This window comes from Rutidosis leptorrhynchoides, chromosome 11 (assembly GCF_046630445.1).
Source record: "Rutidosis leptorrhynchoides isolate AG116_Rl617_1_P2 chromosome 11, CSIRO_AGI_Rlap_v1, whole genome shotgun sequence".
NCBI lineage: Eukaryota > Viridiplantae > Streptophyta > Magnoliopsida > Asterales > Asteraceae > Rutidosis > Rutidosis leptorrhynchoides.
In genome coordinates, this window is record NC_092343.1 from 355,394,885 (window position 1) to 355,466,973 (window position 72,089).

Sequence of the window (72,089 nt, forward strand, 5' to 3'; positions counted from 1 at the left end):
GGTTTTAAATCATTAAGTTAGCATATCATATAGATATAGAACATGTGTTTAGTTGATTTTAAAAGTCAAGTTATAAGGATTAACTTTGTTTGCGAACAAGTTTAGAATTAACTAAACTATGTTCTAGTGATTACAAGTTTAAATCTTCGAATATATATATATATATGAATCGAATGATGTTATGAACATCATTACTACCTTAAGTATAGTAGGTAAACCTACTGGAAATGACAAGAAATGATCTAGAGCTTCAAAGGATCTTGGATGGATTGAAAGTTCTTGAAGTAGAATCATGACACGAAAACAAGTTCAAGTGAGTTTACTACTCGAATTAAGATTGTTATAGTTATAGAAATTGAATCAAAGTTTGAATATGAGTATTACCTTGAATTAGAAAGACAACCTACTGTAAATAACAAAGATTTCTTGAGATTGGATAATCACTCGAAATGGATTTGCAAGATTGGAAGTAAGCTAGTAACTTGAAAGTGTTCTTGATGTGTTCTTAAGTTGTTATTTTGTAAGTTGGTTTATTTATGGATTTATGAGCTAGATTGATGTAGATTCTGATAAAGATGATGAAGAACACTTAGAACATCAAGAGAGAATTTGAGAGAGATGTGTTTGATGTAGAAAAGTTGGAATGAAAATGTGTTTGTGGTGGGTGAAAGAAAACGTGAATATGGAGTCAAGATATAGGCTCCATTAGTTTGATTTTTAGTGTAATCATTCATGCTAGTTGCTAAATAATGGTTCCCACATGTTTGATGACTCATTAAGGCTGCTAAGGAGCTGATCATTGAGTATATATACCAATAGTATATACGTCTAGAGGCTAGGTATTGTACGAGTACGAATACGGATTGAATACGAGTAAATAGTGTTTACTGTAGTAAATAGTATTTTACTGTAGCAAATAGTGTTTTACTGTAGCAAATAGTGTTTTACTTGTACATCTTTGATTTAATTGTATTTTTTCTTATATATATATATATATATATATATATATATATATATATATATATATATATATATATAATAAAAACTTACATCATAAAAAAAATAAAATGATTATATAATCATCACAAGTTATGACGTTCGTGAATCATCAGGCAAACGGGATGGTCAATTGTCTACATAAACTCATTTCAATTAATCAAGTCATAACAAGTTTGATTGCTTAACATGTTGGAAACATTTAATCATGTAAATATGGTTTTCATTTAATATATAAACATGAAAAAGTTAGGGTCACTACACCAGCAGCCTTAACACCTGCTTCAGTATGAGCATTGCTGGTCTTCGGGCCAGTTCTTCCTTGATCAGCACCATCACCACCATCATCACCATCTCTCCTCTGCTGACTCTTCTTCTGCCATCAGCTTTTGAACTAGTAAAGCCTTTTGAGCTTTCTTTTTAGCAGTAATAACAAGAGCAGTATCATCTGACTTTGTAGATTTTGAAGTGGTGGGGGCAGACTTAAAGTTTTCTTTCAAATTCAGTTCAAGTTTGGCTTCTGCCTTCTCATGGTTCCAAAGTGTACCATATAGAGAAGACATATTAAAGTTCTTTAAGGTCTGAGTGGTTCTTAAAGGGTCAGTAACAGGTTTCTATTTAGCAGACAATGAATCAATGAATTTGTTGACTTGTTCAAAATCAGTATAGGTGATTTTCAAGGTAAGCAAGTCAGCAACTAAGGAATTAAACCTAATGAAGGTTTGCTTAAGGGTCTCACTCTTGTAGGCAAAGAATATTTCATATTCTCTTTTCAAAGCAATAATATTATTTTTCCTAATCTCATCCATACCCTTACATGTAACATCAAGACAGTCTAACATCTCATTAGCATTCAATTTTCCCTTAATCAGTTTGAACAAGTGGTCAGGTAATGTGAAAGCTAACAAGGTTCTGATCTTAGGGTCAAGTCTAACACGACGTTTGTCTTCATCCACCCATCTAGATGGGGGAAGAACAACTTCTCTGCTTGGGATAGCAGGAGTGTCTGCTGTAGCAGGAACGCTATCAAGTGTTTCAGTAGGGATAAAAGGTCAATTTGTAGCAATGCCAGGCATGAGTGGGTCAACAGACTCAAGATAGAGCAGGAACCTAGCTTTCCAGATTTCATACTCATCTTCATCAAATTTAGGTGGTCTATTGGATGACCCATTTTCAAGGTAAGCTGAGTTTGTGTATGCAGCCATGAGAGAATTCAGATCCAAGATATGACATTATCAAGACTGAAGCTCTAATACCAGTTGTTAGTCCCTTGATTAACAACAGGAGTATTGTAGAGGGGGGTGAATACAATTCTTTCTAATTAACTTAACAGTTATAACAATTCAGTATTCAAGCAAGTAATTTAAATAGAGTCAAAGGTAATTTTTAACGGTTTATTCTTTATTGATTTGAATCACAAAGAATTACAACTATCCTTGGTAGAATGATTGTTAGTTGATACAGATTATACCAAAGTTATAGCTATCAAGGATATATTAAGCTATTACAAGTTCGGACTCTAAATAAATAAACCCACACCACTAGTTATTACAATAGTGGATACTTCTATTTATAGTAGTCCCATTAGCCATGTAATTGTTCTATTTTCCACAGGTACATCGGATGTCTGTACTTGTGGGGAAAACTGCATCAGAGAGTGTGCTCTCTTGTTTCTTCTTTGGTAGCTATTTGCAGGAACACCCCAATTCGGTTTGGCACCACTATTTGATTAAACAAATAGAATGTTGTGTTCCCTAGGCATTGACAAAGTATTACACATGTCTGCACATGCGTTAAACTTCTTCATTCCCACGTGGTCTTGTAAGGTCACTTGTCAGCCGCCGACGCGTGTCCTTTTCTGTTCAACATTGTCTTTGACTTCTGTTGAATAGTACCATTGATGTAGACTACTCAGGAAACCACCATGCTTGTAATGGAGCAAAGCTGTATTTGTGTATTATGCTGCTTACCAGCTATGTTGGTTCTTCTATGCTGAGTCATTTGATCTTTATGATTTGCTGGGCACTCATCCTGTGCTATTTGAAGAATACTGTCTACCTTGTGCTGGTAGACCAGGCAGCATACTAGACACTCGACACGACAATATTTGCTGACTATACATAAACAAACTTGTGATGGCTACACATAACACCTTATTGTACATATTTGCTGTTTTGTCATAATTAAATGCTTAATTATTTTGGGACTCAACAACTTATATCGCCGGAACCTTAATAATCTTTTACACGACTACTGGTCTCCGAAAACTCGCCAGAGGTCAGGTTTTGTTTCTATACTTGTTATAATGCTTCCCTTTCTCAGATCTACCTTCGCCTCCTTTTCAGGTATGTTTCATTTCTCCGGTCTTCTTTATCCTTTCAACACCGTCAGCAGGCGGTGAGTGTCGTGAGTGTTCTCACGACACTCTGCTCGATAGTGGTTTGTATGTGGGTTTAGATTTATAGGGTTTTCGTTTCTTTTTGTTGATTTCTCGTCCGTGGCTTTTGGTTAACGACATCCTCTTCTGTCCACCTTCATACTGTTGTTCGCAGACGACGAGCTCTTTTTTGAGCTCTGTAGATGAGGTCCGGTGAAGGTCTGGGTTTTTGGTTGGATGTTTATTTTATGTTATACCCGAAGCGTGGATTTGGGCGCCTGAGTTTTTCTTTTTTTTCGGGTGGTTTTTTTGCCGGTTTTAAGCCGTTTTCTCTAACCTTTTTCAAAAATGGTGAAAGTTTCTTCTTTTTTCTGGATTTAGCACTTTCGGTCTTTCTTTTCCCCTTTCACTTTTCTCCTCGCCTCTCCCTATCTCCTTTATATGATGTTGTCACTTGATAGCCAATGGCTGCTTTTTTAGCCTGATTTCGCTGTCCGATTTTTGGCGGAGCTCCGACGGCTTTTTGCCAGATTTCGTCCAGTGTGGTTTTGTTAAAGGGGGCTGTGTGCTTAGTCCCCACTTTCCCTTTTGTTTTCTTGCTCGCGTTTCTACTCGTTCCATCATCCTCTTCGTCGAATTCGGTGTGGACAAGTTCGACGTTATTGCCGCCTTATCGGTTTATGTTAGGACCTGCTCTGATACCAAATGTTAGGACCAAATAAATATGAATATCGTGTATATTGAGAGAATTAGTCAAATAGAAAATAATGACTAATTCCACAACTCTTTTGAACTCGGTTAAGTGCTTGACTAAGTGTGAATGACTCACTTATAAGGATGCCTTGTGAGATATATATAGCCCTAGTCTATATCTTACCATTCTAAGGCCTGACACACAATCTATGCAATTTTTAGGGTTCTAACAATCTCCCCTTTTGCATCGATTGTGTGCAAAACATTAGCATCCTTACTATTTACATACAAAAAATCTAAAACTACTAGTCTAGTCTTCGATTTATGTATGTTGCTGCTGTTGATGATCTTGAATTTCTTGAATTCTTGGATCTTCTACGAACTTTGTGAGAATCTTCTTCAAATTGCTGAAGACCTCGTATTTACTTTCCCTTATATCTCCCTCTTAAAATGTGATTAAATCTTTTGAGCATAGTTTGATCAGAGAGGGAAAGGGTATCAGAGCCTATGCAAAAGTAATCATAATTGTATCTTTATGCATAGCTCCCCTTGACTAATGCGGAACTTAACCAAGGTATCAGCGTCAGGAATCGTGGTAAGTATGTGTTCACTCCCCCTAGAAAAAACAATCGTTGCTCCCCCTAGAAGTAAGAACGTTTTCTCCCCCTTGACAAGTTACGTAAATCAAGGTACATGTGATGTTTAACATCTATTTGAAGAGCGGGTCTCATACAGAAGTATATGGAACCCATAGTTAAGTCAAATCATCTTCATTTATAATACCACTTGTAGGTATTATCATTTACATCTATGGATTCTTCACTCCACTTTGTTGGAATACTTGGTTTAGCTTGTGAGAATAATTCCGGTGGTACTGAAGGGAATGAAGATTTAGCCATAATCACGGACCATGGCTTAAACTTGAGAAACTCTTGAAAAGTGTATTTGGTTGGTGTTGAAGAATAGGATGTGGTGTCAGTTTTGATTACGCCTTTATCACTTGTTACAGAAACTGAAGCTTTGAGGTTTTAGAAACTAGGTCAACTTTGGTACGGGGGTTTTTCTCGAACCTAAAAATGGCTTCATGATTTTGTGTGGAAACCAACCATATTGATCGTGATTACCCGTAATCTCTCCATTCTCCTCATATGTGGTTTTTAGAAATGGAAGATTCACATTGGTCTCGTAACTAGAATAAATCTTTTTTGCTTGAGGAAAATGATTTCTTGGGTTTAGGAACTGCAGGAGGAGTAGATTCCATCTTGATGATCTTCTTCTCAACCGTTTGAGGAGAATCCGAAATCGTAGTCTTTGGTTCATCCACTACTGATATCAGATCAGTATTAACTCCTATTCATACCATCTTGGGTTTCAAATGTAGTAATGTTTCTTCCCGTGAAGAACTCTTGGATTATTTGAACTCCATCTCGAAAATTTGATCTTTCAATTGAGAAATTTCTGAAACAAAATCTTCTTTTTGTGACGACCCGGAAAATTTCGACCAAATTTAAACTTAATCTTTATATGAATCAGACACGATAAGCAAAGTCTGTTATCTTGAGTCTCAAATTTTTTGAAACTGTTTACATGGATTCAATTGACCTTTGACTACTTCTGACGATTCACGAAAAATTGTGTGTAAATAAATAAGCAAATAAATATATATTTGTAAATATAAATATAAGTGTATATATTAAGTTGAATTAATATAATACCATTTAATCATTTGAATTAAATATGTAGAGTAATATACAAAATAATTAAGATGTTATTAAAATAAATATATATATATATATATGAATCCTATACACAATTAATATAACATGTATGTTGTAATAAATCTATACACATAAATATATAGGAATTCTATGTATAAGTATTATTATATGTAATAATTCAATTATATATTGTATAAATAATAAACAATACTTAAGTAATAAATTGTAAAATTAATATATTAAATGTAATTACAAGTTTAATTATAGTTGTTACATTATTTTTACATTCATTATTATTATTAATAATAATATCAGTACTATTGACATTATTAAAATTATAATATAAAATTTGATACATTTAATTTGTTATAGTATTATTATTATTAATATTATTTTTATCATGGTTAATACTATTATAACTAGTAGTAAAATTTTAATTTTTGATATTATGATTAATATTAGTATTAATATTAGATATTTTTATTACCATTACCATTAAGAATCATTATTATAAAAGTAATACAATTTATTTTAAATATCATTAGTAATATCATTTTTAATATTATTATAAGTAGTGTTATTACTAGTATTAGTTATAATATTAGTGACATCATTTTTATTATGATTATTATTATTAAACTTATTAACATTATCATTTTTAGTATCATTATTCTAATATGAAAACAGAATACATGTAACTTGATATATTTTTTTTATATATCACTTGTATTATTAGATATTATTATCATTATTATTAGGAACTATTAGTATTATTATAAATTAATATTATTAATAGGAACTAATACCTTTTATCATTATTAACATTTTTATTATCATTAATAATATTATTATTATTATTATCATTTTATGATTTTAGTGGCATTATTAATTATTATTATTAATATAATTAATATAATTATTATTATTAATATATTTATTATTATTAATATTATTTTAATTATATAAATTAGGAAAAGTCATGAACCAGTACGATTCTTGTTTAACATCACGATCGAATTTTTTTTTTACTTTTGTCTCATGCCTTTGATTTTATTTTAAGATCGAATTCAATCACAGTACGATAACAAATCTATTAGCAGTCAACATCTGCTTTTAATTCTTTTTTTTTAGATTCCTGTCTGCTTGAAATCTGCTGTTGTCGATTTTCCACTATAAAACAAGTGTTTAAGCTCGACATTAGGAAAGAAAACCATTCAATTATTCGTTTTCCTTATCAATTAAAACCTACTACAGATTTCATTCGAGTGAATTAAACCAGGAAAGTTCAAAACGAACTCATCACCTCTGTTCTTGATTTATTTTCCAAAATGCTTGAATTCGAAATATATTTCAAAATCTATAAACGTGGTCTTGTTAGGAATATTTTGTTTAAACTATCTGCAAATTTACAGCTTCCAATTTCCATTAACGAATCCAAATTTACGAGTCAAAGTTTGTATTTTAAAAGTCAAACATTTTGTTCATTGAAGAATTCAAAATTGTTTTGATGTTTTGAGTTAAATTGAGTATCCAGAAAGTTCCTAGGAAGTATTTACAATCTTTTTCATGTTGTAACTATAATCTAAAAAGGTCTAAATCAATGAAATAAAGTTTGGGTTCATTGGTGTTCTTCACGACGGCTGTTATGATTTTTTTTTATTTTTCTTGTTCTGTTGCTGTTTGAACGATCATAACAGATTAATTCAGGGTCAAATTCCAACTTTTAACTGATTTTCCTATTTGTTGTTATGATTTATGGGATTCGGGTCGATTGTTTTGGTTTGAAGGAAGAAAAGGAAACAGAAACTCTAGGGGTTAAATGAATTTTTGTTACCAATTAAATCAGATAATTAGAAACAGAAGTATGGTTAGGGTGCTGTGTCGGTTAACGAGAGGTCTCGGTTTCTAGCCCGGTCAGGGACAATTCTTTTTACACAAAGCTTTAAAGGGTATACACAATTATTTTTATTATTGTTATTATTATTATTTATTATGTTTATTATTGTTATTGTTATGATTATTATTATTAGTTATTAATGTTATAAATATGATTATAATTATTATTATTATTATTATTATTATTATTATTATTATTATTATTATTATTATTATTATTATTATTATTATTATTATTATTATTATTATTATTATTATTATTATTATTAGTATTATTATTATTATTAAGGTAATCATTATTATAATTATCAATATTGTTATTACTAGTATTATTATGAAAATAATAAAATTATTATTAATTTTCATTAATATGAGTATTAGTATCATTTCTATTAGTATTATTAACATGTTTAAAATTTGTAATATCATTATTATTATTAAAAGCATTATGATTATTAGTAATATCAATATCATTATTATTAAAAGTTTTATGAAGATAAAAAATAAAAGTTTAAAAAAATATTATTATTAAGATCATAAGTATATATATCAACTTTATTAGCAAATTATTTTAGAAATATTCATATATAACAAATTAGGTATTTTTAATATAACACTAAACAGATATACATATATATTAATATAACTATAAAAATATTAATCATTTTGAATGTATATACAAATTAAAAGTATATATTATTAATATAAAAATGGTGTAACTAATATATATATATATATATATATATATATATATATATATATATATATATATATATATATATATATATATATATATATATATATATATATATATATATTCATTCAATTACGTTTATATGTATTAATGAATATACAAATGATATATGTTAGTGAATCCGAGGCCAACCCTGCATTGTTCAGTATCATCGTATGAATATTTTTACTACAAAATATTGTATTGTGAGTTTCATTACTCCCTTTTTAAATGCTTTTGCAATATATATTTTTGGGACTGAGAATACATGCGCTTTTGTAAATGTTTGACGAAATAGACACAAGTAATCAAAAAATTACATTCTATGGCTGGATTATCGAAATCGAATATCACCCCTTTAGCTTGGTAACCTAAGAATTAGGGAACATACACCCTAATTGACGCGAATCCTAAAGGTAGATCTACGGGCACCAACTCCCCCCATACTGGAAAATGGTATGCTTTAGTACTTCGAGTTATTAATACAGAAGAATTTATGTTTTGGGGATATTCTATATGCATTTTGTTAATGTCGGTTACCAGGTGTTCACCATATGAATGATTTTTATGCACTTGCGAGTGTGATGTTAATTATGAAAAATGAGAATCTTGTGGTCTATTAAAATGATGGAAATGATTGATTATGATAAACTAATGAACTCACCAACCTTTTGGTTGACACTTTTAAGCATGTTTATTCTCAGGTATTAAAGAAATCTTCCGCTGTGCATTTGCTCATTTAGAGATATTACTTGGAGTCATTCATGACATATTTCAAAGACGTTGCATTCGAGTCATTGAGTTCTTCAAGATTATTATTAAGTCAATTATAGTTGGATATATTATGAAATGGTATGCATGCCGCCGACTTTCGATGAAATGAAATTTTGTCTTTTAAAAACGAATGCAATGTTTGTAAAATGTATCATATAGAGGTCAAGTAGCTCGCGATGTAACCAAATGTAATGTATTCGTCCAGATGGATTAGGACGGGTCGTTAAACTTTTTCCCTTTTGAGTCCTTTGATGATTAGTATGACACACGCATTTTGTTCTTTATACGTTCTTTGTTGCCGATCATAGTTTTGTTGCAGTTTACATACTTTAGCTTCTAGGTTTTCTTCTCTTACTTTGCTTTGAGAAAGAAGTAAACTCATTTCCGTAATTTGAGCTTTAAGCTTGAAAATCTCTGAATCAGTTGTCATCATGAACTGAAAAGTACACAAAATGTCGAACAATTATCAAGAATTATCACTTTTCTCGTGAATCAAATTTTGAAAATGACGTTTCATTGGTTTCCGTTAAGTGCACAGTTTATGATTTCCCTCATTTTCTCAGAAAAATTGATGTTGGAAACTTTTGAGATATGAACTTATATGTCGCTGGAAGGTTGAGAAATTTTTTGAAATTTTTTGAGGTTTTCAAAATTTACCGGAAAATTTCGTTCGAAATCGTTCGTTTTCAGGGCCGAAATATTTATCATTCAATACCAATGCATGTTCCCATACATTTGACACTACGGTTTTCTTAATGTAAAAAGGCTTCTTTCCATTTGCCCGCATTGATTTTGGGAGTTTAAGTAAAATCATGGCGGGAAATAAAGAGAACCATGAGCTATGATGAGGTGCGATTATGTAAAGATGGCAAAACACATTTACCAAAGGAACATGGCCAATGGTGTGGCACTACATCTCGAATAATATTATCTTTCCTACGACATATGAGTGAAGTTATCCTAAACCTACTTTGAAATGGCACCCTCCCCCCCAAAAAAAAGAAATCGATTGGGGGGGGGGGGGGACTCTAAAATTTCCATGGCTAAAGGTGTGTTCATATATGGCTAACTTGTCTTTAGGAGATTTGTGGGCTCGTTCGTGTGATAATGGGGTTATGGATCATACTCGGCTAATGGAGGATATTGTTCTATCATGTGCTTGATGTTCTCCTCCGTAATAACGGACAGTTGGTCATCTACATTAATATTCGACGATTTTAACACTTCTATATCTAAGAAGAAGGAATAAATGTGTGTAAATAGAAACTAAGTGCTATAGGCAGTGTAGACAAACCTTCGAGTTGATCGGAGATTAATTCCGCGAGCAGGACATTTAATGGTTTCCGTCTTTTTGATATCTTATATTTTTTAGGTGCGCTTGCAGCGTATAACATCGTACTAGAAACTTAATCATGCGCATATCCGCATCCGCGGATTTCACGCATATAATTATGCTATTACGCATTGATTACTCTAAGTCAATGAGCAATCAGTGCAGAAGCGTTGAACAAATCCATCTTCGTGCGTGGTTGCCATGCGGCATGCAGATGACTCGTGCATCACCCTAAGGTCGGTTATTCATTCCTTGTCAATCAAGGATAAGATCTTTTTCATAATTATATACGATATTTGGAAAAATTAGTTATGGAAAGGATTAACACAATTGTAGATGATTCTAGTTAGGGTTTGCCTATAAATACAAACCCTAAACTTTCATAACAACACACAACATTTACGTAGTCAATACACTGTCAACTTTATTGACAGTCGAGTTACGTAAATCATTATCATCATCGGTCAACACTCAAGGTTAACAGACCACTCATGGTAGACAGTTACGTACAATGTTTTTGGGCCATCGATCGACGAACGTCATTGATGATGGACTTAATCATTTAGTCACCTCATCGATATCATCATATCGATCTGGGTTATTTTGTATGTCATATTATTCGTAGATTATGGATAATATTTTTTTATGGCAAATTACCTTAAAAAGTAATATAAGTTACCCAATTTGACAATCGAAGTAACCCCCAATTTGTACAAACCCGAAAATGATTGTAATTTAATTTTTATTCGCAAAAAAGATTGCGTGTTCAAATTTTTTAAAATTGAGGTAATATTCAATGAACACAAAATCTGAAATCACGAATTACTTCAAATTGAGACTTGAAACAGGTTACTAATGCTTCGATTATCATTTTTTGTGAAGCAACTTGATCCAAAACATCATGAAAAACAACGAATTGAGATGAACACGTCGACTTGTTCAGAAGACTTGTAGAAGGTTGATTAAGTTATGTTAACTAACATGAATTTCGAAAATTTGATAAACAAGAGCTTAAGATCACCCAATTAATTATGTTTGCCCGCCCCCTATGAATGTCAGATGATAATTTATTTTATTTATTTATTTTTATTTAATTTTTTTTATAAAATTTAATATTTAGCTCCTAATATTTTAATATCATAACGGCCCTTTGATAAGCTTTCAAATACTTGACGATTGATTTAAAAATTGTCCGGGGATTTTCTTTATGAAACTCCAAACTCCACAGGATCAAGACTATTATCTAAATTCAATTCTAAAATAATTCGAGTCTAACGTTCATGAAATTGATTCAAATAATAAACAAATGAGAACTATATATTAGCGTATATTTGTGGTATATATGCAATCATGCCCGTTCCAATGTTTTATTTGGTGCCGTCTGCTTACTTTTTTTTTGATCATTTCTAGAGAATAGAGAATGGAGAATAAGAAAGTTTTAAATTGTTAGCTGACTTTTCTTACAAAGGTGCCCATCTTAATTATTTATAAATATAAAAGATATTATGAATATTGCAAGTCAATCATTAATCCTTAACGATATATTTTATTTTTGAACCGGGGTTGGGAGTTACTACACAGGCTCCGAATGTGATGTCGGAACTCATCTATTCGGTCATTTATTGGGATGAATATTACAGTCAAGGGCTAGTCTATTGTTTAGCTTGTGAGATTACAGGACACCACTATTTTGAAATTTTTATGTATAAAATATTCTTTAAATTGTATAGGATACCACTAAATTTAACTACAGAACCCTATATATTTTTCGAATTTATAGTTTTTCTTTAAATTGTATAAGAAACCACTAAATTTAACTACTCGGACCACATATATTTTTCGAATTTTTAGTTTTTTGAAGGTAAACAACCACTAAAATAGCATTAAAATATAATTAGTACTGAAAAAAATTTGGGACCCCATTAAGTTCTGATCCTGGAATCGCCACTAATTACAGTCCTACCGCCCCCAAGAGGAAACCCCCACGACGAATTCATACGGGCATCATGTGTGGTAAAACCCATCGGGTGAAGCTCAAACGCAAGGCGTCCGCAACCTCCGAGGCCTATAAATGAGCTAGTAACCTCAAGGGAAATTTTTTGCAGCTTATGTAGATCGAACCCCTGACCTCTTATATAAAAAGTCGAGTTATCACCAGTATACCAACACCTTGAAGTTAACGACACAATTTAAAGTTAAAGCTATAAATATGCTCTATATACTTTCACTTTTATTTTTTAAAAATATATAGCCTACATTAGTATTTAATTGGATATATAGTTCACTTTGAAACAAAAGTGAAAATATATAACGTATTTATAGCTGTAACACTCTAATTTTACTCTTTTGAACATTTTACTCAAACGGATCCCCACATAATAAATTCAAGCCCGAGCAAAACCTAGACGTGTAAAAAGAATGAGTTGTCCCTGTTACTTTGATGCCAAGCCCATGGCAATGGTCGGGCAAGTACATCATAATAAAACCGCCACACTTGAACTCTGTCCGTCTTAAAAAATTATCAACTAAAATGGTCGAACTTATACCATCCACGTTATCATCAAAACATATCCAAATTTAAGAAATTATAACAATGATCAATACAAATGCAATCAACTCATCCTACCAATATAAGTATCAATAAAATAAAACAGTTGTTTGACCATCCAAATCTAATTTTCAAGCCTGAAAACAAGACTCACTACCTCTATAACTAGTAAAAAGTCAGGTTTTTACTTCAATATATATCTTACTTTCATCTAATAAATTACAATTATATCGGATAATACATTGATTTACGAATTTTTTGTGTACTAAGTATATATTTCATATTTTGCTAGGTTTTCTAGTTTACGTATGCATATGACTAGTTTTGTACAAAAAAAAAGTATAACCGATTTTGGAAAAATATATACCATCAACACGTATGCTAGGTTTATACCATCTCACCTTAAACCGAACATGGACACCGATTTGTTTATGTTTTAGAATGCAGACAACATGTGACCATATACTGAATTTGGAAAAATCTGTTTTACTGATAGGAACTGAAACCGGCTTTGGAAAAGTAGGTTTTCAATCGAACCCTAAATATTGGAACCCTAGCTCATCTTTTTTCACATCTCTATACGTATATTGTATCGAGATTTCATTGTCTATGCACACCTACATATATCATCCATCTAACTTTTTCGATTACAAATGTCATGTCGTGATGTTAATTCACGGGCAAACGAAATTGGAAGTTGTCAAATTTCTCTTCCAAACGGTCCAATACATTGTCGACAGTACTGAATGTTTGAATTTCTTGGCATAATTTGTCTTATAAATGACAACTTTCCAGTTGTTCCTGACCGTGTTCCGGAGTTCTATAACCGTTCCAAATACATACATCATGGAAGCGTTGAAACGGTACATTTCAGGCTTGATGGCCAAGGTTATGTACGGGAGCCAAAGATCACCAAATGCATTCGGTCTCCCAACCAATGGTATCAATTTTACTCTAATACTTTTGCCATAAACGACGTTCTAGAAAGTGTCGTTAGTGATTCGCTTGTTGAGGGTTGTAAAAATGCTCCAATGATTCTAGTTTGTCAACTAAAGAGTCGTGCCAAGAAAATTTATAGAGTTTTCCAGAGCAACATAACATGTCGAGGACATGCGACAGAATATGATGATGTTTAAGTTATAGAGATAATAATAATTTTTTGGATCATAGATGGTACATCATTTGACGTTGAAAAAATCATTCTTAACCGGATGCAAGACACTATGGAATCGCCCTTGTATCCATTACCTTTTGGAATGTTGCTTTTGAAGCTATATAATTATCTCAACCTACCGGAACATGGTGAATCTCATACCATACTTAGGGTAAATGTGATGTGGTAACTGGTCTTATGTAATGTGTTTGCGTGTGTTCTTAAATTGTAAGGTCTAACTATTGTGTTTATGTTGTAAACTCTAGCTATTATGGTTATAGCTATTATGGTTATATTGCATATCATCTTTTGTTTATGTAGCTCTAGCTATTATGTTTATGTTGCATATCATCTTCCGTTTAAAACACATTTTACAACTAAATCTGCAATAATAACTTAAATGATTACATTGAAAACAACACAAATGTTACATAAATAAAAATTAATAATGACACAATCAAATAAACATTACAATTAAATACGTTAAAAACTCATAATGACACATTTCACCACCAAATTGGAGTCTATTAGGACACGTTTTCCTCTTATGACCACTTCCACAACAATACAAATTTCGGTCCTGCACTTGTTTTACCAATGTTAGGCTATGTATACGTCATCCACGTCTTATTCCTTTAAGCGTGATTAGTCTCGATGAATCGTCATGATTGTTTCAAGTTAGATCGCTCCAATATGCTTGGTCGCTAATTGGAACAAATGATTCATTATATTGATCTCTCCACCAAGTAGTTGTGTAATTGCTAGTAATCATCCTTGTCATCTAACCTGCATTAACATCCAAATGTCCACATACAGCAATGGCATGAGAGCATAAAAATATTCAGTGTTGCCAACTTCTACAAGAGCACTTCCGCTCACTATAAGTCAATGTGAATTCGGTCCCCTATCACCAAATTTCTCATAAGATGAGTGGACCTTCTACACACACTGATTCACATCATTGGGTGTTATTCGGTAGGTCGTTTCTTTTCATTCACGGCCTTTATTGTGACACCGCTATTTTTTTTTATAATAAATACGTGGCGGAAGCATAATATTAATTAAATACGATATCAACATTTGTACAAACCGATGTCACGTGTCATTAAAACAAATGACATATTAACAGGAAAAGACGTCAATACATTATGTTTTCAAAAGTACACGGTTCATATTCTAAAAGACCACATCAGAGTTAACCCTGTCAAACATAACATCATCATGCCCGTCTCCTCCCAAAGCACTATCTACAAGAGCTAACAACCTGCAGGGAGGAGATGGAGGGGAATTAGCACGAAGCTAAGTGAGTACGACTAACTACATGCCATAGCATACACAAGTGTTATACTAATCATGTCACATAGTCTAACACACAAACATCACCCAAGTGCCGTCTACAGAGACTCTGGCGGCTCGGCCAAACCATTAACCACCAGCTGATCGGACTGGGGCTTACCAGAAGTTCCTCCACCACCGTATGTATATACATAATCCACACACGACGGACGCGTCATTCACATATATATACACCACGATTGTCTAGGCCACCACATGAGGAACCCAACCCGCAAGTTGATCTCTCCTACCGAGGCCACCACACAATAGAGACGCACTGGGCTCCAGCAGACAAGCATCAACCAACATGCATTCATCACAATGTACTAACTATCCACAACAATAAGTATATCTAACAAGCATGGCAGTCATAATATAACATGCTACTATATACTATATTCTCCAGTTAGTCCCACTCACCGATTACCAGCAAACGAGAATGTGTTCAGCTATCTAATCACTGAACCTTCTCTTTCTCCTTTTCTCCTGAGAAATACATATACACGAGTTAGTTTATGTCCATAAACACCAAATAACACAATACAGAAAATTTTGTCAGAAAACTGTCCGCTAAATTTTTTTCTGCTTAACACTTATGCACTTTCAAAATTTACATCCTAACACCAAAATACAAACGGGCAGCATAACGGCTAAAAATTAACACTTAGGTAAAATATTCTGCTCTGGACACTCAGTCGGTCGACTGGCTCTTACAGTCGGTCAACTGTCTATACAATAGGTCGACTGACCTTAACAGTCGGTCGACTTATTTGGTATTTCCACAATCGGTCGAAAGTCAAACTCAATCGGTCGGTTCACTCGCCAGTCGGTCGGTTGTCTGTAAATCGGTCGGTCCACTACCTCAGTCGGTCGACTGTCGACCGACAGTCGGCCGAGTGTGTTCATCTTCATCAGAAACTGAACAAAGGTTACGGACTTCACGATGAAATCCTCAAATCTCGATCTAGAGCTGGTTTTAAACACCAAAATCGACCACAACTTGTTCACTACTTGTTATAGACTCAAAACCCACAACAATTTGACCATAACAACACTTAAACCACTTGTTTTGACACAAATGTACACATTTATGAAAACTAACATAAAACCTTAAATTTCTCAAAGATTAAAGCATGGAAGCTTGTGATTCTTACCTTAAAAGAATCAGTGAATCACAAAGAACACAAAGATATGAACAATTTGAGCTCTACAACAAGAATCAAGGATTAGGGTTTGAAGTAGGTGAAGGAGATGAAGAACGGGTGTGTTTGGGAATTTTCTAGAAATGGGAAGAAGAACACACAGACTAGCCACTTAATTTAGGTTAATTTCCCACACAGTGCAACACACGGGTATTTATCAGTTATCTGATATCTTTCGTACATCATTTGGCAACCCAAACGGAGTCCAAATTAAATAAACAAACCTGTTCTGTGACCCTTGTCACAAACTGGTCCTAACCACATCATCAAATAATAATAAATATTAATTAGAAATAAAAGCATATAATAACGCAATACAAACTTAAGGGCAAAATAGTAATCTTACAACTAGGCCCGATTGAGGATGTTACAAATCTACCCCCTTAAGAAGATTCCGTCCTCGGAATCTGGTCAAGGTCAAACAAATGGGGATAGCGCGACCTCATTAACTCCTCGGTTTCCCACATCAAGTTAGAACCTAAAATCTGCCGCCACTCCACTAATACCATTGAAATCTGTTTCTTCCTTAACTTGGTGACTTTCCTGTCCACTATTCTAACTCTTTCTTCTACTAGTTTCTTAGTAAAATCAACTTTCAAGTCTTTCAACGGAAGAATCTGACTTTTGTCGTCTACTTTACACTTTCTTAGATAGCACATGTTGAACGTGTTGTTAATTCCTGCTAACTCTGATGGAAGATCTAAAACAACAGTCTGATCATTCAGAATTTCTATGATTGGAAATGGCCCAATAAACCTCGGAGCTAGTTTACCACGTCTACCGAATCTGATCACCCCTTTCCATGGCGAAACTTTTAGGTATACATGATCACCTATATTAAATGTTACCGGACGTCTGCGCGGATCATCATACATCTTTTGTTGGTCTCTGGCTACTTTCAATTTCTCACGTGCAATTTCGACCTTTTCTGCGGTTATCTGAACAATTTCAGGACCTGCAAATTGTTTCTCACCTGCTTCTAACCAACACGTAGGACTTCTGCATTTTCGACCATATAACATTTCATACGGCGGCATCCCGATACTCGAATGATACGAATTTTTGTAAGCAAACTCTATCAGTGGAAGATGCGAATCCCAAGAACCACCATATTCTATGACACACGCTCTCAACATGTCTTCTAACGTTTGAATCGTTCGTTCACTCTGACCGTCTGTTTATAGATGATATGTTGTACTTAAATTCACACGCGTACCCAGATTCTGTTGTAAACTGTTCCAAAAGTTTGATACAAACCTCGAATCTCTATCGAAAACTATTGACAACGGTACACCATGAAGACTAACGATTTCTTTAAAGTACAACTCTGCCAAATCACTCAACGAAGCTGTTTCACGAGTAGCTAAAAAGTGAGCACTCTTTGTTAAACGATCCACAATCACCCAGATCATGTCGTGTCCTTTCTGGGTTCGGGGTAACTTGGTTACAAAATCCATCGTTATATGATCCCATTTCCACTGAGAAATTTCTAACTGTCTTAGAGATCCATACAGTTTCTGATGTTCTGCTTTAACTTGCGCACAAATATGACATTTTTCGATAAAATTCGCAACATCTGTCTTCATTGTCGGCCACCAATACAATGTTTTCAAATCTCTATACATCTTTGTACTACCTGGATGCACTGATAATCTCGATTTATGCGCTTCAGTAAGGATTAAATCCCTCAAATCTCCAAGTATAGGCACCCAAATTAGGTCATTATAGGTCTTTAATCCTCTAGAATTATTGCATAGGTCAAATTTTCTTTTAGTCATTCGTTCATTCTTTAGGTTTTCGCCATTCAAAGCTACTAACTGAATAGTTTTCAATCGATCAATCAAGTCTGAAACTATTTCAATTCTCATAAATCTAACATTTTCGATGGTTTTCTTGCGACTCAGAGCATCTGCGACCACATTTGCTTTACCCGGATGGTACTTAATCTCACAATCGTAGTCTTTAATTAATTCTAAACATCGATGTTGACGCATATTTAATTCTTTCTGCGAAAAGATATATTGAAGACTCTTATGATCTGTATAGATTTCACAATGTGTACCATACAAATAATGTCTCCAAAGCTTCAAAGCAAACACAACTGCAGTTAACTTTAAATCATGAGTAGGGTAGTTTCGTTCATGATTCTTCAACTGTCATAAAGCATACGCTATAACTTTATTTCTCTGCATCAAAACACAACCCAGACCTACAAATGACGCATCGCAGTAGACCACAAAATCTTCTGTTCCCTCTGGTAAAGCTAAAACCGGCGCTTGACATAACAACTGTTTGAGAGTCTGAAAAGCCTTTTCTTGTTCATTAGTACATCGAAAGGCTACATCTTTTCTAGTTAACTTATTCAACGGACCTGCTATTTTAGAGAAGTCTTTGATAAATCGGCGGTAATAACCTGCTAAACCCAGAAAACTCTTAATTTCTGTCAGCATTTTCGGTGAGTTCCAATTCATTACGGCCTCTATCTTAGACTGATCTACTTTAATACCCTGTTCACAAATCACATTACCCAGAAACTGTACTTCCCGCAACCAAAATTCACACTTGGAGAACTTAGCATACAACTGTTGCTGTTTCAGAAGTTCTAATACCAACCTCAGATGCGTAGCATGATCCTTTTCAGTTTTCGAATATATTAAAATATCATCTATAAAAACAATTACAAACTTGTCGAGATACTGATGACACACCTTGTTCATTAAATCCATAAACACTGCTGGCGCGTTTGTTAACCCGAATGGCATAACTAAAAATTCATAATGACCATATCTAGTTCTGAACGCTGTTTTCGGTATATCGTCCTCTGCAACACGTACCTGATGATACCCTGAACGTAAATCAATCTTTGAAAAGTAGGAAGCACCCTGTAACTGATCAAATAAGTCATCTATTCTTGGTAACGGATACTTATTCTTGATTGTTCTCTTATTCAAATCGCGGTAATCTATACACATTCTAAGCGACCCATCTTTCTTTTTCACAAACAAAACAGGAGTACCCCATGGTGAAGAACTTGGTTGAATAAACCCCTTATCTAACAATTCCTGAATCTGAGACATCATTTCTCGGATTTCTGATGGAGCTAATCTGTAAGGAGCTTTTGCAACTGGTTTAGCACCGGGAACCAAATCAATTTTATACTCTACTTCACGTACTGGAGGTAACCCTGGTAAATCATCTGGAAATACTTCGGGAAATTCTGACACAACGGGAATATCAGTCACCTGCTTCTTCTCTTTCTTAACATCAATCACGTAGGCTAAGAATGAATCACACCCTTTCGTTATTGCCTTCTGAGCTTTCATTAGGGAAACCATAGGGAAGTTAAATCCACTGCGCTCTCTCCTAGCTATCACTCGGGATCCGTCGGCCAAACGGAAAGAAATCATCTTCTTATCACACTTAATGTTAGCCCTATTAGCTCTTAACCAATTCATACCTATGACTACATCAAAGCTAGGTATAGGCATCAACAAACAGGTTAAAAGGAAAGAATGGCCGTCAATTTCGATGGTAAGTCCAGACATAGATGATGTGCATGGAACCATTTTACCATCAGCTACTTCTATTCCCAAAGGCTCATCTAACATCCTAACAGGTAACTTCAACTTATCACAAAAGCCTAAGGACATAAAAGATCGATTCGCTCTGGAATCAAATAACATACGAGCTGGCAAGGAATTAACCAAGAACATACCGGTAATGACGTCATCGGTAGTGGTTGCAGCGTCTACCGTCATCTGGAATGCCCTTGCCTCTGTTGTTGAAGGATTCTTTCTCTTCTGCCCGGCGGTAGAAGCAGAAGATCCCCCAGAAGTTGCTGACCTCGCCCCTGACCCTGCCCCAGAACCGGCTCTCGATGCAGATGGACAATTCGCTGATCTATGACCTACCTGATGACAAGTCCAACACACATCGGACTTAAAGGAACAAGTTGTTGTATCATGACCTAGTACTCCACATCTCAAGCATCTTCGGGTCATTGGAGAACATGGACCGGCATGAGTCGACTTACAAACATTACACCAACCAGACTGACTAGAACCTGATCCACTCATACCAGACTTACTTTTTTGTTTAAACCCACCTGACTTCTTACCACGAAATCTTGATTGCTTACTTGATTGCTGAACAGATTGACCACCCGATTGACTTTCTGATTTTCCTCCAAAAGATTCACTTTTTGAACTGTCTCTTTTCGCTGCCATTATATCACCTTCGGTAACTTTAGCCATCTCATGAGCCTGTGCCAATGTGGTTTCAAATCTCGCAATGGTTCTGTACTCCGGCTTAATCACCCGCATAAAATGCTGAATCTTATCTTTCTCAGTTGGTACCCACTGTTGAACGAACCTTAGCTTAGATGTGAAATCTCTGAAAACCTCATCAATCGTCATACTTTCTGTCATCTTCATACTCAGAAACTCGGTTTTTAATCTTTCCATCTCATACTCAGAACAATACTGCTCACGAACTTTAGCAGCAAATTGTTCCCAGGTAACTTGACTGATCTGTTATTTGGGTAAATATGCAGTGGTAGAGTCCCACCATTCCATTGCTTCACCCTTAAGAAGCCTACTGGCAAATAGTACCATAGATTCAGGCTCACAGAAACATGCTTCTAATGCTCGTTCCACTTCTCTTAACCAATTGAGCGTCGCTGTAGGGTTTGTGTGACCACTGTACTCAGGGGGTTTGCAGTCCATAAATTTTTTTATAGGTATACTTCCTTCGTGCCTCAGGGACTTGAAATGGATACATCATTTGATTAGGAAAAGTCTGGTTAAACGGAAATGGCATTTGATAGTTTTGATAGGTATTTTGTGGAAATTGTGACTGAGAACTGCCACTGGCTTGATTATAAAAGTTAGGAGGAAAGGTTGTATTTAACGCAGTGGTATTAGGGTTCTATTGCGCCCGTTCTTGTTCCAATTCCTTAATTTTCTCCTGAGCTTCTAGTAATCGACTTTGAAGTTCTATTACTTCTTGAGAAGTTTCTTCTTCTGAAGACACATGTCCATCTTCGTCAGGGGCTCTAAAAGTACCAGTTCCAGGGACAGTAGGGCCAGTAGCGGTTGCTTGATTATCTACCATTACTGCACTACCACAACACTCACACCAAAGCTTAGTATAAATTCTATTAGTACTAACAACTAACACATATCCTGTCCTAATACTCACTTAACCCATCCCCAGCATGATATGTTTGACATGACTCTTCTAAGTTTGGGAACACGACATGTAGATCACAATGCACATGCTGCCAAACTCAGCTCTGATACCAACTTGTGACACCGCTATTTTTTTTTATAATAAATACGTGGCGAAAGCATAATATTAATTAAATACGATATCAACATTTGTACAAACCGATGTCACGTGTCATTAAAACAAATGACATATTAACGGGAAAAGACGTCAATACATTCTGTTTTCAAAAGTACACGGTTCATATTCTAAAAGACCACATCAGAGTTAACCCTGTCAAACATAACATCATCATGCCCGTCTTCTCCCAAAGCACTATCTACAAGAGCTAACAACCTGCAGGGAGGAGATGGAGGGGAATTAGCACGAAGCTAAGTGAGTACAACTAACTACAGGCCATAGCATACAAAAGTGTTATACTAATCATGTCACATAGTCTAACACACAAACATCACCCAAGTGCCGTCTACAGAGACTCTGGCAGCTCGGCCAAACCATTAACCACCAGCTGATCGGACTGGGGCTTTCCAAAAGTTCCTCCACCACCGTATGTATATACATAATCCACACGCGACGGACGCGTCATTCACATATATATACACCACGATTGTCTAGGCCACCACATGAGGAACCCAACCCGCAGGTTGATCTCTCCTACCGAGGCCACCACACAATAGGGATGCACTGGGCTCCAGCTGACAAGCATCAACCAACATGCAGTCATCACAATGTACTAACTATCCACAATAATAAGTATATCTAACAAGCATGGCAGTCATAATATAACATGCTACTATATACTATATTCTCCAGTTAGTCTCACTCACCGATTATCAGCAAACGAGAAGGTGTTCAGCTATCTAATCACTGAACCTTCTCTTTCTCCTTTTCTCCTGAGAAATACATATACACGAGTTAGTTTATGTCCATAAACACCAAATAACACAATACAGAAAATTTTGTCAGAAAACTGTCCGCTAAAAAATTTTATGCTTAACACTTAGGTAAAATATTCTGCTCTGGACACTCAGTCGGTCGACTGGCACTTACAGTCGGTCGACTGTCTATACAATCGGTCGACTGACCTTAACAGTCGGTCGACTTATTTGGTATTTCCACAATCGGCCGAAAGTCAACCTCAATCGATCGGTTCACTCGCCAGTCGGTCGGTTGTCTGTCAATAGGTCGGTTGTCTGTCAATCGGGCGGTCCACTACCTCAGTCGGTCGACTGTCAACTGACAGTCGGCCGAGTGTGTTCATCTTCATCAGAAACTGAACAAAGGCTACGGACTTCACGATGAAATCCTCAAATCTCGATCTAGAGCTCGTTTTAAACACCAAAATCGACCACAACTTGTTCACTAGTTGTTATAGACTCAAAACCCACAACAATTTGACCATAACAACACTTAAACCACTTGTTTTGACACAAATTTACACATTTATGAAAACTAACACAAAACCTTAAATTTTTCAAAGATTAAAGCATGGAAGCTTGTGATTCTTACCTTAAAAGAATCAGTGAATCACAAGGAACACAAAGATATGAACAATTTGAGCTCTACAACAAGAATCAAGGATTAGGGTTTGAAGTAGGTGAAGGAGATGAAGAACGGGTGTGTTTGGGAATTTTCTAGAAATGGGAAGAAGAACAAACAGACTAGTCACCTAATTTAGGCTAATTTCCCACACAGTGCAACACTCGGGTATTTATCAGTTATCTGATATCTTTCGTACATCATTTGGCAACCCAAACGGAGTCCAAATTAAATAAACAAACCTGTTCTGTGACCCTTGTCACAAACTGGTCCTAACCACATCATCAAATAATAATAAATATTAATTAGAAATAAAAGCATATAATAACGCAATACAAACTTAAGGGCAAAATAGTAATCTTACAACTAGGCCCGATTGAGGATGTTACATTTATAGAGTTTCCACATTTTTCTGGACAGTGGTGAATTCCAACTTATAACATCCAACGATTGCTTAATAAATTGGTTTCTGGTGTAATCAAACGTATATTCAATACACACTTTGATCGACATCATACGAGCATGACGCAACACATCGTTTAGGTACTTGGCTATGTTTGTCGTAAGGTAAACCCAACGACGTTGACCTCTGTCCCTATAGAGATCCCACCTTACTGGTTTGGCAACCTTAAAATTTTTCCAAGCTGCTACATTAATGACTTTAATTTCTTAAACCCCACGAATGTTGGTGCTATGTTACGTTGTGGCACCAGTAATCCAAGACCACTCTTTAATCTCGTGGTTCTTAAACTTGCAGTTTAGGTTGCTAAAAATGTGACGTAAACAATACCGATGATGTCAATCATTGATTTCATTCATCATATTTAGTATATCTGCATGTCGATCTGAAATAACACATAGTTCTCTTTCCTTATTGCAAGTGGCATGGCCTTGGAACCACTGCAAAAATCAAGCGCAAATTTGTTTGTTTCTTGGTCTACAATTGCAAAAGCAACATGCAGAATTTGCCCATTAGCATTTTATGGAACTGCAGTAAGCAATTTTCCCATATAATTACCTTTTAGATGAGTTCCATCCACACAAATAAAAGGAACACACTTTTAAAAGGCTCGAACAGGCAATCCATAATCTCAGAACATATACTTGAATGTAACTGATGTAGATCCGGTTTGTGGACCGTTCAATAATTGAACCATTGTATCGGGATTGGGTAATGCAACAAAGTTACTTTTCTAAGTTCGCCAAATTCGTTGAATTTCAATACGCCTTGCATTCTATGCCTTAGCATAACTAACATCCACATTACAAGTCTATATTTACGTGTGTTTAGATGTGTTTAAGTTGGTACGTGATAGCGCCAAAATTATGCATATCTTTATACCTTTTTTATAGTGTTATCTTACTCATTTTAATGAATAAACGACCTAATCCTTTGCTTATTGGGAGAAAATGAGCAAATGTTGCTAAAAATGTTAAAAAGTTTATTAGTGATCTATACAGGTACATTTATAGAAAAAACAAGGCGAAAATAAGAAGAGAACAAAGAGCCAAAAAATCCTGAGAATATGCTCAAGTCGTGCACTTAATATCCTAAGCAAGTGGCCTTACTGAAGCCAAAGATAATTCAAAATTAAAGTCAACACCGAAGAAAAGTTATTGCCCAAAGACTCAGTACAACGGCTGAAAGGCTCAAGAGATGGCGACTTCTATAAATTAGGAAGATATTCACACATTTAAATAATAAAGGAAAAAATATCCCAGATATTTCTGAAGCCAGTGGCCTAAAAGTCAATGCCGACAGAGAGCATCACATCTGTCACACAGAAGATACCTTTCCTTATGTCAAGATAGCGGACCGAAGTTTGGAGATTGCAGCCTCAGTTACACCGATCTATGAGGCCAGCTGTCAAAAGTGCCAGGTCGGAGACCGAAGTTTTTCTATATTTAGAGGGCTCCGGTTTGCGAATTCATATAGTAAATTTTTACAATTTAGTTTAGGTTAAAGTTGTGTTCGTTTCCGTTTAATAGTTTTACATTCAAAGTACTCTTTCAATTTACTTTAAGTATCGGTATCTCATTATTGTTCTTGTTTAATATTATGTTTATCTCATCTAATTATTGTTCTGTTATTAATATGAGTAGCTAAACACCTTTAACGTGTTAGTTTGGATAAAAGGGATGAGCTGTAATTTAGATTTAACATTTAGTCAAGTAGAGCCGGCGGCCTTAGTTGTGTGGCCGGCGGCCCGAGACCTTCAAAACCATAAAATGATTTCGAACACTGTATGTGATAATTAGATCTACTTTTCTATTGTTAACGTTTTCAAGCCAGCGACTGCCTATGGCTAGCCGATGGCGAAACTAAAGAGCGTTAGGTCTTTGTGAAAATCTGGGAAAAGCTTGGTTAAGTCGGCTACTGTTTATGGTCATCTGCGGGCCTTGCTTATCCAACATACAAGCCGAAGGTTGGATAATTATAGTTGGCGGTCTGGTTAGAAGCGAAGATTATGGCTTAATATATGAATGCTTTCTGTTAGGAATACTTACGAACTTAGTTAAATAGACCCAATGTTCTAAGTTTGGTTCAATTGTATATGTAGTTGATTATATGGTAAAAAAAAATATTATTAGCTCGTTAGGTTTTAGGCCTTACATGAAAACTTGCTCTGCAAAAGAACTTAGAATTATGATATTGGTAATTTAAGGGTTGGCCAAAAATCTCTTGGTGTATTTAATATGGTGGGTTGACCATATCACCGGACTGAGCCCCTTATTATAATCATACATTGAACCTTAGTAGCACTTGAGTGACAATTAAGTAAACTATGAAAGTAGTAGGTGCGGTAACCCGCTACCCGTGTCCAACACTAAAAGCCACTCGAGAATATATCCTTAACGTATAATCTGATTACATTTAAAATCCCCAACTGAACCAACATTCTTTCTTTTATCTTATTATTATCTCTAATCGATCTAATGCTATTGCTCCTGCAATACCAAAACTCCCAATCATTATCATTTAGGAATAAATGAATTCACCAATCTTCGACTAACTCTCTTGGGACACTCAAGTAGTTCCAACACTTCACTACACCGATCGGGACACCGCTGTTAGTGTTAAAGTCGTATTAGTATAGGTTTATAAATTTAAATAGTTGATTCTGCACAAGCACACGACTGCACGCATGTCAGTATGCAATGTCTTTATTGATATGACCAGCAATATCAATGATAATCAAGTTTGAAGGTAAACAACGATTGTTGTTACACTGAACGTTTCCAAAATAGTTGTGTTCTCCTCCACAAGTTGAAATTCGCCAGATCAACTAATTGTTTCTATTTGAACCACTTACATTCCACTTACATGGCCTAAGTTCTTGTAGACCATTGTAATTTTTACCCCTTCTAAAGCAATTTTTCAAATATCTTGGTATTGTATCATCAATAATAATATCTCTATTACGCTTAATATACCAAAGTCTAATGACATATAGAAGTTCAACGTTGTTTTTAAAAGCCATTCCTCTATGAACCTGATCATCATCTTTATTCTACCAATCACATGCTTGTTCTTCATATTCATCGAATCGAATGAAAGTCTATCATCATCATCGTCTTCATCACTAATACATCTGAAACGTGAAACAAAGGTGTTGATTTGTGCAGTTTGTGCCACCATGACCTTCATCGTCAGTTTGTTCAGCTTCATCTTCATCGTCATTTTCACCATAACCTTCATCTTCTGCGTCACAATCATCTTCATGTAAACTCCTTGAGTAGCTGTGAGATATGGATGGACCAACATCCCAAGTTGTAAAAACTTGTGAAGATTGCATAATATTATGCTACTGATCCACAAAACTAAATTGTTGTGTTGAAATGACTGGCTCAGATTGAACTTCAAATCGAGCTTGGTAATTTGAATCATTCGAAGCAAAATAATAAATTGTTTCCAAATTATTATTATTTGTGATTTCATTACTATATGGATTGCCACAAAATTCATACCACAGAACGAGTTTCAATGTACATGATTATGGTTGAACGCCAACGTATTCATAAAGCATGTTAGTTAACATAACTAAATCAACCTTGTACATGAGTGAAAAACAATTTTGTTAGTGACAGATTATCACCAATAAGCCTACCGTTGATGAATGTAATTCCATCACCCCAAATAAGAAGAACATCGTTGGACGAAATGAAGCCATCAAATGTAATGAGATTTATAGTTTTTGGGTTTAATTGTTTTGAAAATCGTTTCTACTATTGTAATTGTCGAATATACATCTTGTTGTGGCGTTTGAGATATGGTTATAGCATAAACGAGTTTCAAGCGTTCAAAACAAGACAAAAACGGGTACAATTATTAGTGTCTAAATTATTTGCTTAAACCACACTTGTCAAAAACGGTTTAAGCTACTCGTCAGAAAAAGTACCTGAAACCAGCTTTCAGAAAACCGGTTTATCTCAACACATGTCAGCTCACATAAACCGGCTTTGTGAAGTTCGGTTTGTTTGTGATGTGTTTAAACCGGCTTTGTGAAGTTTAATTACACGTGATATATGTAAAACTCCCATGCGAAATACGTATATTATATAACAGTGACAAAATAATACTTATTAGCCAAAAAATTCTTGATTTACATCATTTTTTTTATTTGAGTCAACTATACTACTATATACGGAGTATATGCTTAGGGTAAGAAGCACGTCCCTTATCCAAATCCATGTTTGGTTGACTTTATCTTAGATCTATTAAATTAATGGCATTCTGATATTAGTAAGTCTTATTTCAGTTTATGTCTACTCTATAAATAGTGCTTAGTATCTGAAATCAAATTAGCCAAATAGCATTTTCATAAACATGTTGATTACTAGCAAGCTTCTAAGATTTTGTAGAAGACAAATTCACACAATTGTATCAAGAGATATTATCAAACCTTCTTCTCCAACTCCATCTCATTCCAAAACTTATAATCTTGCCTTCACTGATCAATTAGCCGTAAATGCATTTATTCCTGTTATAGTTTTATACCCAAGCTCAAGTGTGTATCAAAGTTCTCATGATAAAACACTTGAGTTGAAAAACTCCTTATCACAAACATTAACTAGTTTTTATCCGTTTGCCGGTAGGATGAAGTATACTAACCCCACTTTCGTTGATTGCAACGATGAAGGGGTTGTATTCATCGAAGCATCTAACACGAGCTCGTTATCAAATTTCCTGCAACAAAGGGAATACAAAGACTTGGATCAACTATTTCCGGACGATTTGATATGTTTCAAATCAAACCATAAATACGACGAAAAGAGTAGCATATGCCCATTAGCCGTTCAAGTAAGCCATTTTGCGTGTGGGGGTGTCGCAGTCGCAATTTCTTTATCCCACAAAATTTGTGACGCGAGTAGTACGCTAAATTTCCTCAAACACTGGGCTGCGGTTAATCATAAGGACACGACATCATCATCCATCGTTAATCCTAATTTTATCTCTCACGAACATAAAACATGTAAGGCGCTACCCTCCAATCGATACCCACTAGTTGGTGATCATGTAACACAAACTTTTGTATTTTCAAATGCAAAATTAAATGATCTCAAAGCTAAGGTGACAACCATGACCATTGACTCTAAACAACCTATCACAAACCCGACTCGACTTGAAGTTCTGACATGGCTTATATTTAAGTGTAAATTAGCAGCAAGTAAGAAAACAAAATCACTTGCTTTCAAAAATAATATATTCCTATCGTCATTGAATCTGAGAGACAAGTTAAAAGAGAAATTGCCTGAAACAACCATAGGGAATTTAGTTGGTTATGTTGTGTTACCGATAAGCAATAATCATGATGGTGATGTCGTGCCTGATGAATTTATAAATGAACTTAGAAGAACAAAACTCAAGGTGAAAAATTTAAGAAACTTGGAAGCTTTCTTTGACAGGATGAAATCTGAAGTTGATTACAGTGAAGGTGTTAAAAGCTATTATTTATTTAGTAGCATTTGTGGGTTTCCTTTGTATACTATTGATTTTGGATGGGGAAAGCCCATAAAAGCTACCATATATTGTGGTACATCTAGGAATTTCACTCTTCTATTGGACACTCCTGATGGAAATGGCATTGAAGCACAAGTGTCTATGGATAAAAAAGACATGCAGATACTTGAGAACGATGCTGAGTTGTTGGCCTTTTGCAATTAATCTCTTTTTTTTTTTTTTTTTTTTTAAAGGCAAGGCCTTGAAGTTGTTGCCTAAGACGATTGAACTTGGGTCTCTCAAGTCTCAACGACCAAGTTATCCTATGGAATCTATTGTACTCTTCTTTTTTTGTGTGTGTAATGCTATTAATCAATAACTTATTCTATCTTATTGTCTTTCTAAAGGATAGACCCTATAATTGTAGTTTGACCCTATAATTGTAGTTTGAACTTGAGTCTCCACAAGAGATTCTCATATCTCAACCAAACTGCTCATTGAGTTGATATAAATAGTAAATTTAAATGTATAACTAGTGTTGATTCACTTGATTAATGTTTGATCCATTTGTTAGATATTAAGAGCAAGAGAGAGAGAGAGAGAGTTTGGGAGTTCATCTTATTGCCATATGGTTAATTGGTTTAAAATGAGGAATTAGGGTTCAAAAGTTGCTAGTTACAAAAAATGAAAGGGAGTTTATAGTTCCATACCCCTTCTTACAAGCTAAAATACTTATGCCTTATTTTAAGCTATAACATTCTCCTCACTAGTGTGAATTTGTGTTTGGTTTTGTAAGGATTATTGGACTCAAACAACAATATCAATTCGTAGATTGTGATTCCACAAACAACAAATGGGAAAGTAACAATCGTACGCAAACTAAACGACACAAGAGTTTACGTGATTATCCAATTTGGGTGATTGGTTTAGTCCACGACCAATTAAAGAGTTTTTTCTTATTAATTATGTGATTGGGGTTATAATACATTAGGGTTACAGAACAATCTAAATAAGCCAACAAAATCGTCTGACTTGCTGACCAAGTCAGCCCTCACATTTCGCAAGATGGTTCTCACGTTCTGCGAACCTTATACCTAGACGCGAACCACAGCTCCAAAACATGAACATCAGAGAACCCCGATCCCTGACTACTTTCTCGCGTTCTAAGACCAGATCTCGAGTTCCAGATTTCAGGAGCTCATGGTAACGATCCACGATCATTTGTCTCCTACTAAAGTTATTCCTTGATCGAATTCTTCACACTCCAACAATCTCTCAGTTGAAGACTTTAAGCAACCCAAATTATCATACCTTAAAAAAATCTATTCTAACCATACATCGAACCACCCAAATAGAGCCAATCGTAATTGGGACATGCACATTCAACATCGGTGAAAGAGCAGACTTTCGATACACGATCTTCAACACTAATACTCGGAACCTGAAACCATAACCTTTTTTTCTCTCTAGTCGACGTTTTCTCTCATTAAGTCATGAGAAGACTAATTGAAGCAATGTAAAGCTTCTACATTTTAGTCGTCACCACATTAGTACACAAATTAGCAAGATTCTCCGAACCAGAAGTTTTTTACCAAAGTTAATGTATCATTATTTACGAGTTCGCAAATAAAATGATACCATACATTATTGTGTTTTGTACGACCATGAACCACATGATTCTTCTGTAATAGATTGAAACCTAGGCTAGATGTAATATGACTATTTTGTCCTTAGGTTTATATTTGTTAATACATGTGTTATATTTAATAGTGTTTAGTGTTATCTGATTAATTGGTTAAGAGTAGTTTGTGACAAGGGTTACAGAACATGTTTGTTTATTTAATTTGGACTCCGTTAAGACCGTCTAACAAAGTACGAAAGATATCAGATAATTGGCAAATACTCGTGTATTGTGGGGTATGGGTTATTAACCCTTTTTTGTTAGGTGAGCGGATTAATTTGTTCATTATCCATAAACTTCACACACAAACCGTGTCAAACATCTTCACCCTTTGAAACCCTAAGTGCCAAATCTTGATCATTGATTCTTGTTCTTGGATTTTTTGAGTTAGTGTAATAGTTTTCTTGTGATTTCAGTGTCTTAAACAAGGTAATTTCTAATCAAAATCATCGCTTGAATCTCTAATTTTTAAGGGTTTTTGTGAAGTTTTGTCAAAAAGTGATTTGGTGTCAAAAGATTTGAAGTTGTTTGTATGTAATACTTGTGGGTTTATGTCCCAAAGTGTTTTGTAAACAACATGTGTTCGGTTTTGAGGTCAAAAACGAGTCCATGATCGAGATTTGGTGGATTTGGCTCAAAACCTGTAAGTTTGCTACTACATCAGCTGATGAAAACAGTCAACCGACTCTCTTTGAGAGTCGACCGACGGACTGTGACCAATGACCTATAGAATGTGACCATCGACTATTGGTGTTTGATAGAAATAGTCGATCGATTGACTAGACTATGGACCGATGGATTTCGACCATCGACCGACGGTGACTGTTGACCGACATTGTTGTTTTGATGAATTTATTCTAAGTGTTGTTTTCTAGCCGTTATTCTGCTCGTGTGTCTAATTTTTATTAGAGCACTATACTGACTTTGTTTATTTTGTTCTTAGGTGATAAGAACAAAGAAGAAGCCCAGAAGTTAGATAAGTGAGGTATAGATGGTAATCTGTGAGTGGATCTACCTACAGATAGAGTTTAAGTAGTATTTCATGCTAGTATATCGTACCGTATTGCCATGCTTTAGTATATTTTTCCATGTTTAGATAATTGTTGCTTTGCTAGTTAGATATGTATGCTTATTGTTGTTATATGATCTTGTGTGTGCACCATGCTTGACACCAGTCGGGCATGCGGAGGCTGGGGCCTCTTAATCGGGCATGCGGAGGTTAGAGTCCATGTGAGGTCAATCAGGCCTGTAGAGGTTGGGTCCATGTCTCGTTGTCTATGTAATGATTCAGCAGGAAGGACTATCGGTAGACACTAGCTGATAACTCCTAAATTATACAGAATTTTGATAATATTTTAAGGAGTTATCTTGCTATTTTAGAGCCATTTTAATCCTAGAACACACTAAAACGGGTAAATTAGGGAAAAAGGTAATTCTAATAATTTTATTGAAGTTATGTATCAAACAGGATCAAAAATAGATAAAAACAGCAGAATTGAGGTTAAAGTCGTCGGCTTGGCACCTGAAGCCGCCGGCTTGGGTAGAATATTCCAGAATGTTCCAGTTTTGAGCACAGAGTTTGATGAACTTGGCGATCAAGCAAAATATAGTTAAAGCAGCTGGCTTCCTAATGAAGCCGCCGGCCTAAATTACATGGTTTTATCTACTTTCCGACCAAGTTCAAGCTAAAAATAGAAACAAAATTAAAAAGATTACCAGATCTTTGAAGCCGTCAGCTTGCCACTGAAGCCACCAGCCTAACTAGGATGGTTACACGTTTATCTGCTTGCGGCCTACGTTAAACTTGCAAAAGGAGTCACCGACCCACTGAAGCCGCCAGCTCATTGAAGCTGCCGGCTTGGCCACCGAGTTTGAAAAGTATAAATAGAGGCCTTCTGTATCAGTTTTCAATGTACCAGTTTCATTTTTCTTTTAGGGTTTTCTCAAAATCACGAAAACTCTTAGATTAGGGTTTATTTTCAAGTGTAACCAAGAATATCAAAGTTATTAATAAAGTTTCTTTTCATCTACCTTCTTTTTGAGGTATGAATATATCTTTATATTCTTGTTTATCGCATTTTATTTACTTTTCCTGTTTCTGTTCGTCTACCATTATGAACTAATCGTTCATAGTGGTTACGTGGACGAAAACCAGACTTTATCTGGGAATCAGATGAAGCCGCCGGCTTACCAGTCCAAGCCGCCGGCTTAACTGGACAAAGCCGCTGATTTCGTGCTTATATTCGTATAGTTTTAGGTTTTTTTCCAGATCTATATAAACTCAAGTTTCTGTGATGATGTTTAAACTGTTTTGAATCTGTTATGCTTTAATACTCTTGTTTTCCATGCTTAATTATTAGATAACATTATTTTAGGATTGATTAGTACTTAATCCAATGATCTATTATTCGATTCATGCTACTTGTTTAGATCTAGTCAATCAATCTTGTTAAATTGAATTGTATGCAACTAAGTTAAACAACATAATAGTGATAAATCTGTTGAAATTGAGTTACACTTATATGATAAAGTTTGATATTGTTAGGCTTAGTCGAAGATCCTCTGTTTGGATGTGTTTAATTAATGATTGCATGAAAACTTAGTAGTAATTGACTTTCAGCTAGTAACTTGAGTTGATCTACTTGATGTTTAATAGCTTATATAATTTGTCAGCTTATTTGCATGTTGATCCGCATCATAAGGTTAATATGTATCATGTAATTGAATTGAATACTATGAATTGAGATGTTAGTCATGCACATCACATGTCTAGCATATGCTTTAAGTCCTACCTATTGAATGATATGCAACACTTGTCTTAACCTACTTAGGGATAATGATTGATCTATGATTGTTTACTTGATTTGTGTTAGTATAAGTTATGAAACTTGCCTAATATGATTCCCGTATGAGTTATTCGTTCATGCAACTGCTTTTATTTATAATTGTTTATTTTAAATCTTTATTTCTTGTTTTATTATTTCATTGTTTTATTTATATTCAATCATCTCTTTCCTAAGAGATAAGAATCTAAAATCTTAAAAAGACATAAAAATCTTTATTTAGCTCTTTAATAAGAACTAAGTTATATAATAAAACAACTTATAACGCATCTACGCTCTCTTGGAATGATAACCTAAAATACTACATCTGATCGAGTTTTGTTGCTCGTTAGGGTGTTAAAAGTAAAATAAAGGTTTTATAAATTTAAAAGTTGAAAGGAAAATTAAGCACTAATGCACACACTTTTGACACATCAACTTTTTGGCGCCGCTATCGCGGAGCGCGGTAAATACGGAAATTTAATATATTTTGGTTAATGATATTTCTTGAAAACAAGCGATGACGGTCTTCCTTTAGGGGAGGGTTGCTGGGGTTCCGATTTAAAGGCTCCTGCTTGAACCTAGACGCTGATGGTCACTTAAGTATTGAAAGATTCAATAGGCCATTTATGTTTGATTATTCGTTGTTATGTGATAAAAGTTGTTACTTAATATTTACATTTATAATTATGTCATTAATAATTATTATTATATTTATCAATATAAATTATCTTAATAAATTAATATATATCCGAAATATCCTCATGAACATAAAATCTATAATAAGAAAAAGGGTTATATTAAAATTAATATTAAATTGTCTACATACCATTAGGTCTAAACAATTTTCTCCTAAAATATTTATTTTTATGATTTTAGATCACATGAATACCCGATCCAAGAATCCCGACTTAGAAGATATGTTACCCAATCCCGATATACTATTTAAACATTCTAAATAGCCGAACATTGATAGGAAATTAAACTTCGATGAAGGAACTACTTCTCAAACTAATGATAATCCACTGTCTAGTACACCGTCTAGTTCTGATTCTAATTTGCGAACTCTTTTTGATTCAGACATTGAAATGACTACTAAAAATTCAATGGAAGCACTAATGAAAGCGGGTCGAGAGGGATTAGATCACACCGTTACTCAGCCAGTTATAAAAGGAAATTTTGATATTAAGGGTCCTATCTTTCACTTACTTAAGGATAACCAATTTAGGAGTACTGAAAAAGAAGATGATAATGCTCGCTTTCGAAACTTCAATGATATTTGCAATCTGTTTAATATCACTAATGTTGAAAGTAATACAATTTATCTTCGTTTGTTTCCATGGTCGTTAAAAGATGAAGCTAAGGAATGGTTAAATTCGTTGCCCAAAGGAGATATCACTAGTTGGGATACTATGGTTGAAATGTTTTTAACTCTTTTCTTTCCCGCATTCAAAACTGTCACCCTTCAAACTGAAATTGCTAATTTTTGTCAGAAATCTAATGAGACACTTTATTCTACTTAGGTTAGATTTGGTCAATTGCTTAGGAGGTTGTCCACAACATAGTTTAGATACGTTTAAAAAGATAACTACTTTCTACAAAGGTTGTGATATAGCTACGAGGAGAGAAATTGATACATCTGCTGGAGGAAATATCATGAGTAAAACTGCCGAAGAAGTTGAATCGTTAATTAATAAGTTAGCTGCTCATTCCCATAAATGGCACCAAGACTTAGACATTTATAGTTCGGTTAAATCTGTTAGTTATGATTCTGAAGATATGGTTAAAGCTATAAACGCACCGTTGGGTAATCTAGGAAGGCAAATTGAAAAAATTACCAAAGAAATGCATATGATTAAGGTAGGTTGTGAAAAATACCAAAGTCCTCATGCTACGAAAGATTGTGTTGCTAGTCACACTGTGGAGCAAGTTGAAAACATCTCTTACGTGAATCAATATCAATGAGGAAATTCAAACTACCGTAATAACTATAATACACCTTATCCTACTAATAATAAAAACCCACCTGGTTTCTTTCCTATTAGAGTGCCCTTCATTCCAAATTCGTCTCCTAATGCTCAATCCGAAAAGAAGTATAATCTTGAAGAAAGCATCCTAACTTTCATCAAGAATCAAAATGAAGCTAATAATAACATTAAAGCTTAACTTTCCCAAGTGCAAAATAATCATCAAGCGTCCATTCAAAACTTAGAACGCAATGTTACTAAGTTATTCAAACTTGTCGAAGGAAAAGTTCCAGCTGAATCTGAAAACTCTAAGGAGGTTCAATTTGAAAAAGTTAATATGGTTAGAGAAGTAAAAATGGTTGAAACTTATGAACCTGGTTTAAGATTCTTATGGGAATATGAAATGGAAGAAGAGGAATATGATCAAGAAATTAAAAAGTTAACTGCTGATGAAGAAGATAAGTTAAAAGATGCTAAAGTTCAAGGTCTTGATCGTGATAATGTTATTTTCGTGCATGAGTTGTTTGATGAAGGAGAAGAGGTTGATGAAAAAATTAGTGAAAAAGATGTTACTAGTGAAAAATCTGAGTGTGATAATAAAGAAAATTGGTTAGCTAAAACTATGAAGCAACTAGAAGAAAGAAGGAAAGACGGTTTTGGCCCTCTTTATTCATTCACCGTTGAGCCATTAGAACCATCTGAAACACCCGAGTTTCCTATTGTGCATGCTGATCCGGGAGAATTCCAATTTCCTTGCTTAATTCGTGGTCCCATTCCTATCATTGGATTAGCCGATACTGGTTTTAGCATTAATGTGATGTCGTTTTCTATCTACAATTGCTTATTATTGCCATCTTTGGAACCTATTGATATCGCTCTAATTATACATGTTTTATCTCGCGACATCTTCCACACTTTGCTTGGTTTTTGATGATTATGGAGCCTATTTGGTATGCTTATGCGCTAAATGGCAATTTGGAGGCTAAAAGCCGGATTTGGTGTTAAATTGACCAAGTCTTGATTAAAAGTGGCAAAGAAAATGAAAAGTGCAGGAATCAGCTCTAAAAGCGCCACTCCTAAGACAAGAGTGCCGCTCCTGATGGACAAAAGCGCTGCACCTCATTTAAAAGCGACGTTATTGTACACTTTTTGCACCATTTTCCACCAGTGGCCAGAAACGCCGTTCCTCATTGTCAAAAGCGCCGCTCCTAATCAGGAAAATCGTCGTTCCTAACCACAAAGTGTCGCCCCTGAATTAAGCCAAAAGCGCCGCTCCTGAAGGATGTCAAAAGCTCCGCTCCCCCTACAAAAACGATGCTCCTGTCGCTGATTCAGCCCAGAATTTTCAGCATTATAAAAGGAAAGAGATGAGGCCATTTTTGGAGAGAGCTGCAATTCTAAGTCCGATTTTCACCTACAAAACCCTAATTTCATTATCCATTGGTGTTTAAAAGGTGGATTGAAGGAAGATAGCTCAAGATTCATCATAGTTTTAGCTCTAGATCTTCATCTCTTTCTATTTGGTTGTAATCCCCACTTTTCTTTATTTACTTTGAATCTATTGCTTGTAATAACTCTACGATGATGATTATTTGTGTTTCTATGCTTATTGTCAGTGTAATCTTAGCCATGATTGGCTAAATCTCTTGTGTTTGCTTATTTATGAATCTCTAATGCAAGAATTTGCCCCTAAATCAATTGAATGATGTTGTTTGAATGAAATACGTGATCAAGTGTTATTGTGTTAGCTATAGATCCATTGCTATGCATTTGTTTTAGGCTTTACTTTGATTACATAGGTTGAGTAGCTCTTTTAGTGATTTGAGAAGTGAATCAATTTGTGCTTCAACACCTTGAGTGATCTAGATAAGTAGATTAGGGATTTCAAGTGATTGTGTTCTTGATCTAAGTTGGTTTTCAATTGGCCTTTAGTAAACATAGTGGTGTTCGATTATCTTAAGTGATTTCGATAGTTGAAGGGTTTTAAGTGATTTTAACCCAAGCATAATCTCAATAACCATTCATGCTTAACTTGATCTTGAAATGCAATGCTTATGTGAATTTGCAAAGTGTTATTTGATTAATGTTTGGTAGTAATGCTAAACATTTAATAGTTCAACAACTAGTCCGATAGCAAATTGGGTAAAACGGGGCAATCTAAGCATATAGAGGATTAGATAAGTGAACACTACTTAGTTAACTGATTTAAGTTCTCCATATTTAGTTAGTTGCTACTTGCAACTAGTTTTAATTGTTAAGTTTAAGTTTATTTACTTGTGCACGTTTTAGTTGTTAATATAAATCAATCAAAACCCCCCAATCAAACAAACCCTAGGACAATTATTAGTTTCAATTATTCTACTTACGCCGCTCTCTTGGGACGAACTTGAAAAGAATACTTACATTGAAGTGCTATAATAACCGGGTTCTAATTGCTCGTTAGTTGTGTGTGCTTATTTGTAGTGTTTGATTCTTGTATAAATATAGAGGGTAATGATGTATTGTTATGCACGCATCATCAATTTCTTGGCGCCGCTGTCGGGGAGCGGTTAGCTAGTGGGATTTTTGATTTAAGCTTTTAATCGTCCGTCCTTTTGTAAGGGTTCGCCCTTACAAAAGTTACTTTTCTCGTTTATATATATATATACTTTATGTTGGAAAATCGTTTGTGTTTGCGTTATGATTGAAGGATAGGTACTTTTGGGCATGAAAACAAGGTCCTAAAAGGATCAAGAGTTTACAAATCCATTTTCCGATCCGGAGAAACACGTGCACGTGGTTTACGAATGTAGAGTAGCAAGGGTATTAAGGAAAAATTTTAAGGTTTTGCCATTTTGTTTAGAAGACATAGATCAAAATGGTTAACCAATTCATAATGAAGAGGGTGATTGATAATGCTAAAAACGAACATATATTTCATAGCATTATCCCTCAAGAAAGACAAGCTTTTGGTTGCAATTGTTCTATTTACAAGTGATATTCGTTTAAATAATAAAATGTGAAGACAAAAGACAGATTCGACGAATTGAAGATTCAAATGACCAAAAAACTCAAAAGTACAAAGTACAATCAAAGTGGTTCAAATTATTGATGAGAAACGTCTCAAAATTACAAGAATACGAGCCGCAAAAAACAAAATACAAGAAATTAAATTCTACGCAAGGACGTTCGAAAATCCGGAACCGGGACCAGAGTCAACTCTCAACGTGCGACGCAACGGAGCTAAAATTACAAGTTAACTATGCACATAAATATAATATAATATATAAATAATTCTTAAAAATTATATATATATTATATATATTTATAAAACCGTCGGCAAGAAGCAAACAACAAATGTGAGCTTTCCCAGCCGGCCATGCGATCGCATGGCCAGGAAGAAGGAATTCCATGCGATCGTATGGCCCCAATTTGAGGGTCAGGTCCTATAAATTTCGCAGTTTTTGTTGAACAAAAACACATCTTTTTCTTTCTTCATTCTCTCAACGGACAGAATTTCGACTTACACCCTTACAACATTCGCTAACTGCGAAATTTATAATATATATATATATATATATATATATATATATATATATATATATATATATATATATATATATATATATATATATATATATATATATATATATATATATATATATATATATATATATATATATATATATATATATATTGATAATGCTAAAAACGAACATATATTTCCTAGCATTATTCCTTAAGAAAGACAAGCTTTTAGTTGCAATTATTCTATTTACAAGTGATATTCGTTTAAATAATAAAAGGTGAAGACAAAAGACAGATTCGACGAATTGAAGACGCAAACGACCAAAAAGCTCAAAAGTACAAAAGACAATCAAAGAGGTTCCAATTATTGATAAGAAACGTCTCGAAATTACAAGAGTACAAGATTCAAAACGCAAAGTACAAAATATAAAATTGTACGCAAGGACGTTCGAAAATCTGGAACCAGGACCGGAGTCAACTCTCAACGCTCGACGAAATGGACTAAAAATTACAAGTCAACTATGCACATAAATATAATATAATATTTAAATAATTCTTATAATTATTTAATATATTATATTATTTATAAAACGTCGGCACAAGGAAACAAGAAACATGTGAGCTCTCCCAGCTGGCCATGCGATCGCATGGCCAGGAAGAAGGAAGTCCATGCTATCGCATGGCATGAAAAGTCAGGCCACACCTCCTATAAAAATCGAGCTTTGGTGAACCAAAAACATATCCATCTTTCTCTCTTCTCTCATATATACGTAAAATATATATATATATAATTTATATTTTAATTTTAATTTTAATTATAATTCTAATAATAAGGGTATGTTAGCGAATATTGTAAGGGTGTAAGTCGAAATTCTGTCCGTGTAACGCTACGCTATTTTTAATCATTGTAAGTTATGTTCAACCTTTTTATATTAATGTCTCGTAGCTAAGTTATTATTATGCTTATTTAAAACGAAGTAATCATGATGTTGGGCTAATTACTAAAATTGGGTAATTGGGCTTTGTACCATAATTGGGGTTTGGACAAAAGAACGACACTTGTGGTAATTAGACTATGGGCTATTAATGGGCTTTATATTTGTTTAACTAAATGAAAGTTTGTTAATGTTAATATAAAAGATTTATAATTGGGCGTCCCTATAAATTACCATATACACTCGATCGGACACGATGGGCGGGGTATTTATATGTACGAATAAGCGTTCATTTAACCGGACACGGGAATGGATTAATAGCCACTAGAATAATTAAAACAGGGGTGAAATTACATTCAAGGGTAATTGGTGTAATTGCTAACAAAGTAGTAAAACCTTGGTTTACACGCAGTTGATAACCTGGTGTATTCATTAAACAAAGTATTAAAACCTTGTTACAATTCGAATCCCCAATTAGTTGGAATATTTAACTTCGGGTATAAGGATAATTTGACGAGGACACTCGCACTTTAAATTTATGACTGATGGACTGTTATGGACAAAAACCAGACGGACATATTAAATAATCCAGGACAAAGGACAATTAACCCATGGGCATAAAACTAAAATCAACACGTCAAACATCATGATTACGGAAGTTTAAATAAGCATAATTCTTTTATTTCATATTTAATTTCTTTTATTTTATATTTAATTGCACTTCTAATTATCGCATTTTTATTGTTATTTTATTTTATCGCACTTTTATTATTCGCAATTTCATTATCGATATTTACTTTACGCTTTAAATTAAGTCTTTTATTTATTTAATATTTTACATTAGGTTTTAACTGCGACTAAAGTTTTAAAATCGACAAACCGGTCATTAAACGGTAAAAACCCCCCTTTATAATAATAATATTACTTATATATATATTTGTATTTTTATAAAAAGTAAACTAATATAGCGTTAAGCTTTGTTTAAAGATTTTCCTGTGGAACGAACCGGACTTACTAAAAACTACACTACTGTACGATTAGGTACACTGCCTATAAGTGTTGTAGCAAGGTTTAAGTATATCCATTCTATAAATAAATAAATATCTTGTGTAAAATTGTATCGTATTTAATAGTTTTTCCTAGTAAAATATAAACTATTTCGTATACACCTCGCAACACATCAAGTATTTTTGGCGCCGCTGCCGGGGAAACGCCGAAGTGAAACGCCACACACATAAAAAAAAAAGATTTTTATTTTTAGTACGTTTTGTAGAAATACGTTTTAAATATTCGAAAATATAAAAATAAAAACAAAAATATAAATATTTTTTTAAGAGTTTGTAAGTTATATAAAAGTTTCTTTATCTTTATTTTATAAAAATATAAGTTTTATTTAATTTATATAAATATATTACATAATTTTATTAAAAAAAAAAAAAAAAAAAATTAATTCGGCCTGTACTGTAGCAGCCCACTCTATGGCCCGAAACCCTAGCCCATGCGATCGCATGGCTGGGCAACTGAGGACTCATGCGATCGCATGAGCCCATCTGACACGCCAGATTTGACTTCCTGCTGCAATAATTACGAAATTATTATTATTATTATATAATTAAAACCCTAATTAGGGTATTATTTTTTTTATTATTAGTTTAGTTTTTATTATTATTAATTTGTTATATTTAGTTTTATTTTAGTTTTCATTAAATTATAAAATTAATAGTTTTATAAAATAAATAATATAAAAATAATATTTTTATAAAATTGTACTTTTTACAACTTTTTATATATTTTTATATTTTGTCCCTTTTTAATCATTGTAGCGTAATATTTGTATTTTTAGCTCATAATTAATTTTAAACTTAGTTTTTGCTATAGTTATTTTTACTCCTAGATTTTTAGGCTTTGCCGTAGAATTCCTTAAGTGCTTTTTCTTTAGACTAAGATTTAGGTGCTCTAGAATTTTGCGACGCCTTTTTAAGTTTTAGTTTCTTTTTAAGTTATTTCCATTTGGGGATTTAGTTTTTCCTGTAAGCTTTAATATTTTTAGACACCTTTTACTATGTATCAATTATCATTCCAATTAGTAATTTCAATTTGCGATTATAATTTTAAGTTAGTTGTAGTAATAAGGTTAGGTTAGTCAAGTATTTTTAAGTTTTTATAAGTTTCTTTTATTTTTCCGTCACCTTTTATTTTTCAACCATTTTTTCTTTTTCGACCTTTTTCGGCGAACTCTTTTTCTTTCTCATTTCTCGCCATTCTAGTTTTTAGGACTTAGAATTTTTTCTACTTCTTATCTAAATTTCTTAAAATTACGAAAATTTATTTTAAGTGGTTAAATTAATAGACATCAAAATTTTCTGGTTCGTAGTAATAGTTGGATTTGTACGTGGACCGGGTTATTGGAGCCAAACAGTCCTCAATTATATTGAGACCAAACGAATCCTGCCCCTCTGCTGCATCTTTTGGCTATTCGAAACGTGGGCAAAATCAGAAAAGTCTATTGGTTGGATAACTTATTATAATTTTTCTTTCCTTTTTAAAACTAATAGGATATTCAGTGAATGCACCGAGCAAGACGTTCATCACCTTTTGTACGTTCACCACCTGTAACTAGATCAAGACATTTAGCAAATATAACCGCCGTTGATTTTTCTTTAGAATCGTCATCCAGTCGACCAAGTACTTCAGTTCAAATTTCCGATAATCCATTTTTTGAACCCGACCTCACAATTGAGAATCCGGAGAATATTCAGGAACGGTTCGTAGATCCTGAACCATTAAACTTTCCTCCGGAGCCACCAATCATTCAAATAGAGATTGTTGAGGAACGAACCATTAAATCAGAATCATCTAGTGATACCGATTCAACAAATTCAATTATGGAGAATCTAGAACCTTTAAGTATGGAAGACCGAATGAGAGCTAAACGCACTGGCCAAGGTCACGCAATTACTCATCCAGACATTAACGCGCCAGATTATGAAATCAAAGGACAAATTCTACACATGGTGACTAATCAATGCCAATTTAGTGGTGCGCCGAAGGAAGATCCAAATGAACATCTACGTACCTTTAATAGGATCTGCACACTATTTAAAATCCGAGAAGTGGAGGATGAACAGATATATCTCATGTTATTTCCCTGGACTTTAAAGGGAGAAGCCAAAGATTGGTTGGAATCATTACCTGAAGGGGCGATCGATACATGGGATGTTTTAGTTGACAAATTTCTTAAACAATTCTTTCCTGCATCTAAAGCCGTAAGACTTCAAGCAGAAATTGTTACGTTTACACAGAAACCAAATGAAACTCTATATGAGGCGTGGACAAGATATGGAAAGTTGTTAAGAGGATGTCCGCAACATGGTTTAGACACCTGTCAAATAGTACAAATATTCTACCAAGGATGCGACATCACTACAAGAAAAGACATAGATATAGCAGCTGGTGGTTCTATTATGAAGAAAACCGAAACTGATGCTTACAAAATTATTGATAACACTGCTTCCCACTCACATGAGTGGCACCAAGAAAAAGATATCGTTAGATCATCTAAAGCAGCTAGAGCCGATTCTAGCCATGACTTAGATTCCATTTCCGCAAAGATAGATGCTGTGGAAAGACGAATGGAAAAAATGACTAAGGATATTCACTCAATACGAATTAGTTGTGAGCAGTGTGGAGGACCACATTTGACAAAAGATTGTCTCAGTATTGAATTAACAATGGAACAAAGAGAGAATATTTCATACATAAACCAAAGGCCTGGAAATAATTATCAGAATAATTATCAACCGCCAAGACCGATTTACAATCAAAACCAGAATTATAACCGAAATATTCCATACAACAACCAACAAGGTCCTAGCAATCAACAAGTATCCAATAATACTTACAATCAAAACAGACCTAATTTTCAAAACAAACCACCACAACAAACCGATGATAAAAAGCCGAATTTAGAAGATATGATGACGAAGCTAGTTGAAACTCAAACGCAGTTTTTCACATCTCAAAAACAAACAAATGAACAAAATGCTCAAGCATTTAGAAATCAACAAGCTTCTATTCAAAATCTGTAACAAGAAGTAAGTAACCTAGCAAGGTTAATAGGTGAAAGAAAACCGGGAAGTCTACCTAGTGATACAAATGCTAACCCCAGGAATGAAACAGCTAAAGCTATTACCACAAGAAGTGGTACAACGCTTAAACCACCTGAAATACCTGTAACTTCTGATGAAACTATTCCTACTCCACAAGAACCACAACCTGATCAAGATAAGGAAAAAGAACCGGTAGTTGAAAAAGTTAATGAAGATAACACAGTTAAGGATAAACCTTATGTTAAACCATACCAACCACCACTTCCTTACCCGAGTAAAATGAAGAAAGAAAAACTTGAAGCCGAGCAATCCAAATTCTTGGATATGTTTAAACAGATAAATGTAAATCTTCCTTTCATTGATGTGATTTCAGGAATGCCAAGATATGCTAAATTCTTGAAAGATCTAATCTCAAATAGAAAGAAAATGGAAGAACTCTCGGCTGTTACTATGAATGCTAATTGTTCAACAGTGCTGTTGAATAAGATACCAGAAAAACTATCTGATCCAGGAAGTTTCACAATTCCATGTTTTCTGGGTAGTCTTAGTTCAATAGAAGCATTGGCAGACTTAGGTGCTAGTATAAATCTAATGCCGTATTCACTATACGCTAAACTAGACCTTGGAGAATTGAAACCAACCAGAATAAGCATACAACTAGCAGATAGATCAATAAAATATCCTAGAGGGATAATGGAGAACATGCTAGTTAAAGTTGGTACTTTAGTATTTCCAGTAGATTTTGTTGTTCTGGACATGGAAGAAGATTCTCAAGTTCCTCTCATATTAGGAAGACCATTCTTAAACACGGCTAAAGCAATGATAGACGTGTTCGGTAAGAAACTGACCCTAAGTATAGAGGATGAGAGTGTTACCTTTTCAGTTGATAGAGCAATGCAACAACCACAATCTGCAGATGATACATGTTATTATATTCAAACTATAGATGCACATGCAGAATTATTAGAAGAATTTCCAGAATTACAAGGAACAGGAGAATGTTCTTTAGGAGAAGGTAATGAACCAATTGATGAAGCTGAAATGTTAGCTACACTTATAGCTAATGGATATGAACCAACAACAGAAGAAATTCAAATGCTAAAAGAAGAAGACAGATATCGATACAAATCATCGATAGAAGAACCTCCGAAATTAGAGTTAAAGCCACTTCCAAACCATTTGGAATACGCTTATTTACATGGTGAATCTGAATTACCTGTAATAATATCGTCTTCTCTTACTGAAAATGAGAAATCACAACTCATTTCTGTGTTGAAAGCTCATAAACCAGCCATTGCATGGAAGATTCATGATATTAAAGGAATAAGTCCTTCGTATTGCACACATAAAATCCTTATGGAAGAAGGTCATAAAACGTATGTGCAACGCCAACGAAGACTAAATCCTAATATGCAAGATGTAGTTAAGAAAGAGATTATTAAACTGCTAGATGCAGGTTTGATATATCCAATTTCTGATAGCCCATGGGTAAGCCCAGTTCAATGCGTGCCTAAGAAGGGTGGCATGACTGTCATTACAAATGAGAAAAATGAGCTTATTCCTACTAGGACTGTAACAGGATGGCGTGTATGTATTGATTATAGAAAATTAAATGACGCCACCAGAAAAGATCACTTTCCCTTACCTTTCATAGATCAAATGTTGGAAAGATTAGCCGAAAATAGTTACTATTGTTTTCTAGATGGATTTTCCGGATATTTTCAAATTCCAATAGCACCCGAAGACCAAGAGAAAACCACATTCACGTGCCCTTATGGTACTTTTGCTTACAAACGCATGCCATTTGGACTTTGTAACGCCCCTGCAACCTTTCAAAGGTGTATGATGGCGATTTTCACGACATGATAGAAGAATGCATGAAAGTTTTCATGGATGACTTTTCAGTCTTCGGTGATACATTTAAATCATGTCTAGTTAATCTGGAACGAATGCTAATTAGATGCGAACAATCAAATCTAGTACTTAATTGGGAGAAATGCCATTTCATGGTTAAAGAAGGCATCGTTCTTGGACATAAAATTTCAAAAGAAGGAATTGAAGTGGATAGAGCTAAAGTAGATGTAATTGCTAAACTTCCACATCCCACCAATGTTAGAGGAGTTAGGAGTTTTCTAGGGCATGCCGGTTTTTACCGACGTTTCATAAAAGATTTTTCTAAAATTGCCACTCCTATGAATAAACTCCTAGAAAAGGATGCGCCATTCATCTTTTCAGATGAGTGTATCAAATCTTTTAATATTCTTAAAGAGAAACTCACTAATGCACCGATCATGATAACACCAAATTGGAATCTACCATTTGAACTAATGTGCGATGCAAGTGATTTTGCAATGGGAGCCGTTTTAGGACAAAGGATTGAAAAACGATTTCAACCTATATATTATGCTAGTAAGACATTACAAGGAGCACAAACGAACTATACAACTACTGAAAAAGAACTCCTTGCTATTGTCTTTGCTTTTGACAAATTTCGATCATATCTCGTTCTAGCAAAAACGGTGGTCTATACCGACCATTCTGCTCTTAGATACCTATTTTCAAAACAAGATGCTAAACCAAGATTAATCTGTTGGATCTTACTCTTACAAGAGTTTGATATTGAAATCCGAGATAAAAGAGGAGCAGAAAATCTCGCCGCTGATCATCTTTCTCGTCTTGAAAATCCCGAATTAGAAGTTCTAAATGAATCGGCCATACAAGACAACTTCCCTGATGAATATCTATTGAAGATAGATTATAAAGAAATCCCATGGTTTGCAGACTATGCAAACTACTTAGTTTGTGGATTCCTTGAAAAAGGATTATCGTACCAAAAACGAAAGAAATTCTTCAGTGATATAAAACACTATTTCTGGGAAGATCCACATTTGTTTAAAAGTTGTCCCGATGGAATAATACGCCGATGTGTATTTGGAGATGAAGCTAGTAAAATATTAAACCATTGTCACACAGGACCAACAGGAGGGCATTATGGGCCTCAACTAACAGCAAAAAAAGTTTATGAAGCTGGATTCTATTGGCCTACAATTTACAAAGACGCATACCTTCTTTGCAAATCCTGTGATGCATGTCAAAGGGCCGGAAAAATAAGTCAACGTGATGAAATGCCACAAAATGTCATCCAAGTATGTGAAGTATTTGACATTTGGGGTATTGACTTTATGGGTCCATTTCCAAAATCTCATAATAATCTATATATACTCGTAGCCATTGATTATGTATCTAAATGGGCGGAAGCACAAGCTCTCCCAACTAACGATGCACGAGTTGTAGTCAACTTTTTAAAACTTCTTTTTGCAAGGTTTGGAACACCGAAAGCTTTAATAAGTGATCGGGGTACTCATTTCTGTAATAATCAACTTGAGAAAGTTCTTAAAAGATATGGAGTAACTCATAAAATCTCCACCGCATATCATCCACAAACAAGTGGACAAGTTGAAAATACCAACCGAGCTTTAAAACGTATTCTAGAGAAAACCGTAGGATCAAATCCGAAGGAATGGTCCATTAAATTGGAGGATGCACTCTGGGCTTTTAGAACAGCCTACAAAACTCAAATTGGAACCACACCTTTTAGACTTGTTTATGGAAAAGCATGTCATCTTCCAGTAGAAATTGAACACAAAGCATTTTGGGCTTTGAAGACATGTAATCTTGATTTACATGAAGCCGGACGTCTACGATTAAGTCAACTAAATGAATTAGAAGAATTAAGACATGAAGCATACGAAAATTCGTTAATCTATAAAGAAAGAACGAAGAAATGGCATGATAAAAGAATCAGAAGTTCAAAAGAATTTAAAGAAGGAGACAGAGTTCTTCTTTTCAATTCACGATTCAAGCTATTTCCTGGAAAATTGAAATCAAGATGGTCTGGACCATTCATAGTCAAAAGAGTTTTCCCATACGGAACGATAGAATTGATAAATTCAAATGGGATTGAATTTAAAGTTAATGGTCACAGAGTTAAACATTACATACATGGTCCGATGGAAGTCGACAACGAAGTTAATCACAATTTCGACACCACAGCTAACTAAGTGTGGGGAGAATCAAGTCTTTAAAGGATAATATGTATTTCTGTTAGAGTTAGATTGTCCGTTTTCGTGTAGTTCTCGAAAATGGAACCCGAATGGTCTTTCCCTAGCAGACCCTAAAGAACTAGTCTTCTCCCCCCATTCTGAATTTTTATTTTTTTTAGGTTTTTACAAAATGAAGACTGCCTGTGAACTAAACCATGGTCTAATGCTACACGCTTTGATCACTAAACGTAATAATGACATACTACCGAGTGAATTAGTATCAGTAATCAGAGAAAGAATGGACGGAGTTAGAAAAGAATCAAGATGCGAAGATAATAAGTTACAATTTGGTAAAGGAAAATCAAAATCCGCAGCGAAAAGAAGAGCACGACACCTAGAACGATGTCACAAATGCGGAAAATGGTCACATGGAGGTAAATGTTCCAATAATCAAACCTATTCAAATACCGAATTTGTTACTTTATGCAGAGACGGACCGTTCATATGTTTAGAAGAAAAGACACTGAATGCTCGAGGTTACGCCTATGTAGCCATGGAAAACCAATTAAACCGACTATCTTATGAATGGGATAGATCATATAACTATGAAATTTATCTCACAGGTATGTCTGTACAGTTTTTATTTTTATTTTTTTTATTTTTTAACCTTTTGATAATAAACGCTAATTTGTTCGCTAAAAAGTATTAAATTGGTATTGAATAAAATTAGGTTTGGCGACCGAAATTATTGATATCATTCAAAAATTTATTACATCACTGAAATTTAACGTTTATTCTTAAGGTATAAATATCTTTAATCAATCAACCCAAAATATTTCAAAAATTCGTCATGAGTTAAATTAGGTCTTGGAACCGAAATTACTTTACCGAAAAGAGGGGCGCATATTTTTGATAATATTTGATTGATTAAAGTGGGATAAAAAGCCAAAAAGATTTTTAATTTTATTTTTACCATGTTTTTAAAATAAATATTTAAATCTTAAATTAATATTGTAAACTTTGTAAAAACAATATTTTTAAAATTGTAAATATTTGAATTTTTAAATTAAGTCTGGTGTGAATTTTTAATTTTTAAAATATAAATTTTTAATTTTATACATTTCAAATTTTAAGTTTGGTGTGATTTTTTTTAATATTAATTTTGAATTTTATATTTATGTTGTGTGAATTTAAAAACAAAAATTTACTTTATCTCATTAAGTTAAAAATATGATTTTTAAAATTCGTCGTAAGTTGAAGACTAGGTCTTTGAACCGAAATTGCTTTACCCGAGGGAGGGACGAGAACTTTTATTATCATTATTTTTAATCTTATTGAATTAAAGTATGCCAAAAACATTAAAAAAACCAAAAAAATCTTTACTTTTAAAAACCGCGCTTTGATTTGACAAATTTTAAAATTTTGTCGAGGGACAGATTAGGACAACGATCCGAAACGGCCTCGCTCCTAAAGGAAAACAAAATTTTTAAAATTTAATTAATTATAAGTTTTATAAAGAATAAGGTTTTACAAAAAAAAAAAAAAAAAAAAAAAAGGCTGAAAACACTATAGCCGGCACCCCATGCGATCGCATGGGGTTTGCACTTGGAACCCATGCGATCGCATGGGGACCAAATGCTGGTCAGGAACAAATACAGCAGAGAGTCTGCTTCTACACCACAACACACACACATACCCGAAAATACTCCCAAATATTCACCAAATTTCACCAAAATTCACCGTAATTCGTCATTTTTCTTGCTCTAATCATGCCTAGATTCTCATTCTTCAGCAAATTGGTAAAAATTACACTCCTAAACTCTATAAATTCCTAGTTTTTGTGATAATTACCAATTTTTTACCTAATGCAATTTTGTTAATTTCTAGTGTAATTAGTGTTAAATTGTTAGTATTTTATGCATGTATAACCTAGATTGATGCTATTTAACATGATTTGAAGCCAAAAACTTCAAAATTTTTAGAAATCTAGGGTTTGTGTTCTTGAGCAATTTGGGGCTTTTTGATATAAACAGGTTATGGCCGATTTTTGTCATGAATTATTGCTAAATTGAGTAGTGTAACATGTTTAGATAGTTAAATGATCCAAACAATGATTCTAAACATGATTTTTGGAGATTAAAGTGGACTTTTTAAGTCCAAAATTCATGAACTTGATTAATGTGATATATTTGCCATTTGAGACTTGTTTAATTATTAATAATGAATATTCTGACATGTTATTTGAGTTAAATGCTTATGAATTTTGTATACATTTTCATATGTGCTTATTTGAAAAGTGTAGAATTGTGAAAAATTGTGAAAATGTGTATAAGTTTAATTTTGATTTAACATGTTATAGTGATTGTTTTAAGTTGTTATTTTGCTAACACTAATGTATATTTGGATGCACAATTTTTGTGTTTAATGTGTTTTACAGAGAGCCGATACTGGAGGTTCAGGAGCATCATCATCTAGACGACCAGCACCAGAACCAGAACCAGAAATGCAACACGAACAAGAACCACAACAGGAACAACAACAGCCTGATCAACACATACCTTATTATGATCCAGTACAGTTTGTTGATGAATTCATAGTATTCCCAATGAGGCCGCCAGTAGAATTCCCAACGATTCCTGAGCACACTCTACATCCTAATCTGAGATTTGATAGAAGATGGAGAGATTACGAGACATATCAAAGGAACAAATTCAAATTGGTAACAAAAAATGTAGAGGTGCCAAGGGTAATTGATTGGGCCCCTTTGGAAACGGTCCATCTAGCTGACCGTGTTAGACAGCTTTTAGTTCAAAGGTATGGCAGTTCTTCTTTTACAGATTGGGAACGTCTTTTCACCATTCGTAGACCTGTATATAAGGAATGGTGTGTTGAGTTAATGAGTACTGTATCACTTGATACAAATATAGTTAGGATAGATGATAGAAGATTTCTTAGGTTTATCCTTGGCGGTAGGATGTACAGAATGTCCATGCTGGACATGGCCAAGGCCTTACAGATATATACTCCTGGTGAGTTGCTATTACCCGATTGTACAAACTTGATTCATTATGGTGAACGGGTAGATAGTAACTTTGACGCTGACGCCATTTGGAGGCGTATGTCACATTTTGATGTTTTTACACGAGCAGGAGGACACTCCTATACACATATTGACAGAGCCGAGCTTCGTATTATTCATAGATTTTTGGCCAACTCGATTACACAAAGAGGTCATAATAAAGAAAAAATTACCTTATATGATTTATTCTACCTAAAGTGTATTCGAGATCCTAGAAGCTTTGTCAATATCCCTTACTGTGTTGCTTTTTATTTATCTAAAATGGTAGAGGGAATGCAGGACGGGAGTATAATAGGAGGAGGTATTTTTGTTACTCTCATTGGAGAGTATTTAGGTGTTGATAGGAACCAAGGGGGTCCATTACAGATTTGTAGAGAACAGGTTGAGCCCTTAGGATTGAAAGTTTATGTGGGTGCTAAGGTATTGAAAAGTAGACGTAACCAGGCAGTACCCTATGAGGGATCTCATCCTCAGGTAGAGAGAGGCTCAGACGAGGAAATGGAGGAGGCGGAAGACATTAGGGATGTCTTTCGAGATGCTATTCTTGACGTCCACGTTCGTATAGATGAGGAAGCAATGACGAACGCGGCAAGACATAGTATGTATGAGCAGTGGAACTCCGAGCGAGTATACGAGGATTATAGGCGACGCCAACACGATAGCTGGTTAGTTCATCAGCACCAAATCATGAGCCAGCTATCATATCAGGTACCAAATAACTATGTACCTACTCGACCTGCTCATTTTCCGCCACATAGCCCCGATATCCGACCACCCTTTAACCGGTATGACTATAACCAAGCCTATCAGAACACCTATAACCAACAATGGAACCCACCCGATGAGATGAACTGGAACCCCTATCCAGACTGATTTAGTTCCAATTGGTTATTTTTATGATTTTTATGTTTTTATCTTTTGACTTTTTCATGTTTAAACTTATGTTATTGGATAAATTTGTGTAATTTTTATTATTTTATTATTATTGTGTACTAATATTTCATATTTATAATTTGAAAGTGGGATATTAAGTCCCATTTCAAATTGCCATGCATGATTATACTTGTATGTATGTATATTGTCGATTGTTCAAAATAGGGTAAAACAGCGCATTTTCAAAGACTGGCATTAAGTTCAGCAAAAGCTACTAATTTTGACGACAAGATAACAAATAAATGTGCTGTCACAACAGACGGAATGAACAAATGATGTGCACCATTTATCATTCAGCAAACAAACGCAAATATATTTGGAAACTTTGGTAAAATTTAATCATTTTCACACAAATCACCCTCAATAATTTAAATTGTTACTGATTTCTTGCAAATGAGGGCATTGCAAGATCTTAAGTGTGGGAAGGGGTTAAATTCTTTCGGATTTTAAAAATTTTTACTTTATACACTTGGTAACCATTAAAAATACTAGTAACGTAGTAGTTGTATTAGAATCTAGTGCTCTCTGATAATAAAGAACAGCCCTAGTCTTATATACTGACTACCCAATTCTAGTAAAATTTTTCAAAATTTTCAATTAAATAAACTCAAAATCATGTTTATACATATTTATGAACGATAAAACTAGGTGTTAACACCGAAATTATTGTTACCTCGGAAAGGACATAAATTGAGAAACAAACCAAAATGTTGAAATTCATTTAAAATGGAATAGAAGACGATAAAAAAAAAAAAGGAAAATAAAAGCCAAGTGTGGGAAAATTTACCAAGTTATCTTAAACATATGTCACATATATCTGTAACAAATAACTGAAAATACTTTTGCTTTGGAATAAACTAAACTGTTTTACCCAATGAAAGAAAAGAAAAGATGGATCTACACGATGAATCAATTCCATCATTAAAAGGAAGTAAAGTCTTCCGAAAAAGACAAGCGCTTCTTGATTTAGTCAAGAAGTTGTCGTCCAGACCAGTTGTAGGTTGACGAAAAATCTAGAAAAGTCATCACTAAAATCAACAGGAAATCCACGGACCTCAGCATCAAACAGGGTAGCCATGTGGTCAGATTTATCCTAACCATGAGAAGGATTTATCTTGTAAAATAGGGGGGCACCATGCAAATTAGCTGGATAAGACTAATGAATCAGATCCCCAGAAAGGATAATCTCCTTAAAGATTAAAAATCAGCTTTTAAGACTGATATTACTCAATCCTTGAGATTGACCTTAAAGATTGAGAATTCAAACTCATGGAATTCAATGATATCTAAACTCGAGCTTGAACGAGAAAATATTTTGATCAAAATTACAAACCGATTTGTTTTCTGAAAACCCATTTTCAATGCGTTCATTACCATTGAACGTAAAATCCTAGGAATTCATCTGGAATTCATTAGGTCACCTGAACCAAATCGGGTGTCAACCGTAAGAACGGTGGATGCATAGCATGGTCGGAGACAGGACCTTGTGCCAGACCGAAAAATTATAGGATGATCTTTACTATTGCTCCTACCAAGGATAGTTCTAGCATCCGACACGTTTAAAGACCATAATCATCTGCATGTCATTAGACATTGCCTTAACAGTTTCTTGTTCATCGCTTTCCTTTACAACCGGACGGTAGTTTACCGAAAGGTAATATACGGGACAAGTAAACTGGACGTGTTGCTTTCCAAATACAAGGTTAGCAAGTGGGTGACACAAAACCGCAAGTTTTGAGCTAAAATTTTCAAATCTGAAACCCACCAAACCCACAAAAATATTTTGCAAACACCGGTAAAGGGTTATTCCGGAAAACTTATCTAGGGTAAAAACTAGATTTAATTTTCAAAAGATCAAATGTTTTCATAAAGATCCAATTTCCTTAATGGATCTAAATTTTTATAGTCATGTGGGACTGTAAACCATATCGTTACTACCATTGTTTATACCGTCGTATAAAAATCACTGATGTACAAAGTGTGAAGAATAAAGAAGTGATTCTAGTATTTCAAGACGATATTGCTTAAGGACAAGCAACGCTCAAGTGTGGGAATATTTGATAATGCTAAAAACGAACATATATTTCCTAGCATTATTCCTTAAGAAAGACAAGCTTTTAGTTGCAATTATTCTATTTACAAGTGATATTCGTTTAAATAATAAAAGGTGAAGACAAAAGACAGATTCGACGAATTGAAGACGCAAACGACCAAAAAGCTCAAAAGTACAAAAGACAATCAAAGAGGTTCCAATTATTGATAAGAAACGTCTCGAAATTACAAGAGTACAAGATTCAAAACGCAAAGTACAAAATATAAAATTGTACGCAAGGACGTTCGAAAATCCGGAACCAGGACCGGAGTCAACTCTCAACGCTCGACGAAATGGACTAAAAATTACAAGTCAACTATGCACATAAATATAATATAATATTTAAATAATTCTTATAATTATTTAATATATTATATTATTTATAAAACTTCGGCACAAGGAAACAAGCAACATGTGAGCTCTCCCAGCTGGCCATGCGATCGCATGGCCAGGAAGAAGGAAGTCCATGCGATCGCATGGCATGAAAAGTCAGGCCACACCTCCTATAAAAATCGAGCTTTGGTGAACCAAAAACATATCCATCTTTCTCTCTTCTCTCATATATACGTAAAATATATATATATAATTTATATTTTAATTTTAATTTTAATTATAATTCTAATAATAAGGGTATGTTAGCGAATATTGTAAGGGTGTAAGTCGAAATTCTGTCCGTGTAACGCTACGCTATTTTTAATCATTGTAAGTTATGTTCAACCTTTTTATATTAATGTCTCGTAGCTAAGTTATTATTATGCTTATTTAAAACGAAGTAATCATGATGTTGGGCTAATTACTAAAATTGGGTAATTGGGCTTTGTACCATAATTGGGGTTTGGACAAAAGAACGACACTTGTGGAAATTAGACTATGGGCTATTAATGGGCTTTATATTTGTTTAACTAAATGAAAGTTTGTTAATGTTAATATAAAAGATTTATAATTGGGCGTCCCTATAAATTACCATATACACTCGATCGGACACGATGGGCGGGGTATTTATATGTACGAATAATCGTTCATTTAACCGGACACGGGAATGGATTAATAGCCACTAGAATAATTAAAACAGGGGTGAAATTACATTCAAGGGTAATTGGTGTAATTGCTAACAAAGTAGTAAAACCTTGGTTTACACGCAGTTGATAACCTGGTGTATTCATTAAACAAAGTATTAAAACCTTGTTACAATTCGAATCCCCAATTAGTTGGAATATTTAACTTCGGGTATAAGGATAATTTGACGAGGACACTCGCACTTTAAATTTATGACTGATGGACTGTTATGGACAAAAACCAGACGGACATATTAAATAATCCAGGAAAAAGGACAATTAACCCATGGGCATAAAACTAAAATCAACACGTCAAACATCATGATTACGGAAGTTTAAATAAGCATAATTCTTTTATTTCATATTTAATTTCTTTTATTTTATATTTAATTGCACTTCTAATTATCGCATTTTTATTGTTATTTTATTTTATCGCACTTTTATTATTCGCAATTTCATTATCGATATTTACTTTACGCTTTAAATTAAGTCTTTTATTTATTTAATATTTTACATTAGGTTTTAACTGCGACTAAAGTTTTAAAATCGACAAACCGGTCATTAAACGGTAAAAACCCCCCTTTATAATAATAATATTACTTATATATATATTTGTATTTTTATAAAAAGTAAACTAATATAGCGTTAAGCTTTGTTTAAAGATTTCCCTGTGGAACGAACCGGACTTACTAAAAACTACACTACTGTACGATTAGGTACACTGCCTATAAGTGTTGTAGCAAGGTTTAAGTATATCCATTCTATAAATAAATAAATATCTTGTGTAAAATTGTATCGTATTTAATAGTTTTTCCTAGTAAAATATAAACTATTTCGTATACACCTCGCAACACATCAAGTATTTTTGGCGCCGCTGCCGGGGAAACGCCGAAGTGAAACGCCACACACATAAAAAAAAAAGATTTTTATTTTTAGTACGTTTTGTAGAAATATGTTTTAAATATTCGAAAATATAAAAATAAAAACAAAAATATAAATATTTTTTTAAGAGTTTGTAAGTTATATAAAAGTTTCTTTATCTTTATTTTATAAAAATATAAGTTTTATTTAATTTATATAAATATATTACATAATTTTATTTAAAAAAAAAAAAAAAATTAATTCGGCCTGTACTGTAGCAGCCCACTCTATGGCCCGAAACCCTAGCCCATGCGATCGCATGGCTGGGCAACTGAGGACTCATGCGATCGCATGAGCCCATCTGACACGCCAGATTTGACTTCCTGCTGCAATAATTACGAAATTATTATTATTATTATATAATTAAAACCCTAATTAGGGTATTATTTTTTTTATTATTAGTTTAGTTTTTATTATTATTAATTTGTTATATTTAGTTTTATTTTAGTTTTCATTAAATTATAAAATTAATAGTTTTATAAAATAAATAATATAAAAATAATATTTTTATAAAATTGTACTTTTTACAACTTTTTATATATTTTTATATTTTGTCCCTTTTTAATCATTGTAGCGTAATATTTGTATTTTTAGCTCATAATTAATTTTAAACTTAGTTTTTGCTATAGTTATTTTTACTCCTAGATTTTTAGGCTTTGCCGTAGAATTCCTTAAGTGCTTTTTCTTTAGACTAAAATTTAGGTGCTCTAGAATTTTGCGACGCCTTTTTAAGTTTTAGTTTCTTTTTAAGTTATTTCCATTTGGGGATTTAGTTTTTCCTGTAAGCTTTAATATTTTTAGACACCTTTTACTATGTATCAATTATCATTCCAATTAGTAATTTCAATTTGCGATTATAATTTTAAGTTAGTTGTAGTAATAAGGTTAGGTTAGTCAAGTATTTTTAAGTTTTTATAAGTTTCTTTTATTTTTCCGTCACCTTTTATTTTTCAACCATTTTTTCTTTTTCGACCTTTTTCGACGAACTCTTTTTCTTTCTCATTTCTCGCCATTCTAGTTTTTAGGACTTAGAATTTTTTCTACTTCTTATCTAAATTTCTTAAAATTACGAAAATTTATTTTAAGTGGTTAAATTAATAGACATCAAAATTTTCTGGTTCGTAGTAATAGTTGGATTTGTACGTGGACCGGGTTATTGGAGCCAAACAGTCCTCAATTATATTGAGACCAAACGAATCCTGCCCCTCTGCTGCATCTTTTGGCTATTCGAAACGTGGGCAAAATCAGAAAAGTCTATTGGTTGGATAACTTATTATAATTTTTCTTTCCTTTTTAAAGCTAATAGGATATTCAGTGAATGCACCGAGCAAGACGTTCATCACCTTTTGTACGTTCACCACCTGTAACTAGATCAAGACATTTAGCAAATATAACCGCCGTTGATTTTTCTTTAGAATCGTCATCCAGTCGACCAAGTACTTCAGTTCAAATTTCCGATAATCCATTTTTTGAACCCGACCTCACAATTGAGAATCCGGAGAATATTCAGGAACGGTTCGTAGATCCTGAACCATTAAACTTTCCTCCGGAGCCACCAATCATTCAAACAGAGATTGTTGAGGAACGAACCATTAAATCAGAATCATCTAGTGATACTGATTCAACAAATTCAATTATGGAGAATCTAGAACCTTTAAGTATGGAAGACCGAATGAGAGCTAAACGCACTGGCCAAGGTCACGCAATTACTCATCCAGACATTAACGTGCCAGATTATGAAATCAAAGGACAAATTCTACACATGGTGACTAATCAATGCCAATTTAGTGGTGCGCCGAAGGAAGATCCAATTTAGTGTTACTTTGATATATATATATATATATATATATATATATATATATATATATATATATATATATATATATATATATACGTTGAGAGAATGAAGAAAGAAAAAGATGTGTTTTTGTTCAACCAAAACTGCGAAATTTATAGGACCTGACCCTCAAATTGGGGCCATGCGATCGCATGGAATTCCTTCTTCCTGGCCATGCGATCGCATGGCTAGCTGGGACAGCTCACATTTGTTGTTTGGTTCTTGCCGACGGTTTTATAAATATATATAATATATATATACTTTTTAAGAATTATTTATATATTATATTATATTTATGTGCATAGTTAACTTGTAATTTTAGCTCCGTTGCGTCGCGCGTTGAGAGTTGACTCTGGTCCCGGTTCTGGATTTTCGAACGTCCTTGCGTACAATTTAATATCTTGTGTTTTGTGTTTTGCGGCTCGTACTCTTGTAATTTTGAGACGTTTCTCATCAATAATTTGAACCACTTTGATTGTACTTTGTACTTTTGAGCTTTTTGATCGTTTGCGTCTTCAATTCGTCGAATCTGTCTTTTGTCTTTACCTTTTATTATTTAAACGAATATCACTTGTAAATAGAATAATTGCAACCAAAAGCTTGTCTTTCTTGAGGGATAATGCTATGAAATATATGTTCGTTTTTAGCCTTATCAAATATTCCCACACTTGAGCGTTGCTTGCCCTCAAGCAATATAGTCTTGAAAATAAAAATACTAGAATTACTTCTTTATTCTTCACACTTTGTACATCAGTGATTTCTATACGGCGGTATAAACAATGATAGTAACGTTGTGGTTTACAGTCCCACATGACTATGAATATTTAGATCCTTTAGGAAATTGGATCTTTATGAAAACATTTGATCTTTTGTAAATTCAATCTAGCTTTTACCCTAGAAAAGTTTTCCAGAATAACCCTTCACCGGTGTTTGCAAAATGTTTTTGTGGGTTTAGTGGGTTTTAGATTTGAAAATTTTAGCTCAAAACTTATGGTTTTGTGTCACCCACTTGCTATCCTTGTATTGGGAAAGCAACACGTCCAGTTTACTTGCTCCGTATATTACCTTTCGGTAAACTACCGTCTGGTTGTAAAGGAAAGCATTGAACAAGCAATTGTTAAGGCAATGTCCTGTGACATGCTTTTAATTATGGTCTATAACGTGTCGGATGCAATTACTATCCTTTGTAGGAGCAATAGTAAAGATTACCCTATAATTTTTCGGTCTGGCACAAGGTCCTGTCTTCGACCATGCTATGCAACCACCGTTCTTACGGTTGACACCCGATTTGGTTCAGGTGACCTAATGAATTCCAGGTGAATTCCTAGGATTTTACGTTCAATGGTAATGAACGCATTGAAAATAGCGTTTTCAGAAAACAAATCGGTTTGTAATTTGATCAAAATATTTTCTCGTTCAAGCTCGAGTTTAGATATCATTGAATTCCATGAGTTTGAATTCTCAATCTTTAAGGTCAATCTCAAGGATTGAGTAATATCAGTCTTAAAAGCTGATTTTTAATCTTTAAGGAGATTATCCTTTCTGGGGGTCTGATTCATTAGTCTTATCAAGCTAATTTGCACGGCGCCCTCCCCATTTTACGAGACAGATCCTCTCATGGTTAGAATAAGGCTGACCACTTGGCGACCCTGTTTGATGCCGAGGTCCGTGGATTTCCAGCTGATTTTCGAGAAAACTTTTCAAGGTTTTTCGTAGACTCTACAACTGGTCTGGACGACAACTTCCTGACCTAAATCAAGAAGCGCGTGTCTTTTTCGGAAGACTTTACTTCCTTTTAATGATGGAATTGATTCATCGTGTAGATCCATCTTTCTTTTAAATATATTACAATTTACCGGGTAAAACGGTTAATTTTGTCCAAAAAAAAGTATCTTCAATTATTTGTACAAAAATATGTGATATATGTTTTAAATAACTTGGTAAATTTTTCCCACACTTGGCTTTTTATTTTCCTTTCTTTGCCTTTTTATTGTCCTTTATTCCATTTTAAATGAATTCTAACATTTTTGGTTGTTTCTCAATTTATGTCTTTTCCGAGGTAACAATAATTTCGGTGTCAACACCTAGTTTTATCGTTCATAAATATGTATAAACATGATTTTGAATTCATTTATTTGAAAATTTTGAAAAATTTTACAAGAATTGGGTAGTCAGTATATAAGACTAGGGCTGTTCTTTATTATCAGAGAGCACTAGATTCTAATACAACTACTGCGTTACTAGTATTTTTAATGGTAACCAAGTGTATAAGTTAAAATTTTTAAAATCCGAAAGAATTTAACCCCTTCCCACACTTAAGATCTTGCAATGCCCTCATTTGCAAGAAATCAGTAACAATTTAAATTATTGAGGATGATTAGCATAGAAAAATGATTAAATTTTACCAAAGTTTCCAAACATATTAGCGTTTGTTTGCTGAATGATAAATGGTGCACATCATTTGTTCATTCCGTCTTGTTGTTACATCACATTTGTTTTTCGTTTTGTCGTCAAAATTAGTAGCTTTTGCTGAACTTAATGCCAGTCTTTAAAAATACGCTGTTTTACCCTGTTGTGTACAATTGACAATATACATACATACAAATAATAAAACGCATGGTAATTTGAAATGGGACTTAACATCCCACTTTCAAATCAAATATGAAATATTAGTACAACATAATAAAAATATTAAACTTACATAAAAGTATCAAATCAAAATATAATGGTTAAACATAAATAAATAGAAATAATAAATAATAAAAAGATAAAAATCATAGAAATCACCAACGGGAACTATATCAATCTGGATAGGGGTTCCAGTTCATGTCGTCGGTCGGGTTCCATGGTTGGTGATAGGTGTACTGATAGGCCTGGTTAGGGTCGTAGAGGGTAAATGGTGGTATCATCTCGGGCTGCTGTGGAGGATAGTAAGCGGGTCGGGTCAGTACGTTGTGATCCTGAGGTGATAGCCGACTCATGATCTGACGCTGATGATAGTCCCATCTATCATGCTGTCGTTGCCTAGAATGCTTGTACTCATTCCAGGCTTGCCACTGCTCTAACCGAATAAATCTATCCTCATTTGTCATTTCTACCTCATCTATACGCTGGTAGACGTCAGTCATAGCCTCCCTAATGACATTCCTAATGTCATCCGCTTCCTCCATTTCCTCATCTGAACCTCTCTCTACCTGTGGATGATTACCATCATAGGGTACTGCCTGGTTGCGTCTGCTCTTTAATACCTTAGCACCCTGATAGACCCTCAATCCTAAAGGCTCAACCTGTTCCCTACATACCAAAAGTGGACCCCCTTGATCCCTATCTACACCCAAATACTCTCCAATGAGAGTAACAAAAATACCTCCTCCTATTACTCCCCTTTCCTGTATTCCTTCCACCATCTTAGACAAATAAAAACCAACACAGTAAGGGATATTAACAAAGCCTCTTAGTTCTCGAATACACTTAAGGTAAAATAAATCATGTAAGGTCATTTTCTCCTTGTTGTGACCTCTCTGTGTAATCGAGTTAGCCAGAAATCTATGAATTATACGAAGCTCGGCTCTGTTAATATGTAGATAGGAGTGTGTTCCTGCCCGCCCAAAAACATTATAATCTGACATACACCTCCAGACGGCGTTAACATCAAAATTCCTATCTACCCTTTCACCATGATAAATCAAGTTTGTACAATCGGATAATAGTAATTCAGCGGGCGTATATATCTATAAAGCCCTGGCCATGTCCAGCATGGACATCCTATACATCCTACGGCCAAGTATAAATCTAAGAAAACTTCTATCATCTAACCTATCTACATCCGCATTTAACGCTATAGTACTCATAAGCTCAACGCACCATTCTTTATATACAGGCCTACGAATGGTGAATAAACGTTCCCAATCGGGAAAAGAAGAGCTGCCATACTTTGGATCAGATGCTGTATAACTGAGTTAGCAAGTTGGACCCTTTCCAAAGGCTCCCAATCGATTACCCTCGGTACTTCTACATTTTTTGGTACCAGTTTGAATTTGTTACTTTGATATGATGGGTAATCTCTCCAACTTCGATCAAACCTCAAATTGGGATGCAACTGTTCTTCATGAATCGTTGGGTGTGCTACTATCGGATGCATTGGAAATACTATGTAGGCATCAACATATTCTTGTTGTGGATCATAATAAGGTACGTGTTGATTAGGTTGTTGTTGTTGTTCCTGTTGTTGCTCCTGTTCAGGTTCATATTGCATTTCTGGTTCAGGTTCTGGAGCAGGTTGTCTAGATGATGATGATGCACCATCAGTATCGGTATTTTTATGCAAAACACATTAAACACAAAATTTGTGCATCCAAATATGCATTAGTGTTAGCAAAATAACAACTTGAAACAATTACAATAACATGTTCAATCAAAATTAAACTTATACACATTTTCACAATTTTTACAATTCTACACTTTTTCAAATAAGCATATATAAAAATGTTTACAAAGTTCATAAGCATTTAACTCAAATAACATGTTAAAACAACCATTACTAGCAATTAAACAAGTCTCAAATGGCATTTACATCAATTTAATCAAGTTCATGAATTTTATATCTAAAAAGTCCACTTTAATTCTCAAAAATCATGTTTAGGATCAAAGTTTGGATCATTTAGCTACCTAAACATGTTACACTACTTAATTTAGCAATAATTCATGACAAAAATTGGCCATAACCTGTTTATATCAAAAAGCCCCAAATTGCACAAGAACACAAACCCTAGGTTCCTAAAAATTTTGAAGTTTTTGGCTTCAAATCATGTTAAATAGCATCAATCTAGGTTATACATGCATAATATACTAACAATTTAACTCTAATTACACTAGAAATTAACAAAATCAAATTAGGTAAAATATTGGTAAATATCACAAAAACTAGGAAATTTAAGAGTTTAGGGGTGTAATTTTTACCTTCTTGCTGAAAAATCCGAACCTAGGCATGATTAGAGCGGATTGTAGGATGAAATTTGGTTGAATATGGTGAAAAATTGGCGATTTTAGGGGTGATTTTGGGAGAGTTTCGTATGTGTGGTGGTATGAGACAGAACCAGTTCGTGGAGTATTTGTTCCTGACCAAAATTTGGTCACCATGCGACCGCATGGTCTTGAAGGCCAAACCCCATGCGATCGCATGGGGGTCTGGTTTTTTTTTTTGTTTTTAAATATAGCGTTACGCTTTCGGCGTTTAGGATTCCCCGGCAGCGGCGCCAAAAATACTTGATGTTATGCGAGGTGTATACGAAATAGTATTAATTTTTACTAGGAATTACTATTAAATACGATACAATTTTACACAAGTTATTTATTTATTTATAGAGTGGATATACCTAAACCTTGCTACAACACTTATAGGCAGTGTACCAAATCGTACAGTAGTGTAGTTTTTAGTAAGTCAGGTTCGTTCCACAGGGATCTTAGCCAAGTTTAACGCTATATTTTTAAAAACTATATTTGTAAAAATATAAATATATATAAGTAGTATTATTATTATAAAAGGGGGTTTTTAACCGTTTAATGACCGGTTTGTCGATTTTAAAACTTAAGTCGCAGTTAAAACCTAATGTAAAATATTAAAAATAAATATAACTTAATTTTAAGCGTAAAGTAAATAACGATAATGAAATTACGATAAATAAAAATGCGATAAATAAAATTGCGATAAATAAAATTGCGATAATTAAAAAGTACTATAATTAAAAGTGCATTTAAATAAAATGACAGTAAATAAAAGTGCGATAATTAAAAGTGCAATTAAATATGAAATAAATGAATTATGCTTATTTAAACTTTCGTAATCATGATGTTTGACGTGTTGATTTTAGTTTATTACCATGTGTTAATTGTCCTTTGTCCTGGATTATTCAATATGTCCGTCTGGTTTTTGTCCATAACAGTCCATCAGTCATAAATATAAAGTGCGAGTGTCCTCGTCAAATTATCCTTATATCCGAAGTCAAATATTCCAACTAATTGGGGACTTAAACTATAATTACACCAAGTGTCCTTGTATATAATTCACCCCTGTTTTAATAAGTCCATTGACTATTAATCCATTCCCGTATCCGGTAAAATGAACAATTATTAGTACTTATAAATATCCCGCCCATCGTGTCCGATCGAGTGTATATGGTTATTTATAGGTACGTCCAATTGTAAATCTTTATATTAAATTAACAAACTATCATTTAATTAAACAAATATAAAGCCCATTAATAGTCCATAGTCTAATTTCCACAAGTGTCGTTCTTTTGTCCAAACCCCAATTATGATACAAAGCCCAATTACCCAATTTTAATATTTAGCCCAACATCACGATTACTTCATCTTAAATAAGCATAATAATAACTTAGCTACGAGACATTAATTTAAAAAGGTTGAACATAACTTACAATGATTAAAAATAGCGTAGCGTTACACTGACAGAATTTCGACTTACACCATTACAACATTCGCTAACATACCCTTATTATTATTAAAATTAAAATTATAATATATATATATATATATATATATATATATATATATATATATATATATATATATATATATATATATATATATATATATATATATATATATACGTTGAGAGAATGAAGAAAGAAAAAGATGTGTTTTTGTTCAACCAAAACTGCGAAATTTATAGGACCTGACCCTCAAATTGGGGCCATGCGATCACATGGAATTCCTTCTTCCTGGCCAGCTAGGACAGCTCACATTTGTTGTTTGCTTCTTGCCGACAGTTTTATAAATATATATAATATATATATAATTTTTAAGAATTATTTATATATTATATTATATTTATGTGCATAGTTAACTTGTAATTTTAGCTCCGTTGCGTCGCGCGTTGAGAGTTGACTCTGGTCCCGCTTTCGTATTTTCGAACGTCTTTGCGTACAATTTAATATCTTGTATTTTGCATTTTGCGGCTCGTACTCTTGTAATTTTGAGACGTTTCTCATCAATAATTTAAACCACTTTGATTGTACTTTTGACTTTTGAGATTTTTGGTTGTTTGTGTCTTCAATTCGTCGAATCTGTCTTTTGTCTTCACCTTTTATTATTTAAACAAATATCACTTGTAAATAGAACAATTGCAACCAAAAGCTTGTCTTTCTTGAGGGATAATGCTATGAAATATAAGTTCGTTTTTAGCATTATCAAATATTTTTTTTTATATAAAACCTTATACTTTTAACACAAAATAATTAAATTAAATTTTAAAATTTTGCTTTCTTTTTATTTAGGACGAGGTCGTTTCGGATCGTTGTCCTAGTCCATCCCTCGACAAAATTTTAAAAATTTGTTATTTCAAAGCGTTGTTTAAAAGAAAATATTTTTGAGTTTTTAGTGTTTTTGGCATACTTTAATTCAATAAGATTAAAAATAATGATAATAAAATTTCTCGTCCCGCCCTCGGGTAAAGCAATTTCGGTTCAACGACCTAGTTTTCAACTCACGACGAATTTTTAGAAATCACATTTTTTTAACTTAGTGAAATAAAGTAAATTTTTGTTTTTAAATTCACACTAAACTTTAATTTAAAATGCATAAAATTAAAAATTCATATTATTAGAATTAAAAATTCACACCAAACTTATATTATATTTTTGTTTTTATACATACAAACTTATATTAAAAATATTAATTTTTCAAATATTTACAAACTTAAATATATTGATTTTAAAAAGTTTACAATATTAATTTAATATTTATATATTAATTTTAAAAACATGGTAAAAATAAAATTAAAAATCTTTTTGGTCTTTTATCCCACTTTAATCAATCAAATATTATCAAAAATATACGCCCCTCTTTTCGGTAAAGTAATTTCGGCTATATTACCTAGTTTTACTCCTGACGAATTTCTGAAATATTTTGGGTTGATTGATTAAAGATATTTATACCTTAAGAATAAGCGGTAAATTTCGCAGTGATGTAATAAATTTTTGTATGATATCAATAATTTCGATTACGCATACCTAATTTTATTGAATACCAATTTAATACTTTATAGCGAACGATTTAGCGTTTATTATCAAAAGGTTAAAAGCAATAAAAAGTAAAAAAAAACTGTACATACTTACCTGTGAGATAGAATTCTCAGAGACCTGCTTTAGCCGACTCATAGGAGAGTCGTGTGATTTGGTTCTCCATAGCTACGTAAGCATAACCTCGAATCTTTAATATCTTTTCTTCTAAACATATAAACGGTCCTTCTCTGCATAGAGTAACAAATTCAGTATTTGAATATGTTTGATTATTTGAACATTTACCTTCGTGTGACCATTTTTCGCATTTGTAACATCTTTCAAGATGTCGTGCTCTTCTTTTTGTTGCGGATTTTGATTTTCCTTTACCAAAATGTATCTTATGATGATCTTTTCTGAGTTCTTTTCTTACTCCGTCCATTTTGCCTCTTATGAAGGATACCAGTTCAGTTGGGAGTGTGTCATTATTACGTTTAGTAATCATAGCCTGTAGTATTAGACCATGGTTCAGATCAAAGGAATTCTTCATCTCGTAAAACCTAAAAAAATAAAAATTCAGAATGGGGGGAGAAGACTAGTTCTTTAGGGTCTGCTAGAGAAAGACCATTCGGATTCCATTCTCGAGAACTACACGAAAACAGAATATCTAAATCTAACAGAAATACATATTACCCTAAAAAGATTCGAATCTTCCCACACTTAGTTAGCTGTGGTGTCGAAATTGTGATTAACTTCATCTTCAACTTTCATTGGATTATCTATGTAATGTTTAACTCTGTGACCATTAACCTTAAATTCAATCCCATTTGAATTTATTAATTTTATTGTTCCATACGGGAAAACTCTTTTGACTATGAATGGTCCAGACCATCTTGATTTCAATTTTTCAGGAAATAGCTTGAATCATGAATTGAAAAGAAGAACTCTGTCTCCTTCTTTAAATTCTTTTGAACTTCTGATTCTTTTATCATGCCATTTCTTCGTTCTTTCCTTATAGATTAACGAATTTTCATATGCTTCATGTCTTAATTCTTCTAATTCGTTTAGTTGGCTTAACCGTAGACGTCCAGCTTCATGTAAATCAAGATTACATGTCTTCAAAGCCCAAAATGCTTTGTGTTCAATTTCTACTGGAAGATGACATGCTTTTCCATAAACGAGTCTAAAAGGTGTGGTTCCAATTGGAGTTTTGTAGGCTGTTCTAAAAGTCCAAAGTGCATCCTCTAATTTCATGGACCATTCCTTCGGATTTGATCCTACGGTTTTCTCTAGAATACGTTTTAAAGCTCGGTTGGTATTTTCAACTTGTCCACTTGTTTGTGGATGATAAGCGGTTGAGATTTTATGACTTACTCCATATCTTTTGAGAACTTTCTCAAGTTGATTATTACAAAAATGAGTACCCCGATCACTTATTAAAGCTTTCGGTGTTCCAAACCTAGCAAAAAGACATTTTAGAAAGTTGACTACAACTCGTACATCGTTAGTTGGGAGAGCTTGTACTTCCGCCCATTTAGATACATAATCAATGGCAACGAGAATGTAGAGATTATTATGAGATTTTGGAAATGGACCCATAAAGTCAATACCCCAAATGTCAAATACTTCACATACTTGAATGACATTTTGTGGCATTTCATCACGTTGACTTATTTTTCCAGCCCTTTGACAAGCATCACAGGATTTGCAAAGAAGGTGTGCGTCTTTGAAAATTATAGGCCAATAGAATCCAGCGTCGTAAACTTTTCTTGCTGTAAGTTGAGGCCCATAATGCCCTCTTGTTGGTCCTGTGTAACAATGGTTTAAGATTTGACTAGCTTCATCTCCGAATACACATCGGCGTATTATTCCATCAGACAACTTTTAAACAAATGTGGATCTTCCCAGAAATAGTGTTTTATATCACTAAAGAATTTTTCTTTCGTTTTTGGTACGACAACCCTTTTTCAAGGAATCCATATACTAAGTAGTTTGCATAGTCCGCAAACCATGGAATTTCACTATAATCTATCTTCAATAGATATTCATCAGGAAAGTTATCTTGTATGGCCGATTCATTTAGAACTTCTAATTCAGGATTTTCAAGACGAGAAAGATGATCAGCGGCGAGATTTTCTGCTCCCTTTTTATCTCGGATCTCAATATTGAACTCTTGTAAGAGTAAGATCCAACGGATTAATCTTGGTTTAGCATCTTGTTTCGAAAATAGGTATCTAAGAGCAGAATGGTCGGTATAGACCACCATTTTAGCTAGAACGAGATATGAACGAAATTTGTCAAAAGCAAAGACAATAGCAAGGAGTTCTTTTTCAGTAGTTGTGAAGTTTGTTTATGCTCCTTGTAACGTCTTACTAGCATAATAAATAGGTTGAAATCGTTTTTCAATCCTTTGTCCTAAAACGGCTCCCATTGCAAAACCACTTGCATCGCACATAAGTTCAAACGGTAGATTCCAATTTGGAGTTATCATGATCGGCGCATTAGTGAGTTTTTCTTTAAGAATATTAAAAGATTTGATGCATTCATCTGAAAAGATGAATGGGGCATCCTTTTCTAGGAGTTTATTCATAGGAGTGGCAATTTTAGAAAAATCTTTTATGAAACGTCGGTAAAAACCGGCATGCCCTAGAAAACTCCTAACTCCTCTAACATTGGTGGGATGTGGAAGTTTAGCAATTACATCTACTTTAGCTCCATCCAGTTCAATTCCTTCTTTTGAAATTTTATGACCAAGAACGATGCCTTCTCTAACCATGAAATGGCATTTCTCCCAATTAAGAAATAGATTTGATTGTTTGCATCTAATAAGCATTCGTTCAAGATTAACTAGACATGATTCAAAAGTATCACCGAAGACTGAAAAGTCATCCATGAAAACTTCCATGCATTCTTCTATCATGTCGTGTAAAATCGCCATCATGCACCTTTGAAAGGTTGCAGGGGCGTTGCAAAGTCCAAATGGCATGCGTTTGTAAGCAAAAGTACCATAAGGGCACGTGAATGTGGTTTTCTCTTGGTCCTCGGGTGCTATTGGAATTTGAAAATATCCGAAAAAACCATCAAGAAAATAATAGTAACTGTTCCCGGCTAATCTTTCCAACATTTGATCAATGAAAGGTAAGGGAAAGTGATCTTTTCTGGTGGCATCATTTAATTTTCTATAATCAATACAAACACGCCATCCTGTTACAGTCCTAGTAGGAATAAGCTCATTTTTTTCATTTGTGATGACAGTCATGCCACCCTTCTTAGGTACGCATTGAACTGGGCTTACCCATGGACTATCAGAGATTGGATAAATTAAACCTGCATCTAACAGTTTAATAATTTCTTTTTTAACAACATCTTGCATATTAGGATTTAGTCTTCGTTGGCGTTGCACATACGTTTTATGACCTTCTTCCATAAGGATTTTATGTGTGCAATACGAAGGACTTATACCTTTAATATCATGAATCTTCCATACAATAGCTGGTTTATGAGCTTTTAGCACAGAAATGAGTTGAGATTTTTCATTTTCCGTAAGAGAAGATGATATTATTACAGGTAATTCAGATTCACCATGTAAATAAGCATATTCTAAATGGTTTGGAAGTGGCTTTAACTCTAATGTCGGTGGTTCTTCTATCGATGATTTATATCGATATCTGTCTTCTTCTTTTAGCATTTGAATTTTTTCTGTTGTTGATTCATATCCATTAGCCATAAGTGTAGCTAACATTTCAGCTTCATCAATTGGTTCAGTTCCTTCTCCTAAATAACATTCTCCCGTTCCTTGTAATTCTGGAAATTCTTCTAACAATTCTGCATGTGAATCTATAGTTTGAATATAATAACATGTATCATCTGCAGATTGCGGTTGTTGCATTGCTCTATCAACTGAAAAGGTAACACTCTCATCCTCTATACTTAGGGTCAGTTTCTTAATGAACACGTCTATTATTGCTTTAGCCGTGTTTAAGAATGGTCTTCCTAATATGAGAGGAACTCGAGAATCTTCTTCCATGTCCAGAATAACAAAATCTACTGGAAATATTAAAGTACCAACTTTAACTAGCATGTTTTCCATTATCCCTCTAGGATATTTTACTGATCGATCGGCTAGTTGTATGCTTATTCGTGTTGGTTTCAATTCTCCAAGGTCTAGTTTAGCGTATAGTGAATACGGCATTAGATTTATACTAGCACCTAAGTCTGCCAATGCTTCTATTGAACTAAGACTACCCAGAAAACATGGAATTGTGAAACTTCCTGGATCTGATAATTTTTCTGGTATTTTATTCAACAGTACTGCAGAGCAATTAGCATTCATAGTAACAGCCGAGAGTTCTTCCATTTTCTTTCTATTTGTGATTAGATCTTTCAAGAATTTAGCATATCTTGGCATTCCTGAAAATACATCAATGAAAGGAAGATTGACATTTATTTGTTTAAAAATATCCAAGAATTTGGATTGCTCGGCTTCAAGTCTCTCTTTTCTCATTTTACTCGGGTAAGGAAGCGGTGGTTGGTATGGTTTAACATAAGGTTTAGCCTTAACTGTGTTATCTTCACTAACCTTTTCAACTACCGGTTCTGTTTCCTTATCTTGCTCAGATTGTGGTTCTTGTGGAGTAGGAATAGCGTCATCAGAAATTACAGGTATTTCAGGTGGTTTAAGTGTAATACCACTTCTTGTGGTAATGGCTTTAGCTGTTTCATTCCGGGGGTTAGCATTTGTATCGCTAGGTAGACTTCCCGGTTTTCTTTCACCTATTAACCTTGCTAAGTTGCTTACTTCTTGTTCCAAATTTTGAATAGAAGCTTGTTGATTTCTAAATGCTTGAGCATTTTGTTCATTGGTTTGTTTCTGAGATGTGAAAAACTGCGTTTGAGATTCAACTAGCTTCGACATCATATCTTCTAAATTTAGCTTTTTATCATCAGTTTGTGGTGGTTTATTTTGAAAAATAGGTCTTTGCTGATTGTAAGTATTATTAGGTACTTGTTGATTGCTAGGACCTTGCTGGTTGTTGTATGGAACATTTCGGTTATAATTCTGGTTTTGATTGTAGATCGGTCTTGGCGGTTGATAATTATTCTGATAATTATTTCCAGGCCTTTGGTTCATGTATGAAACATTCTCTCTTTGTTCCATTGTTTGTTCAATACTGAGACAATCTTTTGTCAAATGTGGTCCTCGACACTGCTCACAAGTAATTCGTATTGAGTGGATATCTTTAGTCATCATTTCCATTCGTCTCTCGACAGCATCTATCTTTGCAGAAATGGAATCAAAGTCATGGCTAGAATCGGCTCTAGCTGCTTTAGATGATCTAACGATATCTTTTTCTTGATGCCACTTATGTGAGTGGGAAGCAGTGTTATCAATAATTTTGTAAGCGTCAGTTGCGGTTTTTTTCATAATGGAACCACCAGCTGCTATATCGATGTATTTTCTTGTAGTGATGTCACATCCTTGGTAGAATATTTGTACTATTTGAAAAGTTTCTAAACCATGTTGCGGACATCCTCTCAATAACTTTCCAAATGTTGTCCACGCTTCATATAGAGTTTCGTTTGGCTTTTGTGTGAACGTAACAATTTCTCCTTGAAGTCTTACGGC

The 72,089-nt window shown here is 34.0% G+C and overlaps 1 protein-coding gene across 1 annotated transcript; it reads left to right on the forward strand.

The window, feature by feature from the left end:
• The first annotated feature begins 28,351 nt into the window (after positions 1 to 28,351).
• On the forward strand, positions 28,352 to 32,129 carry LOC139875857 (epi-neemfruitin B synthase L1AT-like). The gene is made up of 4 exons (XM_071863149.1): positions 28,352 to 29,606; positions 29,719 to 29,801; positions 31,562 to 31,574; positions 32,089 to 32,129. The coding sequence occupies exons 1-4, from the start codon at positions 28,352 to 28,354 to the stop codon at positions 32,127 to 32,129; spliced, it is 1,392 nt and encodes a 463-aa protein (XP_071719250.1).
• Positions 32,130 to 72,089: the final 39,960 nt, after the last annotated feature.

Coding starts and splice junctions, on each gene's coding strand:
- LOC139875857 (XM_071863149.1), top strand. CDS start 28,352: ATGTTGATTACTAGCAAGCTTCTAAGATTTTGTAGAAGACAAATTCAC. Junction 29,607..29,718: donor GGACACTCCTGATGGAAATG/GCATTGAAGCAC, acceptor TTTTTTTTAAAG/GCAAGGCCTTGAAGTTGTTG.